Source organism: Nannobrachium achirus, assembly GCF_963921795.1.
Source record: "Nannobrachium achirus genome assembly, chromosome: 3".
NCBI lineage: Eukaryota > Metazoa > Chordata > Actinopteri > Myctophiformes > Myctophidae > Nannobrachium > Nannobrachium achirus.
In genome coordinates this window covers 49,170,531-49,242,619 of record NC_137812.1, presented here as the reverse complement: position 1 = coordinate 49,242,619, position 72,089 = coordinate 49,170,531, and the positions used below count along the sequence as shown (strand labels likewise).

Below are 72,089 nucleotides of genomic sequence, written 5' to 3'. Positions count from 1 at the left end.
AATACCAAGACCATAATGTCAGATTTACAGAAACTTTATATACTTATTATACCTCAATTGAGGAAAGGTTATTTCATAAAAATACTATTAATCTTTTTGAAAAGTGCTGTAAGTGGTATTCATTCATGGTTAAAAACAACAGTGTTTGTTCAGTAACCAGGGTCTCCGTCTTTGTTTAGTAAACAGATATCATTACATTTATCATGTTCCAATTCCAATGTTGTCTGCCAATTTTTGTTTCTTCACTTCCATGTGCACTTGTTTATCCTGTATCCTGGATGAGTTCTTGTGGTGGCAGATGAGATGAGACTAAAATATTCATTCTAGTTTATGAGTTCTTGTGGTGGCAGATGAGACAAGACTAAAATATTCATTCTAGTTTAAGCCTCATTCCTGAGGCGTCAGTGGCCTTGTGGTTAGAGTGTCTGTCCTGTGACTCAGAGGTTTGATTCCACTGGGTTGTATGTATCCCAACTTGTATAAATACTCTTGAGACTTGCCTAGTATTCTGCAGTCTCTAACACAGATCGATTCACTCCACTCTACCCTTGTGAAAATTACTTTTTGAGAGTAAAATTTAAGGGTATATTGAAGTACGAATATTTTATTTTATTTATTTATTTATTCCACGACATTCTCTCTCCTGATATTGGTATACCAAACCAATCTGAAAATATATTATGAAAATGTAAGAGCTGGAAAAAGACAGAGAGCACCCTGTTACTGAAAAAGAAAAACACTAGTGATGATTACTGTAGGAGATTATCACTTACACCCTGTGTAAGTGACTATGCTGACTGCCAAATAATAGCAAAAGTCTGAGACAATGACAGTTAATTGTGATTGAGCAGATGACTAAATAAACACATGCACACATTTCATAAATTAATTAAAAAAAATGCATTATGATATAACGGATTAGAGCAGACAATGTAGTTTTTCTAAGCACAACAAATAATTACGTTGAAACAGCAGCCAATAGCGGATAAAGTGTAGGACATATCGTTGCTGTTGGGCAGAAACCTTGTACCTCAATCTCAACTTTCTTTTTTTTTTCTTTTCTTTTTGGTAAATGAATACCCTACTTTGTAATAAAAAACAGTGTCTTTTGTGAAACATTATATGACTTTGAAAGAACTTATGAACATGGTGGTGGCAGATAAATAAAATAAATAATTCAAACAAATTCTTCTGAATCATCGAACTGCAAAACCCCCAAATGGTCACATCTCTATGACTGACTAAACCTGTATTTTTGTTTAAAGCAACTTGCAATTGCAAAGATGTCCAAACTACAATAAAGATAATGGTGGATTTAGTGTCCAATCCTTATATTATACAGTGTATGGTTCAATCCGGTACTCTGTCAGCTTCAAATACCTTTATTGACATTACCAACCAGTCAGTGTCTTACCTACCCAACATCAGGGTCAAGATTTCTCAATGGGGTGGGTATGTGGGTGTGTACGTATGCGTATGCGCATGTGTATGTATCTGTCTGTGTGTGCGTATATGTGTATACATGCTTATTTTCGCTTTTTTTTTTTTTCATTACATTTTCAATCGTCTCCCCCCAGGGCTAGAGGGTGGGTGGGTATACGTTAGGGTTTGTTTTGTCTTCTTGTATTTTGTCTTGTCTTTTTGTACTTTGTTATATGTTTTATTTTGTTTCTTGGTTTGTTTTGTGATTTTATGTACAGTACAGTACCCCTGTATGTCCTGTATTTTAAAATGGGAAAAAAGCAATAAAAATATAATAAAACAAATAAAAAATAAAATAAAAAAAGATTTCTCAATGGAATAGTAGGGAGGCCAACTGGCCAACAGCAGATGTGCTAGTTATATACTATAGTATTATTAACACAGTAAACATGTTCTTTACCAATAGCAATGATTTCAGGATGTAGCCGTTCAATTAGCAAAATGACGGTAGTTATTTTGAATTTAAGGATATCTAGCAGCCTCACCTTACAACGCAGGCATGAGTGCTGTCCCAGTCTGTTACAGGAAATGCCTAAAACAGGATGGGTGGATATGAAAATAATTTGAAAGTGTCATTGAACTGTCATTTTCCTTTGAACTGTGAGAATAGAATAGAAAAGACTTGACATGCCATGTAGATTACTTACACTTATAAGTTTCAGCCTCAAGGACTTGGCAGCTCGCCTGGTGCTCAAACTGATCATCCTCACACAGGAAGTTGTGACAGAAGGAACAGCGAAATATCCGCCCCCCTTTTGCAGAGAAAAGAAGAATAAAAGAAAAACGGAAGACATGTTTAATACCTCAACAACCACAATCATTTGTACTACTATTTTGTATATTTCCCCCCAATGTAAAGCATGTCAGATGTGCATGGAATGGAATTGGTCCTACCATGGTCCCAGACACAGCGGTCACATTCAATGCAGTCTGCATCAGTCAAGGGACACACACAGGCATGGGAACTGAGGCATTTCCTACCATGGCACACCCATGCTTCGCAGAAGTCACAAACAGCTCCCTTTCATCAATAAGATGGACAAGAAATGGAAATATCTTAGCCTGTGCAACTCTTTTATTTTCACCATCACATAAAGCATTCAAGTACTGGCCTAGGTACAGTATGCATCTAAGGTTCCCAACTGCATATCGAGGTTGGACTGGGTTCTCGCAACTGGAATTAAGAAGGACGGTTACAACATAATGGGATGATGGGAACATAAAAGGATTGTCTTATACAAACTGGCATCCAAAACAACATGCCTTCAGGCTGAAGGCAGGGCACTCGAGCTGAAATCTTTGGCGCCTGGCCAAGACGCAGAACGAAAAGCCCTAAAGGTCACCATAGACCATAGCAATAGCTTGTTTTCATCACAAGCACAGGGGTTGAATATAAAGTCTCAGAGGCCCGTCGGGCAAGTGCATGTCATGTTCTACTTGCCCAAGTGTCATGCCCAATTGCCCGAAAAGGACATTTTCCATTATAAATGTTAAATCCAATCGATAACTGCAGAGTGGTGACAGAAAAAACATGAATGAGTCTATATAATATAATAATATAGATTTCTTTAAACCACTACTAGTAATTTTTTTGAGTTGGGACCATCTACAGTGTACAGATGGATGTCACATTTTGCCTACCCTAAAGCTGCGCCACGAGCTGGCTTTTCCTCACGGGCCTGAGCAGAGGAGAGGGGGAGAGGGTGGTGGGGGGCCTACACTGTGCATGAGAAGCACGGCACCACTCTGTGTCCGCAAGTTAGTTTCACGAGTTATTGTTTACGTTGGTTTCATGTGTAAGATTAAAAACAGCAGCGTCAATACGCTACTGACAATAGTATTATTGAATGTCCGATCACTGGTCATCATCAGCACAGCAGCAAAGCTTGGTATGTTACTGTTCGTCAAGTCAGACGAACGTAAAACATGTTACTCAAGTCAATAGCCTTCAAAATAAGAGTACCTACTTTCGTCAAATTATAGGACAATCAACCGGTCGGTGGACTTCAAACAAAATAAGCGTATGTCACTTAAATGTAAAGTAGCCTATCAACAAGCTCACAACGCTTCACTGTGTGACGCAGCTGACACTGTGAGCTTGTAGATCAGCTATTTTCAAATAGCCGATGTCAGAGTTAAAGTTGCTAAACAGGTTTTGATGCCAAACACAATGTTGAATAAATGTGAATAATGATAGCATAATGTAGTTTGCATTTTCCATCATCACACCAACTCGTTAATATTTTGAGGGCAAAAATAAGAATTAATGAAAATGAATTAAGCAAATTAATTCATTAATTAAGCAAACATTTCCGGCGTCCCCCCCTCGCCTCCCCCTGACCAAGACATTTTCCTGCAGGAAACCCTGAAACATAATTGGTAGCTTACCACCATGCCCATTCCAGTGCTGTGTACCCCGGGATGTTTGATCACACAGTCTGATGCCTTCATGCATTTGGTTTTGCCTTTTAACAACAAGAGGTATAAATTACAGTATAGGTCTTTGTTGGAAGGGGCCCACTTGTAGTAGTAGTAGTAGTTTATTTTGGTCATTAAAAAAAACAACAACAATGTATTCATTTCATATGAATCAGTGATACAGACCAAAAAGGTGTAGGCCAGGGTTCCCCAATAGGCGGCGCTACTGTCTGGCCCCCACCAACCCCAGTAATAATGGTGGTATAAGAGCAGCAACAACACTAGTATAATCGTCGTTGTCGGGTGGAAACTTTGTATCTCCAAATGTGTATGTTCTTTCGCAAAGTAAAGCCCTGCTTCATCATACAAGGCTGTCGCACAAAAGTAGTGAAAACAGCAGATCTACAAGCACACAACGCCTCGCGATGTGCTTGTAGATCGGCTGTTTTCACTAGTTTAAATCATTTTTTAAATGCTAAATGCAAAACGAACGGTTTTGGACATACAAGATTTTCACCCGACAACGACGATATCTGAACTGTCGCTGGAGTAGCCGGAACGCCACCGTCGCCCCCCATGCAATGTTCCCCATGTTGTGGCCCTCGGCTTGGTACCCTAGACATAATTCGGCCCTTGGGGAAAACTAATTGGGGAACCCTGGTGTAGGCTGAAGCCACTTGATGACCAAAATAACATATTCACTCTCGTACCAACAATATACCACACACCTGTGTTTAGGAAAATTAATGAAGACCACTTACCACATTGAGCACACATGATCAGCTTCTGCACTGATGAGCAGAAGTAGCAGAAAGCCCTGTTCTTCTGTCGTCTACAGGCAGGGAATGACAATTAAATTAAACAATGAGTTTGGATGCTTGTTGGTTAATCTTAATAAATTGTCATTTCAATACAGGGTCTGCACTCATTTTATGTTGCTTACCTCTGGCATTTTTCACATTCCTATGAAAATATGAGGCAATAACATAATTAGGAGGATTAACGTTATTGTGAGATATTACATCAGCAATGCAAATGTGGAGCAAATAATTAGAAACGCCAGTGATAATGCAATTACTTAAGTGTTTCCTATTTATTGTCGCGTCCATTGTAGTAACGATATGAACATTTCATATCACGATTATTGTGACAAAAGAAATCGCAATTTACCATATTATCGTGATAATCAAAATCCATTATCCTGGGGCAGAACATTTGCCAAAAAATAACTGATCTACAAGCTCACAACGCGTCGCGTTATTTTATAGAGAGAGAGTGAATTTTTTTTTTATCAAGTACAGTACGTATATTATAAGTACAGTATTTTCCGGACTATAAGGCGCACCGGACTATAAGGCGCACTGTCAATGAATGGTCTATTTTCGAACTGTTTTCATATATAAGGCGCACCGGACTATAAGGCCACATAATAGACGCTACCATTGTGTTATGCATCCAACAGATGGAGCTGTGCTAAAGGGAATGTCAATGTCAATGAATGATCCATATATAAGGCGCACTGGACTATAAGGCGCACTGTAGTTTTTTGAGAAAATTAAAGGCTTTTAAGTGCGCCTTATAGTCCGGAAAATACGGTACCTTTTACCAATATAGAGGGTTTAAATGCAACTCAGCAAATAAAAGGTGAATTTATCCCAGTGCATGATGGAGGATGATATCACGATAAATTAAATCTCCACGATACGATTATCGTGAGGTTTTTTTATCACGATAAACGATAATATCGCTTATCATCCCATCCCTGACAGTTACCATTCTGTGTCAAGCAACGTACCATGGATGAATTGCATGGATGTTTTGCGACGTCAACATGGTCCCTGTTGGCTCGACTCTGTTTCTCTCGTTCCTTACGACTCTCTGCCTTTTTCCGTGCACCGGTCTTCTTTTTGGGCATCTTTTGATCCCAACAGGAGAACCACACTCTGGGTGAAAATGTGATAGATCTGCAAACCAGGAACCACCAGTGGTGGGGAAAGTAGTAAAAGTATCAACACTGCAATGTAGAGAAATATCATCAAAATGTACCTCAAGTACCAAAAGTAAAAGGACAAAATGTTTGAAAATAGCAGATCTACATGCTTGCGACGCGTTGTGAGCTTGTAGATCGGCTATTTTCAAACAGCCTAGGTATAAAACAGGGCTAAAGTGGTAAATGTATGTTTTTAATATTATAATTTATATCTGCAAAGCAACTATAGTAACTAAAGTTTACAAATAATTGTAGTGGAGTAAAAGTACAATATTTGCCTCTGAGATGTAGTGGAGCTGTAGAAGTAAAAATATTGTAAATTGGAAATACTCGAGTAAAGTAAAAAAGAAATACCTCAAGTGTGTACTTATTACAGTACTTAGGTAAATGTATGCCACTGGGAAAGGAACTACTGTTAGCTACTTAGCAAATGTAAGGTATGTCATCATCATGTAACATTAAGGACGCATCGTCTCCTGCCTCAGAGGGGTCGATGTCATGGACTAATACAAACAAAGCTGATGACTTAGCCAACATCTGACAGTTTAAATAAAGTATATTTGTTATTTTTATGCGTGAAATCCAGGCATCCCACAATCTTGCTAGAGTAGACTATTAACATAAAGGTGCGCGTCAGACTAAATGTAAATACGTTGTAATAACTTGTCTGACAACCACTTGTAACTCTACAACAATTTAGTAGGTTTTATGGGATTTAGTGACGAATATGTACCAGATAGAAGTATCAATGTGTGTTTAGATGTGTTTGTTGTCCCTGAAATCCACTAACCTGTAGCGATGAGAGGGGGAAATGTGGCACGTACGGCACAGAGGTTCGCTCGGGGGAAATGTTTCCTCTGCTATTTGGTTCCGACTTATTTGGTTCCGATTGGTTCTTTCTTTTTTTAAAGTCTTTATTCAAAAGTCATGATGACATACAAGACAGAACAACAAAACACAAACGACAAGTTATCAGTACATCAATACAAAAAGAATCATAGCCAGGGGGAACTCGAAAATATTAAAATGTGAACACAAAAGAATAGTTTTTTTTTTAGCCTTCTTGTTTTATTGAGTCACGAATTGTTTGAATGTACTGCTTGGTTTCAATCTCAAATAACATCAATAATGGCTTAGAATTACTACATTATTATTATTGTCTCCACCAGCCGAAGGCTGAGGGAGAGTATGTTTTCCCCTCCGTCCGTCCGTCCGTGCGTGCGTGCGTCCGTGCGTCCGTCCGTCCGTCCGTTTGTCCGTTACCAGCTAATCTCCGGCGCCGTTGGCCCGGTCGCTGCCAAACTGTGCACACACACTCCCTCGACACCAATTCAGAACCTCTGCCCCAAATATTTCACATGGGCCTGTTCTAGCGCCACCAGGAGGCCGACTTTTGCAAAACTAACTTTTGCCAGTACTCCTACAGATTTTGTCCAAAAATCACGTAAATCAGTAGACAGTATCTCTACAGTCATGTGATCGACATGGATGTGTCAGATTTTCCATATTCCATCCTGATTGGCTAAAACTGGCTTTCAAAGTTTGCAGGATTGGTCAGTTTTGAATAAAATGCCTGAAATCCTGAACGCAGTGTGCGATTTTGGTGAAATTGTGCATCCACATTCCCAATAGGCAGAGGAATAAATGCCACTTAAGAAAAATCAAATCAGCCTCATGGTGGCGCTATAACAGGCCGATTCATGTTTTCACCTATAACTCCACCGATTAGTGTCAAACTTTGTATGCGCACTCCTTAGAGGCCAAGGTAAAACCTTTTCCCTGCATTTTTTACATCAGCCTTTTATAGCGCCATCAGGAGGCCGACTTATGTAAAACACATTACATGCCTGACCTGGTGGAGACCTGTGCTCGGAAGAGCACTGCTTCTAGTTATTATTCTGTTTTAATATAAATCTTTATTCAGACGTTATGACATACAAGTTTGTGTTTGTACTGTATTGTCTGACTATTTATTTTTCTTTTTTCGTTGTTTCTTCTTTTTTTTTTATTGTCTGACTACATTTTTATCTCACCCACTCCCTCCCACCACAATGACGTCACAACAACGTGCATGCGTGTGTGTGTGTGTGTGTGTGTGTGTGTGTGTGTGTGTGTGTCTGTGCGTGTGTGAATGAATGAGACTTTGTCAACAACAGGACCGCACGCAGATAGCCAACAACACATCAACAGTGAACTCGGGTAACTTACACGTTACATCTCTAGCTGTGCGCTAGTAGTGTTCATGTTGTTGCCACACAGCAGCTTAGCGTTCGCAGATTAACTCCAGCTCGTTACACTTATTGTTTACTATTAACGCCGACTAGCATGCTAGCACTGCTGCTAACGTCATGACAACCTGTTGTTATAGCTATGCTAACTACAGTGTAGTAGTAGTGGGTCACGCCACGTCGAGCTCAGCTATTTCATTTAGATGTCATTAAAAACACTCGGCTTAATCAATACTTGTTCGCGCAACGCGACTCTATTTTTATATATAATGGTTTTAAATACGTGTTTTTGTGGAGTGGAAATTAAATTCGTAACTCTAGCTCTATTTATCATGGTAACAAGTAACTGGAGTACAAGTGATGTTCTAATATAATACCGTGTAGTTTACACGGTAAACGTCCCACAATAAAAGCACTCTACAAGAGTTATGATTTATGGCTATACATACATCCACACTAGCACTGAAACATGACGGTCGTATGACACGACCATATGTTAGCCATAAATTATAACTTCCAGGAGAGGGCGCTAATATTCGGACGTTAACGTCCGAATATCAAACATATAATTTTCCGAATGTCTGTGAGTGTCTGTCTGTCACAGCGTTTCTCCTCAGTGGCTGGAGCAATTGATCTGAAATCGCATCACCATTAGCATATGAACACACCTGACATAACTGCGAAGGCCGTTTGTCACTTTCACAAATCATATGCTGTATATTAGCATTTTTATGGTGTATCTACTATCTATTCTGCATCTAGCATGAGGCATATCTATTCTGCATCTAGCATGAGGCAACATGTTTAACCAGCTGTGTGTGTGTGTGTGTGTGTGTGTGTGTGTGGGGGGGGGGGGGGGGGGGGGGGGGGTACACAGTATCTCTGTAGCCAAGCCATTAAACGAAACGGGTATTTCTTACATTGATGCTCCTACATATTATCATGCAAGCAACAGTTAAAGTTACTTTCCATCCCTCATATACTGTGTGCACAGTGCACATCCCATATAACCCACACACTGCACATCATTTTGGAGTTCATATCTTTGAACGGGTAAGGGCTAGTTAGCTATAATTTATGTTATAATTATTATAATTTATGGCTAACCATATGTATCAGGGCATACATCCACAGCACACCATCATTGGATCACAGGGGGTCATCAAACATATAATTTTCCGAATGTCTGTCTGTCTGTCTGTCTGTGTCTGTCTGAGTGTCTGTCTGAAACAGCGTTTCTCATCAGTGGCTGGAGCAATTGATCTGAAATCGCATCAGGGTTTCCTGCAGCACTTTACAGGCCAGGCGCCCCGCCCGGCCTGAAAACCCCCCCGCCCCCCCAAGGGAAAAAAAAAAAAAAAAAAAAAAAAGGTTTTTGGACCTCCAACAATGTACTAGGCATGATCGCGATCGCGAAATTGCATGTTTAACCCCCATACCAACCCTATCTTTCAAACATGGCAGCCATGTTTGTTTACATTTGAAGAAAACATAAGGGCTGGTATCTCCTGAATGCCTATTCAATGTTGAATAAATGTGAATGATAGCATGTAGTTGTGTTTTCCGTCATCATGGGCACATTCATGTGTTTTTTATAGGGCAAAATAAGAATTAATATAAAAAATTACGTGAATTAACACATATGTTGCAATGATTTTTTCCGGCCAATGTCCCGCGTTGCCATGGTTACCATAGACTTCCATGTAATTGTGCAAGTGTGTAAAAAGTGCACGCCCATGCCTAGATGATGCACCACGTGTGTAGATGCTGTTCACAGCTTTCAAACAAAAAAATCCGCTTGGAAATCCGTGCAGGCATTCATGATTTATCAGCCATTATGTTTTCTTCAGATGTAAACAAACATGGCTGCCATGTTTGAAAGAATGGGTTGGTATGGGGGGTTAAACATGTAATTTCGCGATCGCGATCATGCCTAATACATTTCTGGAGGTCCAAAATTTTTTTTTGAAAAAATAAAAATAAAAAAATAAAAAACGGCCCAAACTCGGGAAACTCGGGGTTGGCACAGTACTAGTACCAATACAAACTCGGGAAACTCGGGGTTGGCACCATATGTGTTAATTACTCGAATTAATTAATTAATTATCAAAAAATTTCTGCGCACGCGCTTCGCGCGTGCGCCATGAGATCCCCCCTGGTCAAGACTTTTTCCTGCAGGAAACCCTGATCACCATTAGCATATGAACACACCTGACATAACTGTGAAGCCTGTTTGTCACTTTCACAAATCATATGCTGTATATTAGCATTTTTATGGTGTATCTACTATCTATTCTGCATCTAGCATGAGGCACATCTATTCTGCATCTAGCATGAGGCAACATGTTTAACCAGCTCTGTGTGTGTGTGTGTGTGTGTGTGTGTGTGTGTGCAGGCAGGCGGGTGTGTATGCAGGCGGGGGGGATGTATCTCTGTAGCCATTAAACGAAACGGGTATTTCTTACATTGATGCTCCTACATATTATCATGCAAGCACCAGTTAAAGTTACTTTCCATCCCTCATTATACTGTATGCACACTGCACAGTGCACATCCCATAACCCACACACTGCACATCATTTTGGAGCTCATATCTTTGAACGGGTAAGGGCTAGTATGTCATAATTATGTAAGACTGGTCGTGTCCGTGTGGGGGGAAAAAATGATTTAAAAAATAAATTACAGAATGTCAAGTTGCAAGGTTTTCTTCAGAATATGTACACTATGTTTGACACGTTTTTTATGACACTATATTAGACACAATAGGAGTCCAACAATAGTGGTTCACAAATGTTTGATTTGCTTAAAAGAGTAGTTCACCCTCCCAATGACTTTTTTTCTATAGATTACTCACCCAATGGAGACTTAATGAGTTCAATAATATATTTTAGTTTTTGTCTCATTCCTAAGCCAATAATTTGATTATAATAAATGTACCCCCATTGATTCCGATCCAAATGCATTTGGGTCTCCATCTGGAATCAATGGGCCTACAAAGAGTCTCCTCAAGTATTGGCCTAGGAATGCGACAAAAACAAAACAATGTTATTGAACTCAAGCGTCCATGGGGTGAGTAAGTAATCGATAGAAAAAAAGTAATTTTGTGGTGAACTACTCATTTAACTCTGAGAGTGTTCAAATGGAACCAAATTGTTCATTTGAATACTCTCAGAGTTACAGACCTCATTATTTTTTGTCTTTATGTGTTTCTGTTAATAGTATTGTCTGCCCATTTTGACTGTGGCAAAAATACAATTTTGACACCACAAGCCAGTATGATCGGTCCCCTGGATCAAACAAACAAACAATGCCCACTGTCACTGACATTGTTATATCATGAATTCCACGGAGACAGAGACAGTAATCTGGCTGTGCTCAGTCTGCTCGTTGCTCGATGAATGAACACAATGAACTGAGTACAAAAGGACCCCAATGCAAACAAGCCATTGTGCTTTCTTTCTTGTGTTCTAAATCCTTTTAGTAGACCTTATCTGAACTGTACTGTCCTGTACCATTCCTAATATGCAAACTTCTAATAAAGTATTCAATCAATCAATGACGGACATGTTTTTGAACGTTCTTGAATGGTTTCAGCTCATTCTGACCCAGTTCCATTTTGAGAATGGCTCCAGGAGTAAAGGTTCTCTAAGCTACATTTAATAGAAATACAGATGGATTTGAATACTGAACCTTAACAGTTCAGATCTAGCAATGGATGCACAATGCATGCTAAAGTTATGTGTAGGCTCAAATTCTGCTGCTGTGCAGTTAGTTCATCAGTTAGTACATAGACCTATTCTAAGGTATTGATTTGATTATTTTCCTCCCCTGATTCTATCTATTGATTTAATACTATTACTGTTTATGTTGTAGAAATGCTGGGGTACATCTGGCAGTGTTTCTACACATCCTTCCTTAGATACTGGCTGAAGTGGCTCCTCAGACATGCGACAGGGAAATGTGAGCTGCAGAGATTATGTTCAGGGTGCCAGCCTGGGGCCATCAGGACAACAAGAGCAGGTGAATTATGTCCCATCAGCCAGTTGCTTTTCATGTATATCTCCCATTTATTAGAATTTTGCATTTATTGTTATCTCCCCCCCCCCCCCCCCCCGTTTTTACTTTTTGGCAGAATATTCTCTCCAGTCTTCAAAGAACAAGGTGAGATATTTTGATGTTCCCATACAGAACTGTGTTAACGTATAATATAATCTTATTGTGTAAGTGAAACAAGTCCATCTTTACTCTACTCCGTCCCCCTGAACTCAAAAACATGATTCTGTCTCTTTTGAATAGCTCGTATACATGATTATTGTGCAATTGACAGATAGTTAGTGATAGATTGATATACTATTGACATTGGTTCTCAGTTAATAAGGTATGTTTATAAATGGCAGTGGTACGGCCACTTGTACATGCATGTTTAAAATAAAAGCATGAATATATTAATCTATTATTGTAATAGCATAGTATTGAATGCACAATAACATGGTATATTTATTTATACACATGAAACATTATTTTACACATAAATATACAATATTTGTAGCCCCACCCCCACCCTACGAGGTAGGGGGTCCCTGCTCCATCTCCCCATCAGTTTGGGGGTCCCTGGCCTGAATAGTTGAAGACCCCTGGCCTACTTCATCGTCCGGAGTCCCCCAGGGGTCTATACTGGGTCTACGCCTGCTTTTCCCTCTACACCAAATCTAGTCGCCAAAACTAGCCGATCTACAGTGAGCTTGTAGATCATGTGGTTAACCCATTTAGGCCTGAGGCTGATTCTAAGGGCGCCTTCTGAGGCCTGACCTAAGTTTTCTGGGAAAAAATAAAAATGTTGCTACATACTGTACATGTACTGTACTACACAAAAATGTGTTCCCGACCCGAGGGGTAAAAGCACAAAATGTGTTCCCGTCCGTCCATAATGGGATTTAAGACACAAATTGAATACTTTAGAATGCTGTATATTTCTGTCTGTGCTTTTCAGCCTCTTTGCGACATTGACTTGCCTCATATTCATGGCTGTTGCGTATCATGGGATTTCAAGTCAAACAACAAAAAACAATGGACCTGCACAAAACAATTTCACCCACTGTTTTACACCTGCAAACCTGTGCAACCATTTAAAACGATAAAAAATAGATGTAAATACGTCAAATAGATGACACAAAAAGCCAGAGGTGGTCTATTAAACATCCAACACTCAAACAACTGGCCAAACAACAATATAGAAAATGAAAGTATACAGATTTGTATACTCATTATGAATGAACTCATTATAAGCACTAAGCTTCATTTCAACATTGCTTTGCTGTGCCACCTGCCTTTCATCTTGCTATTTCATTCTCTCCCTTCTGTAGGTTTTAAGAGGGGCTTTACAAGAACGTGAGGATCATTTGGAGTCGTGTGTGGATCAGATCATGCGAGAAAAGCATGTCAAACCTCAGAAAGATCCCACGTAAATTACCTTTTCTTTCCCTAAATCTTAATCTGAAGCCATCTTAAAAACCTTAGTATTATTATCAATCCCAAATGTTATTCAATTTTGTCGTTTTATCCAGTGGTTTGCCTTGTTAATATTATATTTCCCTGGCCTGCATGTCCCTTCAGGTTCAAGAAGAGTCTGCACCTGTGTCTCTTACAAATAACAGGATACAGCACATTGTACACATCTGTGGAGGAGCTGAGAAAGAAGGTGTTTGACTCAGAGAATGAAGAACATGAAGCCATGCTCCTTAAGGTATGAAGGATTGTGCTGTGTTTGAAATCTAGCTCCTCAGACATTGTCTGGTCAATCTCTTTTATCTTTAGAGGCACAGGAAATATAAGAGAGAATGAAAACATTTATGATCTAGGGGAGCGTGTCGCTGTTACCCCCCGGCTCCACTGCAAGCGTCGAGCGTTGCGTCAACGGCAACGCTGGGAACGCTCCGGTTTTAATCAATGAAGGGTGCTCCACTGCCGACGTCAACGTCGGACGCTCCGGTGACGGCGTCCAGACTCGAAAATCGCCCTGGTTAAATTTTTTGACGCCGTCCACAACGTCCAGTCATCTATAAAATATGATTAAATGCATTGTATATTTAAATGTAGGCTATATATGTGCTTTTCTGCTGTTGGCTATCCATTCACGTCATTCACAAGGGTGACTAGATGTCCCAAAAATCCTAGCATATTTTTTTATTTCATTACAGCGGTCTTCTTTGATAAAATTATGTATAAACACAACAGGCTATAATCATGACAAAACAAAGTGGTCAGTGGTGCATTGCTGCTCTCTGCTGTGAACATAGTGTGCTCTATACGTTCACATTCAGGTCACAATTAGTTTTATTCCTGTTTGAAAGTGATTTTCATGTTGTTTGCAAAATGGGCTATAGGCCCATTTAGAATGAATACCTCACAGTCACAGCCGCTGTGCTGCGGTGGAGCCGGTTGGACGTCAATGTGACGGCGTCAAAGAAGCCGTGCGACGCAGAGCAACACGCCACCGCCAGTGGAGCCCTGGGGTTACTACATGTCATCTTTTTCGACACCCGACTAACCCTCACCCTAACCTTAACCTCCGTGGAGTGAGTCGCTAACCCTCCGGTCGAAATGATGGGCGTTCGCAAAAGCGAGATTTCCCCATGATCTAGAGAAATGCAAAATGTAGATACGATATGTGATGATAATGCAATGTAAAAATGAAAATGTTTTCATCACTCTAAATGGGTTTTCACTTGAAGTTGGGGTGGAAAAGGGAATAGTTGCATATTCCTCCTCCCATTACATTGAGTGGTCAAGTAGTCTCCACTTTAGAAAGACAACCTTCTTGATGACTAAGCTGATTTCAAGTAAAAACTAATTATATAGAAGACAGTAAATTCTTAGTACTGAATTGAAAATGTTATGTAGAAGCCTACATTAAAACAGTAATGAGACCTGCATTATCAGCCATTTTCTAGAGTGATTTTTTTCAATAAGTTAACTTTTCACTCAGTTGCATATACCTCATCTGCGGTATTCCATATTAACCCATTAAGGATTTTTTTAATACATATTTGAAGTTTTTCTGAAAACTTAGGTCAGGCTTTAGAAGGCATTTTTAGAATCGGCCTTGGGTCTAAATGAACCCTAGCATCCCTATTTGTGGTGTGAATATTTGGTGACAATAGGTGATCTACAAACTCACCAAGAGATTTGGTGTTGAGGGGCAAAAGGAGTGGACCCAGACAGAGCCCTGGGGGACAAGGCAGGAGACCAAGTAAATTGTGTTTAAGTGGTTAACACTACAACTGTTGTGTTTGTGATCTTAGCTCTGGGATCTGTTGATGCCAGCGGTTAAATTGGAATCGAGGGTAAACAAGCAGTGGGGTGACATTGGATTCCAAGGAGAAGACCCTAAGACGGACTTCAGAGGAATGGGCTTGTTGGGACTGACTAATCTCGTGTGAGTTGAAAGTTGATGAAGTTGTACGATTATTTTCTTTTTTAAATGGATACACTGTAGAAAGTGTAATTAGATGTTGCTTCATTCACCTACAAACAAAAATAATAGTGAAAAAGTATATACATGTGTATATGTCACAGTTAGTTTGAGATTCAGTTAGATTGAGAACAGGAGCGTTCGTTGTGCGGCGCGGGGCGGAGCAAGCGGTCGCTTTGATCCACAACAACAACAACGTAGCGTCGGCAGGAATGATAGCGCCTCACCCCACAGTGGTTAGGGTTAGGCATAGTTTTACTGAGGTTAAGGTTAGGGTTGGGGTTAGGGTTAGGCATAGTAAGCTAATGGCTAAACACAGCTGAGCTAGGCTAGTAGATAAACAAAGAGGCGTCGCAGACAAGTGACGTCAGCGACTACACAAGTGAATGGCTATGTCGTGGCTGTGATTACGCAGAATTACACAGGTGTGTTGATAAGTGACTATCAAAGTGAATTGATCCAGGTGGTGGTAGGGGGGTGTACACATATACATGTGTACAGTATATACCCTACCAGTCAAAAGTTTGGACACAGCTTCTCACACACATTGAATAGAAGCTGTGTCCAAACTTTTGACCGGGTTGGGTACTCGTGTGTTACACCATGTCTCTGAACATTCAAATATTATCCATATTTATAAATGATATTCTTGAGCTTGTACTGTACATACCACATTGCACACACTGGTGATTCAAAACACCAAGTAGTTTTGCTGGTGGGACTTCCGCAAGATGACATACAGTATAGCACTACTACTTTAGGGGCGGCATAGCTCAGGGGTAGAGAAACCGTCATTAGAGCACGAAGGGTTCCCGAAAGGTTCCCAGTTCGAACACGGCTCTCCTTGAGTTAATGTCGAAGAGTCATTGAGCAAGACTCTGACTCTGACTATGGTGTTGTGTCCCTCATACTGTTAGTGACAACCAGTTTCAAACAGAAAGATTCATGGGGAATGGGTGAAAGTCATTTGGAAGTGCAGAAGAAATACTTCTCTCGGTGTCCCGGCAAACAAGCATTGATTTCTATTCTGAATGCAACTTTTGCTGCAGCGGAAGGTTAATCATTTTACTTTTTTGCAGTTTCTTCAGTGAAAACTACACAGAGGAAGCGCGTCAGGTGCTGTCTCATGCAAGCCATCCAAAACAGGGGTAGGAAACATTCATACACATGAACACACTATGCGCAGTTTAATATTTTATGTCAAAAGGTTGACTTGGCATGACATTATTGAATTAAATGTACAGACATTTTACTGAAGCATTACTGTACCTGTCTTTCTTAGGTAGAATTCTATGCCCTATGAAAAATTACCAAAATGCAACCACAATCCGGTTAGAAGGCAGGTAACCTTTTTCCAGTGGACTGGGTTTGAAGATTGAATATGATTAAATTCAGAAAGTCAGAAATTGTCTTAGGACATGGACCGCTTTTTATTAGACTGTAGAGACGAATGCTTGTCCGAGATGGTGGTCTCACTATACCCGGCTGTCAGCCACACACTCCAGACTACCACCTATTATTACCTAATGTAATTACATGGTATTCGCTATGTACACCATGGAGTTGTCGTTTCTTAAAGGCACACCTATTCATGTCACATTAAATAATCGAGTTGCGTGAACTCCAGGTGACCCTGTAAGCTCTACTGACAGGCAGGGAAACGCAGACCTCTGTGCTCGTCTCTGGTCAGTGGTAGCTGGCCTTACAGCACAATCTCCATTACATCCACATCTATACTTGGTAGTTTAAAACATTGTTTCCGTACGTTCCATAGAATGTAATATTGAGGTCTGTTTCTGTCAATAGCACGACTGTCCCAGGGACTGCCCCATAGGTCGAACTCCCGTTGGGACGAACAGCGTCGGCAGGTTAGATAATCACCCGCGAGCATCGGCAAGATAGATAATCACCCACGTCACGGTTACTGAGGTTAGGTTTAGGGCAATCTGGGAACCCAGATCAAAGTAAGGGCGACGCCCACTCGGTCTGTCTCTCTTCCTTTGAAGCGTAGCAACTCTGAGGCTGTCTCGAGAGATTAGGTTTAGGGTTAGGGTTTTGGGTTAGAGTTTGGTGGTCGATCCAAAGGGTGTTCGACCTAATGACATGTTACCGACTGTCCCCTCTTTCTTTTCCCCCCACTGGAAAAAACACTCTATAGTATAGTGCATTTGCTTCTTTATAAAAGGCAATTAGTGTGAACATACACTTGCTCCAGTCATGGCCTCACTGGCACACACGATTGAGCTAAAACCTAAAAGCGCTCCATATTCCAGGTACTCTTATGCCATTGTTGGGATCAACTTGACAGAGATGGCCTACAGCCTCCTGAAGAGTGGCACTCTGAAGCCCCATTTTTACAACACCGTGGCAGGAAAACCTGAGCTCCAGCAATTTCATCAGCTGTACTGTGAGTATGTTTGGCTAGTTCACCTGGAGACTATTGCATCAACGTTGCTAATGATATAAAGATAATGAAGATATGATATACAGTATGTGCATTAAGACAAACCTGAGCAATCCAGCCCGGAACAGTCTCATCATGTTGCAAAAATAAATGGATAATAAAGTGAGTGTGCTTATCAGGACAGAACAAATGCTGCTGATACAACTACTAAGTGTTCTGGCATTTCTTTGTCCCACATGAATTGACATCTCTTTAGTTATTGGATACTACAGGTGGCCGTTAAATGTATTTCATTTGAGACAGATTATGACTATCAATGTATTGATTTAAGTTCATGTTTCAATGTTTCCTTCTATAGGTTACTTGGCATATGAATTCGATAAGTTTTGGTTGGCTGAGGAACCAGAGAGCATCATGGAGTTTAACCATTACAGGGAAAAGTTCCACAGCCAGGTGAAGACCCACCTACAGGACCCCGATGTGTCCCTCACATTGACTGTCGGCCCTAAAAGCCAACACGGTTTACAGGAATAAATGTCAGCCCACTGCTGCACCGTGCCCCTATGACATTCTTTTATTTTGTGTAGAAACCTAAGAGGAAGACGCTAATTAACCAGCGCTGTCCACATGTTAACACAATGTCTTAGGCAGGGCATCCCTGTGGTTCACCTGGTGAGAGTGCATACTGCATAAATAAGGCTATGGTCCTTCCTGCAGCTGGCCCTGGTTCGAATCTGACCTGAGGCGCTTGGCTTCATGTCATACCCGCGCTCTCTCCTCAACATTTCTATCCAAAATAAAGCAGGAAAAAAAAGAAAGAAATATCCATCTAATAAAACCCAAAAAATAGATGTGGCTTAGAGCACAAATGTAAATTCTATACCTCAAATAGGACCATTCCAATAGCGAACAGAATAAATGGGGAAGGAGATTATAGCAGATTGTAGTGAAGAGGGTGATGTAGTGATTCATTTGTATTCTTACTAGTGATGGTTTGTGCACTTTTCAGTGACCAGGGAAAGAACTGTGGCAATCTTGAAGATAGGCAACAGGAGTAATGAACAGGTTAATGTAGCTTTGAATTTTATTTAATCTTGTATTGAGACGTCTTGTGTATTTATATAAACAATGCCTGTGTGCTTTCATCTTAGGTCAGAATGTATGTCAAAGACTTAACAAGAGTAAAGCAATGATAAAAATATTATAATTTCTTCTTTTAAGTCCTGTTGCTTTAGTGCCCTCCCTTGACTGCATGATAAATGTGTCTCGACTGATACCATGCTGCATAACATTGTCTTCTCACCCATTTCATTTGTATGTGACACAGAACATTGACATGGTGTTTTTGCCTTTTTTATGCTGTTTGTATTTGAGGATACTTTTTTAAATATTTCTAGACCAAAATATGAATTACTTTGTAATGTCCGACACCTCTTGTTCAATGTTAATAAATACACGTTTTCATGTTATGCTAGACTGTGTTGAGAGAAAGAGAGAGAGAGACTGAACAAATGGTTATAAAACCCACAAAGCAAACATGGTTTATTTGTAAAACAAGACAAATATTATTTAAGCTTTACATTGTGGTATGGGCATCAATAACATTGATTTATGTATATGATGGCTGCATCTCAGTGAATGGTGCACTAAGCTGTCCTGTTTGAAATTGTCTTGAGTGATTTGGCAGTACTGGTCTAAAAGTCCATAAAGTAGGCTTAACCTACTGCACAGAACATTTACTCTTCCAACACTTGGAAAGGGCTATGACATGTCACAATAAATATAACAAGGGTAAAACTCCTACCTAAAGGTACCATATACATGATCTACAGTATTCTAAATCACATATACTGTATGTGATCTTGTGTGCGTGTATATACATTGTGATATAGATGGATAGATATAAATAAATATATTATTAGTCGTATCAGGCAGAACCCATGTTTGAGCAAAAGTTACTTTTCAGGTAATTGGTTAAACATTTATAATGTGACAGACTTGACCACTTTCAACCTGGCATCCCTATGTGGGGATTTTTCAAGCTCACAATGTGTTGCACCTCGACATGACGTTGTAAATTGGGTACTTTAGCTATTTGACACTATACTGTACGACCAAGTACAGCATTCATTTATAAAAGAAAAAATATCCTAACTCCTTGTTCAGTATTGGGAGGATTTCATACACCAAAATATAATCCAAAAAGGGCCTAACATCTTTCCAGATACAAGGTTTCTGACCGACAGTGACGATATATTACTATTTAGCCTATAGACCGATTTCTCAGCGGCAATCATAACTGCGGTGTCAAGCGGCACATACGTATGTGTGTGTGAGGCTGTGCGCCGACACCGCAGCTACAAGGCAGCACTCTGGAAAAAAGGTATATAGCCACATACTGTACATGGTAGCCTGTTTGTGATTCCTTTTTGAACAAAGGAATTTAAATGTGGTGTAGTGATTCGTATTAAAAAAATCCCGGATATGAGCAGCCCGGAATGTGTGTTTTCTCAAACGGGTGGCTGGCGTCTCCCTTAGGGATAGATGGGGTGAGAAGTCCAGTCACCCGGGAGAGATTGAGTTGAATCACTTCTCCTTTACGTGGAAAGGAGACATTTATGGTGGTTTGAGCCTACAGATGCTCCTGGGGAGGTCCTTTGGTCTCGTCCCACTAGGAGGAGGCCCCAGGGAAGACCAAGGATCAGATGGGGGCGGGGATTATACTCCATCCTGGCTTTGGAACGCCTCGGGATCCCCCAGCATGTGAAAGATGCAGACGAGAAGGAAAAGTAAGTCTGGAGCTGTCTGCTAGAACTTTAGTGCCTGCGTTCCGGCTGCGGATGAGTGGTTGAAGATGGACGGATGGAATTTAAATGTATTCAGGCTAACATCTGCCAGGTCAAGCAGACTTGAGCTGAAACAGGAGCATCAGTTTGTAGTCTCCAGCTTCTTCTTAGTGACCATCATGGCCCTCTTGATCTGCTCAAATGACACGAACATCACTACGTTCCAAGAGCCCAGCCTCAGGAATGACGGCACAAATCTACACAGGGACAACAAACACACAAGTCTGTTGGTCACTATAATTTTTAGAAAGAAATGTGGCAAAGGAATATACAGCTCAGTGCGCAAAGAATAGCATGCCACTTTCATTTTTCTTAATATACCATTTCAGAATAATATATACAGTAGGCAACTTTAGGCTATCTTGTTATTGGACTATAATTATTGATCATTAATCACTTAAACACTATTTTATGAGAGAGAGATTTTATACTTATCGATCTACAAACTCACAATAAGTCACTAGACAGGTGAGCTTGTATCTGAGCTATATTTTTTACACATTTAGAACCGTTTTGATTAATGATTAATGCAATGAAGCTGTCAAATTTGTGTGTAGTATAAAGTACAGTATTTGCCTCTGAGATGTACTGGAATGGGATAGGATGGGAGTATCAAAAGAATTGAAATAATATTGTAGAAATTGTACAGCAGTAGGCCTATACTCAAGTAAATGTACTTACATAGTTACTTTACACCACTGCATGTGGTGGGGACTGGGGAGGGAGAGAGGGAGAGGAGAGAGAAATGATTTACCCTTTGTAGAAAGCTGTTGGCCCCTCTTTGGTCAACATGGTCCATGAACAGTTGATGGCGCTGCGGTACTGGCCAGGGGGTGAGTTCATGTAGCGTGTCTTCACCACGTCGACCGGAGAAGCAATCACTGTGGTAACAAAACCAGCGCCGAACGCAGATACGAAATGACACGGAAGATTGTCTGCAGAGAGAGAATTTAAAGAGATGTTAGTAACTCCACATCACTATCTTTTTTTTTTCTTTATTAAAGGGATATTCCACTTCAAACTCAATTTTAACCGTGATAGATTCATCAAAAAAATTAGTTTGAAGTTACAATGGGTTTGTATAGGAATTGGCCCTGGATGGGGAGTGTCTGATAAAATCAATATCAAATATCTAAATATTGAATCAAGCAAATGCCAATGCCGTCTTTTTTCAAAGGGCCCCGTGTGCCAATGTCGTCTTTTGATGTCTTTTGAAAAAGGTGTCTGTTTCTGTGGGGGAAAAAAATAATAATTTCACAGTAAAGAAAAACATACAAAATCTGGGCACACCTAAGTTGGAGCCATTTTGGCTCCTGGCTGTCCAGGGTGTTCACAAAAGCCTGCATGAGTAGACAATAAAATGACCAAAAGTATTTTTTGAAAGTGGAATATCCCTTGTTGAAAAGTACCTAGTCGACTTTCCAATAATAGAGCCATAGGCCTACATTAATTAACTTATGTAGTGCTTGGCATAACACTGAATCACACAATGTCAAATAATTATATGAATTAATATGGGGTCTTTGATCTCAGCCAGCTATACAGCAAAACTGTGTCATTATGTAACCATCTTTTCTCATGAAGATAGGCCTAAATGTTTATTAACTATTTACAGCACTACTACTGTACCAGGCTGCGTTCTGTTATCAGCTCAGAGATAATAGTCAAAAGGACAAGAGGGTGTGTAGCATGTGGACCAATCAGCTGTCTCACAGTTGCCAAAGGAATCGTCCCTGTTTTGAAAACTAAAAGACAGTAGGCCTGTATTGAATGTACTGTACTGAATATTTGGGGGATCAAGCAGCTCATATAGCCTACATACAGATTTAATTGAAGAAAGGGTGTTATTATAATTATAATAAATAAATAAAAAACTGTACCTGATATTTTATCTTTTTCTGAATGTCCCTTATTTTTCTTGAAAATAAAAAAGACACCCATTTAAATTTATGGTTGTTGTAAACCTGACTTGTTATAACACAAGAGGAAAGATATTAGTGTTCTCAGTGTGTGTGTGTGTGTGTGTGTGTGTGTGTGTGTGTGTGTGTGTGCGTGCGTGCGTGCGTGCGTGCGTGCGTGCGTGCGTGCGTGCGTGCGTGCGTGTGCGTGCGCCGTGCGTGCGTGCGTGCGTGTGTGCGTGCGTGCGGCCACACTAACCAGACAGAAGTTTGTGTTTCAGGATGGCCTCCTTGATGAGGTCGTAGGTCACCAGTTCAGTACAGTTGACCAGAGCGTTTCTTGTGATGTTGGGTAGTGTGCCTGGAGGAGCAGGTTGGCATGAACACCAATCATTCTACATCTGACATAACATATACTGCTCTACTGTAACAATCACTAAGCATGCCACTGCTGCAATTATTGTATGTGGGATTATTGATGTGATTCACTATAGCTGGACATCTCTATAGCTTCCCTATGGTGTACACAAATGCTGGGAGGGAGAGTGCACTTGTGTAGCATTATACTAGGCAACGAGCATAACAGAGATAACATTGAATGCAAAGATGGGGGTCTAACCACCAATAACAATTATCTATAAAGGTCTATAACAATCTACATCTGGGCACCAGTAGAAAATAGTCCCTTCCTCTTTTCTGCACTTTTGTTCACTGCCCTACAAAGCCATAGAGTACAAACTGGGAGTAGGGAAACTTATATCCTGTCCTGCTGTATCATTGAATCACAACTGGATGGTAGGTATAAATATTTCATAAAACAGGGGAGAAAAGGTTCCATAGCATGACCACATACCAGATTTTCTATGGCAGTTTTTGAATATTTGAATACTTTTCAATATGGGAAATTATGAAAGTCCTTGACTTTACTGATGTCCTTATCCAGAGTGACAAAGAACAAGTGAGCACTGAGCAGGCAAAGGTTTCCCTGATTCATGTACATTGCAAAATGAAATACACATTGATTGAATACTACATCCTATCCAGTCGTGTGCTGCCTCTCCAATGTTCTGTGTGAGCCTGCACTACCTTTCCAGAGCCCACGCATGCCCTCGTTCTGGAAGATGTGTTTGTAGGCCTGCATGGTGCCGGTGTAACGCCGGGCCACTCCGTTCAGGTTCATTTGGGCCTGGAAACGAACCTTCACCACATCGGTGGGCTGGGCGAACGACACAGCCATGGCTCCCGTGGTGCATCCGGCCAGGATACGTATCAGTATGTTTGCGTCTTTGGAGGTGGGAACATAATTAGATGTCATAATTAGTGTGCTGACACTGTGACGTTTTCTTTTGCATGAATATAATCATTTATAACAAACCCTAAAACTCCTGCAATGTTCTCCACTAGGTTAGAGATCACACATCAAATAAAATCTATTTTCTTAGACGTTTCTTGGGTGTCAAGTGCCACTGGGAAAACAGCAGTCATTTCTATCCAATATTCTGATTCCAGAATCTCCATTAATTGCTGAAAACATGCTGAAATTGCTGAAAACATGTCCATGCACCTAGGCATGAGGTGATTATCCTGAACAAAATACTAATAAGTAATTCACGATACTATAGCGATAATCATCAGAATTATTATGCTAAAACTTGGTAGTATACTGGAATCACTTTACTATACCTTTGTTTTGAGAAATAAATATTTGTATTGTATCATAGATATATATTCACCACGTCAAAATGATGTCACTTACTGTCTTGGCCACCAGTGTAGAAATTCTTGACATTGTCATAAAGGCCGATTCTGATGGAGGCGAAGCACACTTGTCTCTGTAGGCCAGCAACCAGACCATTATAGAGAGACCTGGGACCCTCCGTTTTTACCATGGTACTAATTGTCCCAAACACCCCTCTGTAGCGGATGTTTTTGGCCGCCTCCACATTTTTCTCTCCCTGTATCTGGAGGAGAATGATGATCAGTATTAGACAGAGCTAGTCCATAGGAGTAGAGACTGAAATTATACTACCTTTGTAGTGGATGACAGCATCTCATCTCAGAAGTCTGTGACAACTGTATTATTAGCTTGCCATTACTGAGTACAATAATTAGTCAAGGGCTTAAATATTAAAATGCACAGTGCTCTAAAAGTAAACAACAGAAATATTATGATAAAAAAATACATGGTGCTTATAAAAACCTTTATTAAAATACAAGAGATGAACACATATTTCCTAAGGAAGGTACTGTGCAGATGATGTAGCCTACCTGTAGTCTGACTTTGGCTGTGTCCAGAGGGAAGGTGATCAGGTCCGCTATGCAGGCAGCTAGCCCAGCGCTCGCCATCTTCACCCCCAAGGGAGGAGGCACATCTGAGGGCTTAAATCCCACCATGGTTCCCTGTTACTAGGAGGGGGACATGCACATACATACATACAGCATATGTCTAGGGTTGTTACACAAAATACATTATAATAGTTCTTAGCTTCCAAAACTGTCAGAAATCTCTTGAGTCAAAAGCTATAGTATTACCTCAATAATCGTCACTAATTTGTTTCTTATTATTATACTGTAGTTTCATACCAGTCTGACAACTACTGTATCTATCTCCCCATCAAAGTTCACATTGCTGTGTCACAAAATAATAAAACAGAAACCCACTTACACTTTCAAGTTTCTCTTAAGGTGGTCCTTAAAGTCCTTCCTTTCATACACCAGAACATAATCCAAAAAGGGCCCAATATCTTTCCAATCTGTATTTATATATCCTGTCTAGCTCACTTTTTATGACATACTCAGAGAGGCGGTACTGTGTACAAGACCTGGACAACATCAAAGTCCACCTTCTTTTAGAAAGTCAATGTTCAGTTTACCCCACAGTGCAGTGCACTACAAACTTTTTCTATTTTGCTACATCACGCTACGGCTGAAAGCTCTGATGAAAGCTCAATGGCTTCATCAGAGTAACACCCCCTGGAAATGATGCTAGGTTGACCCAAGCCTTTATGCTGAGTCAAACGGGAAAAGTCTGGGTTTCCGAGGCTAAACGGGGATTGAACCCCCGACCTATCAATTTCAGGGCAGAGCAATAAACTCAAATTATTGTGATTTCAGACACAAAAAAAAGGCAAATGTATGGCCTAACTATTCTCAGGAACCAGACAGTTTGCCAATTAGCTCAGAGCACTTCCCCTCACCCTGTTATCGGCTATAAAGACACACGTGAGACACTTAACAACCTATCTCTAAGTGGTCTGTGAGTTACTATGATTGTGGTTCAGGACAGCTGATCTTATGCAGTAAATAATGACTTCATTATTGAGCACATGGGAAACTCTTTGTTCATGTCTAAATGCCACTTGGTAATTGTCAGACGAAGAAAGACTGATAATGACTGGAATTATATAGGCCTATATAGTTTTTGACCTTAAAGTTCTATTGCATAACCCGAATACATTTGGTCATCAAAGTATCAAACTTTCAAATAAGAGATTACCTGTGATTACTTCACATTCCCATTGTGCCTAACAATTACAAAGTATGACCAATTATAACACTTAAAGGTAGGGTAAGTGATTTCACTTAAGTTTCAGGCGGCACCTTCCTCCAATCATAATCAAGTGGAGGCCCGCCCCACTCGACCATGATTGGAGGAATGCCCCACTCTATCCTGATTGGAGTATATGGACCAAACACTGTATAATAACTACAGTAGTACTATCAGAACATAAGACCCATTTTGTTAGTATTTGAATTAAATGAAATCACTTACCCTACCTTTACAACTGACTTACTGTATGTTATGATACATGTACTGTTAATGAACTCGCTAAAATCCCAAATAAGACAGTTTAAGTGAGCCTGCAAATGGGAGGGAGAGTCCATTTTTGTAGCATTATACTAGGCTAGATAGAAAAGATATACTTTGTAATTGACAACCAATAAAATGTCACTTCAGACACTTATCGTGTCTTGCAACATGTAAGCGGGTAAGGGTTAATTGTCTTGCAACATATGCAATGCAGTTAGGGGTTCAGTGTATTGCAATATGTGAGCAGACAGGTTCAATGTCTTGCTCAAGTATAATGAACAGTCAGTATATGACCTTTGCAGGGGTCAAACTGGTGACCTTTCTGTCTGCATGCAAAAGTGCCTACAATCTACTGTAGTTCTTTAATAGTATTCACCGATTTGCACCAAAAAAAGGTGCAAAGTATAAATACAAATGTAAATAAACTGATCTCTTTTAATTCAGGGATATTAATTCAAAGTTGACACAAACACCCTAATGAAGGCATAAAATACCTTACTGTACTTGAGAGATAGTTTTATGTCATTAACATCAAATGGAAACGTGTAAAAAACAAATAGGCGTAAAAAATGGACAGAGGGAAAATCATTGGTCAACAGAGAGCTATGACGTGAATACGTGTCTGAAGTTCATTCAGGAGAAGATAAGAAGCCTTGTATCACAGAGTTACTTTCACTTAGCAGCTCAGCTGTAAGAACCATTGCCCCTGTGTCGTAACACTGCTCCCCAGCCCTACGCCACAGCAGCATAGATAGCACTAACTGGAGTCATTAAAGAGGGATTCTGTGGAAGATGAAAGGAGAGACCCCCAGGGGGGTCCCCAAATTATTTTGGGGGGTCCCCAGATGATTAAGTTAAGTATAATGTACAACATTGTTTTCTCACTCAACAGTAAACAAACCAACAAAGTTTAAGTGTATAGAGGGTATCTGCACATTTCTAAAGTGACAATTTAAGGACTTTTTAACACCTCTAAAATGACAAATTAAACATTGGCCAAATTGTCAAATATTAGAGGCAGAAATTGTGAAAATCTTCACAATAGAACAGTGTTATACAAAATGTCATTGCTCAACTCTTAGAGCTCATAGGGTGTCCCCATTAAAATATGATTATTTTGGGGGTCGCGGCCTAAAAGGTTTGAGAACCACTGATGTAGAGTACCTGTTTCCCCACTGTTTGAGTGTACAAATGGACCATGCTGGGTCAATTTGTACACTGTCAACCCCTCTTTTTTGGGAAACAGTGCTCTACATTACACAGTAAAAAGAGGAGACCTTCAAATTTCAAAGTTTGAGAACCGCTGCTATGAGCTGTGGAGGAAGGAGAGGTCAATTCATGACAGCACAATAGACTGGTCAAAACAAATGACATAAATACCTGTTACTGACCATTTAGGTTGCAGCTGGTGTTTCTGATTTACCATTTTCAGTTCCATTTAACCCCAGATAGCAAAGATAGGCCATTGACAAGCTCACAACAACACGCCACAATGCGTCATGTTGTGGGCTTGTAAATTGCCTGTCTTCACCAACTTCACCATATGCAGTATATATTTTTCCGACCCCATGTTGAAAGTGGTTAATGATTGCTAACCACGATATCTCAGAGGGTGATGCTTGCACTGAATTGTACATACCTAGAACAGGGCAGAATCATCAAATAGTCAGCGGTGATTGGTCAACCTCAACCACATCCCCAGATGTTTGGGCCATGAGAGCAGGCACGTGCACAAATAGACATCAACGGGGGCTTGAGCCCCCGCCCTTTTATCCATCTGTAAAAAGTGCCCTCTCCAGACCATGAATGCAGTTTTTACTATGGTGAAAGAAATGCAAATGCCCTCTTTCCATGCCATATACCTGAAGGAAGCATTCAAGAGAATTGCCTCTCATGAACTTGAATGCAGTATCTTATGTTGAAAGAAGTGCCCTCTCTGTGTAGAAATCCAGAATACTCCAGTATTGACTTCAGTGTGGTATCAACTATCAAGTACCATAAATAGCGGACCTCCAAGCTCACAACGCATCGCAGAGCGACGCGTTGTGAGCTTGGAGGTCTGCTATTTTCACCAAAAGGCCCTTTCAGAAATGTCAGCCCCTGTCTCTCTAACATTCTCTGCACGTCCCTGCATGAGAGAGAGAGTACAACGTTATCAGTCCTTCATGGCTCACCCTCTCAGTCACTAGAAGGAGTGTACAACACCAGGCACACACATGCATGCATTCAGCTGTTAACAGAAAACCTCACCTCCACCTTCTAATACTGTGAACTGGCACTGCGAAAAAGTGAAAATGATATTCACACGGCACATTTCAAAATAACTTTCAAGCACATGGTAAGCCAAGGCAAATGCACCTGCCACTAGAATTAAATGTGCAATATTCATTATGCTTATGATACTTGAATAACTATTGGAAGAGAACAACTTCTTGTCCCTCCAGTAGAGTAATAATCCTGTGACATTTAACCTATATAAATTTACTTTGTTGTCCGGGGGTCCTCAGGGGTCCATCCTTGGTGTCCTCATTTTTCCCTCCACCAAATCTCTTTGCCAAAATTTCCAAGCTCGCAATGCAACACATTGTGAGCTTGTAAATTGACTGTTTTCACAGAATGTTTGCCCATTGTGACATTCCCAGAATAGTGGGGGCTAGGGTTCAAATGGTTAATCTTCCTGCATGTTACCTGGATATACATTCTGTTCCAGTTTTCACCACCAGATGACACTCAAAGTTTAATTTACACAATGAAAAGAAAAATGCTTTGAGGCAGTGATATGTGGCATATAATCAATCCTACTATACTTTTAATTAGCTAAAGTGGTACAGGATGCTTCATAATTATGAGCATGTACAACTGGACACTTAAAACACACAGGAACAACATAAAAACAGCAGTGTAAAAATGTATAAATAAAAAAAGGGTAACAAAATTAGTTTTAAAACAAAAACAAATAAAGGGGGGGAGCCACCTTTTGGAGTGAAGTCAACATCTATAGTGTGGCACAAGGCAAGCGGGATACAGTACATATTAGTGGAACTCCTGTGCTGTAAACATGTATTTTCCATACAATTAAAGAAAGTGCAGGTGCTGGTTAAAGCAATATTTCTCTTTAGTATTATATCATATCGACATTTTCACTTTTCTTTCTTGGCATGTATACCTCCATATGAGCTCCTAAAATGCCAATAGTATCTGTCCAGGGTAGCCTCTATTATTTTGAATCACAGTCTGACTGTCAGATTTGTTAACATATACTAGAAATGTGAATTATGGTTATCAATGTATTATTTCTGTAGGCTTCAGTGGATCAGCTTTTTGTATCATCAGTTCCACAATTACAGGAAACATTTGTGTTGTTGAAATCAGGAACTTGTGTGACAATATAGGCTACTGTGTACTTTTAAGTTTTAACCACAGCGAAATATCACTTTAAGAAGAGATGTCAGGTTTGTAAATTCATTGTAGTCATCCACTTGATTTTCACAGCATCATTCAGATTTCTGTATTGTCATCTACCGAGAGTGACTGACACAAATGAAGCTGACAAACAGTGAACAGAACCTTAATGGCAGAAAACATTACAAAAATAAAACATTAGTTGACGTTTTGCAGTGTTTGTTAGCACTGATTGTGAGCAGACTAATCAAAATCCCAGTTTAGAAGTGTACTGGACTTTGTGGACATTTACATCTACATAGCCTAAATGTACACGAGATTACAATAACTATCAAGTATGACTAGCTCGGCTACAATATGTACACCAATATTTAAACTGGAGCAAAACCCATAGTCTTTTCCCGCTTCCCTCACGGCTGGATGGAATCCACAATAATATCAGTCTTTCTACGTCTGTCTAAAAACACTTCCAAGAGTTTTTCAATCACATTCATATGGGTATCATACACATAAACTTCATAGATTTAATTTCCCCAAAGGCCTCCTCTAGAACTGATTGGGACGTGTTCACACCAACAACAGATTGATTGATTCCTGTTTCCAACAGATGGTAGCAGAGTCTCGCGCTGTCCAAACAAAGTCTTGTCAGAGCCCTCAGCCAGACAGAGAAATCTCATAGTCGCTAGTGGACAGCAGGGGGCGCCCTACCTTCCTAACGTTTTTGGCATTCGTTATGCGGGCTCCAATCTCCACAGGCTTTTCAAAGTACTGCACCAGGGCATGCTCTGTGAGCACAGAGGCGAGGAACTGCTCAAAGGTTATGGCCCAGTCCTTGTCGATGCTGGTGCTGTGCGGCAGCCCGGGTCTCTCGTTGGGTCCGCCTCTACCGCGAGGCCCGCCGCCAGAGCCCATGTCACCGGCATGGGGGCCGAGCCCGCTGCGCACCAGCACAGTGTCCTCGGCGATATCCTCGCACTGCAGTTTGTCGTCCAGCTCATGGGATCCGGCGCTAAGCACCGAGTAGGAGGACATGGACGTGTCGTCCTTGGTCTCGTCGTCCGAGATGAGCATGGCTGACGACGTCCCCGTGTCCTTCAAAGACGAGTCCTCCAGCTTGATGTCTTGCATGGTGGGGGTGGCGGTCAGCTGCTCGCAGCCTCCGTCTGCCACGTTCCCTGCGCCGCCGCCGCCGCCGATAGGCATGGGCTTGCTCTCCTCTGCGCTGCCGGGGAGGAAGCGGTCTCCCTGGATGCTCTGCGGGAACACTCCAATCTCCTGGGTGAGAAGGGAAGCCATGGCGTCGCTCATGTCAAGCTGCCGGCTCAGGTCCAGGTTGCCCTCGTGGTCATGGTGTTCCTTGCCGGCGGAGCTGCAGAACAGCTTGCCCACCTCGCCCATCTCCAGCAGCAGGCTGGTGACGGTGGCCGTGGCGTGGTACAGCTGCTGCTCAGCCATGTCCTCGCTGAACATACTGTACAGCGTCTTGCACAGCTCGATGAACTGGCTCTGAGGGAGAGACGAGAAGTTCACTTCACGACACAACCACGCATTGTAAGAGGCAGGACAATACAGAAATTTGTCTGCTAACTATTAGGGATGTTAACAATTAATTTGCCAAATAGGAATGAAATACATTTTATTTTAAAGTGATTTATTTTTCCTTCCTAAAAAACAAAACATGTTTAAATCTATTTTTCAAGTGTGTCCTGCTTCATACTCAAGCATTTACACACATTCACTCCTGGGAGCTGCTCAGTACAACCACAGTTTCCTATTTTTGGCCATTGAGCAGCTCCAGTGGAGCAGTGTTGGGGTTAGGTGACTTGCTCAAGGGCAGTTTTACTGTTTGTTGCCATTCTCATTTCCAGATGGATTATGTTAAAACGCTAGTGCTGATGTGTTTTTCCTGTTACGGTAGCCTACATACAGTATACATCCAGAGTGTTCTCAGGAAAATCACCTATTAACAATTAATCAATGATCGTTTGATTACCGTAGGTTAAATTAATAACTAACAAATAATGGAATTCTTTGAGATTTGCATTCAAACTAGGTAGCGTATAATGTATCGATTGACTGATAAAAACAGGGGGAATAACACTGAGATATAATTATTAGAAACAAATACTGCATTAATTTCAGCAGGTGAAATCAACCACTCAAAACCTATATTGACCAGGGTCGACCAGTGATCTACTGTATACTCCCACCCCTTCCCCTCCTTTTCCCCCTCTACGCCAAATGTCTTTGCCGAAAATAGTTAATCTAAAACCTCACATGGCATTGCAACAGAACGCACTGAGCTTGTACATTTGCCATCTTCGCAGAATGCTGACACTTGGCATATTATGACATGCTCAGAATAGAAATGCTATGCTGTATGACCGGGGCATCACACCAAATTCTGGGCCCTGGGAACAAGGATTCACTCACATTTTGTGCTTTAACTATTGAAAAATAGCAGATATACAAGCTATTTTTGAAAAATCGTGAAAATTTGTGCAAGTCTTTGAATATTTTTTTGAAAGACCTACCTGTATGTTTCTATGTCAGTGGTGCTCAAACTTTTCAATGTGAAGGACCCCCAAAATGATATGTATTTGGCCACGGACCCCCATCTCAAAATATTTTGTTCCAGGGATCCCCCAGAAGCTAAATTTGAGTTACAAATGCTTAAAAAGTAGATTTGCACACATTTTCATGACTTTTCAAAAATAGCAGAACTACAAGGTCACAGCGAGGCACTCGGTGCCGCGCTCTGAGATTGTATATCTGCTATTTTTTCAATAGCTAAAGTATAATATAATTAAGGCCCCTCCACCTTGGGCCCTAGTAACTCAGTCCCACTTTCCCCCCCATTGTGACACCCATGTGTATGACAGACTGGTACGGCAGACACGGCTTACCTGGTTCAATCTTGGGAGGTCTTTTGAGTTTTCTAGTTTAGGCTTGGTCTCTTGGTTCCACAGTTTGAGATAATGGCGGTAATCAGGGGTGTGCAGTTTTTTCACTGTAACATGTATACAGGACATGGTATTCACAAGGGGTGTTACACAATCAATTGTAATTTAATGTAATTAAGACATCTGTTGTCTTAATTGCTTATTTTTGTTGTTCTAGCGAAACTGTTAATCAACAGGCACATTCATTTTCTGGGAAAACATGGAACTTGTTCTAATATATACAATGCTCAAATCCAAACAACTAAATTCACGCATCCATTACATGACTGAGGGTGATTTAAACGATACCGAAAATGGTACTTGGCCATAGGCTACATTACATCTCACCTTTTTCATTCTTAAATGTAACTCTGACAAAGCCGTCGTCCTTCTCATTTTTGCACTTGGGGTCGTGACCTGTGGACAGAAGGGAAAGTTGACAGGTAGCCCAAACAGGATAAACAACCTATCACAGACGTGTTTGTTTTCCCATTGAGCTGAACATATTGTGTTTTGTGGCATCCCTTACCAATAGAGGTTTCTGGGGTGATGTCTTCAAAGAAGTACTGGGTCGCCTCAAAGGCTGAGTCAGGCTCCTCGTGTTCATGGCTGACCTCTGTAGAACAGAGCATGGAAAACAGTAGTTGTTTTTATGATCATTTTCAGGAGTTTCAGCTTTCTACTGGACAACACAGTGAAGAATGATGCGAGATGTGACCTTCAGAATGTGTTTGGCTGTATGGGGAGCGAGTTGACATTGCGACGTAACATTTGTTCGACGTCCCATTAGTTTGACGCTGGTGAATGCTAACCTGGTGAAATGCTAACGTGCCGAAGATGGTGAATGCTAACGTGGTGAATGATAACCTGGTCAATGTTAACCTGGTGAATGCTACTATGCCTAAACCTAACCCAACCCCTAACCCTAACCTCAGTAAAACTATAACCGCCGTGGCTAACCTTCAAAAACGCCACACTGGTGAACGGGGAAACGCAGGTGCGGTCACTGAATGACAGCAATGTTATCAGACTATCAAAACCTTAATGGAGAGGAAGCCACAAGAGTGTGTTTGATTGAGAGCTAAATTTGAGGACACGTATTAAATGTGTGAGCATGTGCGTGCATTTCACAGGACATGGTGCCGACTACGGAAATTCTGAAGATGAAGTTCTGTGGAAGTCCATTTGCTCAGTTAAGCGAGTCAGCGACTCGTTTCTCTCTCTCTCTTTCTCTCTCTCTCTCTCAAGAGAGAAACCTCTTTATCTGCTGTGACTTTGCTTTAGCAAGTACTTTATTATCCTGCCATGCTGTCTGTCTCTCAGTCTGCATTTCTACCAATGTCTCCCTCTCTCTCCTCACCCCCTCCCCACCATGCATACAGCACACATGCGCGTATGCGTGTATACACACACACACGCGCGCGCACACACACATGCACACACACTTCCCATTGCTTTTATACATTGGGAGTGTTACTGTACATACACTCACCAGGTAACACATGCATCTTGTACAGCAGCTTCAGCTTCTCAGTCAGGTCTCCATGGTACAGAACACCTAGGAAACACACAGACACTCTGTAAGGACTGGATGTTTTTGCAAGGCTCCACACTTGAGTTGAACATTAAAGATGTTCACAAAGGGCCTGGGCCACAGGGTAGTGGTCCAGGCACCTAGGCTGGTAATCCAGCTCTTGCAGCGTCGCAGGTCCGATCCTGATGACCTTTGCTGCCTGTCACCCCCCATCTCTATCCCCATTTCTTGTCAGCCTACTGTACACCTGTCAATAAAGGCAGAAAAAGCCCCAAAAATATCTAAAAAGAAAAAGAAAAAATCACAAAGCTGCCATTTTGCTCTAACTGAAACTGTTCTTGGTCCACATTTCAAGGACATAGATGATACATACTGTACTATATTTACAACAAAACACATGCGTGTGCCCACACACACTTTAACAAGCACCTTCACAAACATGCACCCATATACAGTATGCACACACCCCAAAGGACACAAGACTGCGAAAATGTACCTGTAAGTGTAATGTCAAAAACTTGACTAAGACATTTTTAGCGCGCGCCCACAGTCCTTTGGAACCACTCACCCAGGCCGTTGATGCCCACAGTCCTTTGGAACCACTCACCCAGGCCCACAGTCCTTTGGAACCACTCACCCAGGCCCACAGTCCTTTGGAACCACTCACCCAGGCCGTTGATGAACTCGCGGAAGTTGATGAGGCCATCTCCGTTGTGGTCCAGGAGACGGAAGAAGTGCAGGGCCAGTGGGTCGGAGTGGGCCCCGTTGGCCCAGGGGAACAGCAGCACGAACAGGCCCTTGAACTGCTCCAGGTCAATACGGTACTGTTCCAAGTATGGCAGGCTTGGGTCATGGCGCTCTGTGGGGTTGCTGCTGCCGCCCCAGTAACAGCTGGTCAGGTGTTCAGCCTGGAGAGAGAGAGAGAGAGAGAGAGAGAGAGAGAGAGAGAGAGAGAGATGTTAACCCTCTGAATTGAGCAGACTGGGATTCTTTCATTTTTATTATTATAATTATAATTATTTAATGTATTTCCCTGCATCAAGTCATTCAGCAGAGAGGGACTGGTGCTATAAACTCATGTCCATCTTTAAATATCATCATTGTCAGGCAGAAACCTTGTATCTCCAAATTTCCCTTTTTCGTAAAGTAAAGCCCTGCTTCATCACAAGTCGCACAAAACTAGTGAAAATAGCAGACCTACAAGCACAAAACGCCTCGTGGTGCAAGGCGTTGTGTGCGTGTAGATCTGCTATTTTCACTATTTTAAATAATGTTTTAAATGACAAATATAAAATGAACGATTTTGGATATACAAGGTTTCCACCAGACAACGACGATATGTTGTGATTGATAATTAATTCACCAAACTTCAGTTGCAATGTGATTCTACCAAGCTGCAGACTGAACGACATTTTTTCAAATGAGGACGACTGTGAAAAAGCACACAATCTTGGCTGAACAAATTAGCATTATCCCCTGGCATCTCATTGTGTCGTGTTATGTACACGGCATCAGCATTGTGACCGCTGAATTAAGCGGTCACAAAAACCTATTTCACGCTCCAGTAATCATTATCATTATAAACACTATCATCAAAGCCATGTCAAATTCATCTTTTCCAGTCTGGCAATGTTATTACCAATGCTTTGTCTCCATCTCCATCGAAATCTGATCTCGATGGAGAGGCCATAATAATTCTTAGTTCCTGTAAGTACATTTTCACTTAAACAAAATTAGCAGTACTGTATCCAAATGTTTCCTTGAGTAGCAGTACAAAAGTATTGGCATAAAAATATACTAAAGTACCAAAAGTAAAAGCACTCATTATGAATGGCCTATAAAAAATCTATATCTTTCAAAAATGTGTCAAATCTAAAAAGAAACCCAAAAATAGCCAATGAGCTTGTAGATCGGTTATATTTGAACTGACAAAGTAGAAAATAGGGCTTAATTGGTTAATGTATGTTTAGTAATATAATAATCAAAATCTGCAAAGTAACTAAATAATGAATTAAAATAATTGTAGTGGAGTAAAAAGTACAATATTTAGCTCTGAGATGTAGTGGAGAGAAGTATGTAAAAGTACATTTCTTTGCACCACTGCCTGTAAGTAAGGATGCCTGTAAGTTCATCTTTGTAAGAATGCAGGGCTTACTGATAGGCTGGTTATGCTGTCACTTAAATCAAACTTCTAAGACCATACTGTATTAAGGAAACTCAATGTGCAAAAAGATAAATAAAAAGAACAGAATATAGTACAATTATTAAAATGCTGAATGCTCATTGGTTACATTTATTTTCAGAAATGTTTAATTATTCATTATTAGATTACTCAAAAACTTTGTCTTAAAACATACACACACACTTTTAATATTAAACAACAAAAACAGATGTTTGGGGAACCCTCACCTTGAAGAGGACATATAGCTCCTCCAGTTCATCGATGCTGAAAGCAGTCTCTGTCACAATAGTTCTGACCTGAGACAGGAAAACATCACAATATAAGATCATGTAAGATATTGAAAGGGGGACATTGGAAAATGTGTTCTTTAACTATTAGTCACCAAATGTTTCTATATTTTACTGTAGCTTTTTTTTTTCTCTCTTTTTTTTTTAGTTTAGCAACTACAGTACATGCACCAACTACTTCACTGGTATGTTTTTATGTCAAGGACCCTCAAATGAATATGCATTTGGCTGGCAGCACACTGACAGGTACAACTTTGTCAAGATTATTTGAAAATAGATGCAACATGTTGTGAGCTTGCAGACCAGCTGTTACGATTAAAGTGACTGAAGTGATTTTTATATAATTTTTTTCTTTTTCTGGAGAGCCCCTGGAACCCTCACAATGACCCCTGGGGCACTCGGACCCCACTGAACTACATAACAGCATTCATGTACCAACCACATGACAGTCAGTACATGAGCAATCTCTCGAGACAGAGTCAATGATGGCAATGATGAGAGACAGACCGAGTGGGCGTCGCCCTTTCTTTGATCTGGGTTCGCAGATTGGTACATGAGTAGTAAAAGCTCAAGCAGCAAATCCAGTGCAACTTCAAAGTTTGTCTTCGCCCTGACAAAAGTATGGCTTGTACAGATGTGGAAACCACATTAAATGTTTGCTGTTTGTTAGTTAATCTTCTTCTCATTCTAAAGCCATGTCTTTATGCCTTTATGATTAGTCTTTATATGAAGGCAAACAGTGGGTCATCTTCACAAAGGTTTGCCGTGGGTCTGTATTTATGTGAGATGAGAAAATGTGACATGTCAAATGCCAGTGAGTGAGATGGGGTCTTTACCACGTTGCGTTTGATCGTATCCTCAATGGTCTGGATCACCTTCAGTCTCTGTTTGAAACGCATCTGTTCGATCACATCTGCACGGATAGATCCAAACTTCTGAGAAAAATACATTGAGAAGGAGACGTCAGAAAAGCAGTTTGACGCTGTCACTTGGAAAGTTAGGAACAGTCAGAAAGCAAGCAAAACCAAAACACGTGTAGATGATGTAGTTGATAAACCACGTTATACAATAATCAGGACTACGATGCATCTGCATAGAGAAGTTGAGTGCACTGTACACACTGACTACACTGTATCACATTTTGATATGAGTTGGATCAAAGCTGTACACACACACACACACACACACACACACAAACGCACGCACGCGCGTGCGCGCGCGCGCGCACACACACACACACACACACACACACACACACACACACACACACACACACACACACAGGCTTACATTCATTCCTCATTACTCAACTTACATCGTAGGAGCTGCGGACCAGTTTAAAGATGTCCACCTCAGGATGTGGTTCTCCGTTGTCAGTCAGGAGGGAGTGGAGGTGGGGGATGGGAGGCAGGGTGCTGTCCTTATTGGTCACACTGTCCAGGTACCTACAATACAACAACCAGGGAACATAGAACATTACACATGAATAATACAGAGTTTTCTTTTATAAAAGGAATAGCATATTATATGACGACGAGATACAAATAAAAATGTAAGATCTCCTCTTACATGTGATGGACCTGTTTCAAAGCTTCACAGAATGTGTCCAGCAAAGCATTTATTTGTTGAGTCCAGTGTATGTTTAGAATTACTATTCTAATTACTTTCAATGGGCATGCTGCGTGTATTTATGCGGACAGCATTTATCTTTTTAGCCTAAAAGTCCTGTACCTCTTTGCTGTTTACATTTCTGACTAATAAAGTATTCAATCAATAAAGAAACATCCCCACAATTAATGTTATTACCATAAGCTTCTACGTTTACCCATCTACGGTATGACACTCAAAATGTCTGCTTAGAAAGGGGTATTCAATTTGAAAACAGAATGTTGTTTTTATCTATAGTAAAAGGTGTCTTGTGATCCCCAGGTTGAAGTACTGGTACAATCAGGTCAACCATGGTATGAAGGCAAAATTAGGTCACCACCAGAGGGAGACATAAGAGTCATAAGAGGCCAGTGATCGTTTTGAAGTTCATTTAAAACCAATGTAAGGGAAATTTGATTTACAAGACAAGGTTTAGGAAGAAGACACTTAATCAAAATGGCAGTCACTGTAACTCTGTATAAGTACATCAGCAGAACCCCTAAAATATAAATAATATAAAATAATGCTCTCACTCTAGGAGTGGGTCTTTAAATGACTCTTTCCTGCGCCATCTGGAGAACCACTGACCTAAACCAGTGGCCAAACACATATCAATCCAGGGGTCCTTGACACAAAAACCACAGACCTAAATTACCTAAAACAGGGGTCTTCAACAGGGGGTCCGGGACCCCTAGGGGGTCCTCAGAGTTACTACAGGGGGTCCTCCAAATCTTCCAATGCTTTTTATATTAACAATTTGAACCCTAGAGTCCATGTTCTGAGAACGGTAGCCAAAAATAGCAGATCTATATGCTCACAACGCCTTAAGCTGCGAGGCGTTGTGAGCTTGTAGAACGGCTATTTTCGGCAAAGAGGGTTGGTGTAGAGGGGAAAAGGAGCAGACTAAGTACAGAGTAAAAGGTCAAGTTAAGGTCAAGGTAATGACGGCTCAAGTGGTTAAATATCTGAAAACACAAACTGACATAAATCGAAAATACACTGATGATTGTGCTGTGACTGTCAAACGATGAAACAATATGGAATCTGAAAAGGTTGTGGGGGTCCCTGCTTCATCTCTCTCTCAACTAAGGGGTCCTTGGCCTGAAAATGTTGAAGACCCCTGATCTAAAACATTGATGTCAGTTATCCTTTGACCCCTGCCCCATCATCGTCCTCCCCTCCTCCTCCTCCTCCTCACCTGCCCAGTACGGTCATGGCCTCTCCGTCGTCCTTGCAGCCCAGCAGCTGGTGGATGTTGGCGTGAAGCACGGACAGAGCCAGCTGGAAGATGACCTTGATGCCCTCGTAGAAGAAGCAGTCCACCACCACCACGGCGCTCTCGAAGGGCATCACGGACAGGAAGAGGGTGAGGAACCAGGACAGGGAGATGGTGGAGATCACGCCCAGGTCCTGCATGCAGTCGTACAGCTGGGGGACGTACTCCCTGGCCAACTCCTCAAACACCCCCTGGTCCACCAGCGCTCCTATAGGCAGACAGGCCATCAAGAAAGACATTAAAAGAGGACGCGGGTTAGTACAGCGATGAGCCCCTGAGGTGGGCTGTGAGGGTATTGCAAGTGGGGCCCCCAAATAGTTGGAACACAATAAGATTTAATAATATAATAATATAACATTAATATTTTTAAAAAAATTGTACGGACTGTACACTAAATTGGTTCCATCAAGCAGAGGCAGAACACAATCAATTGATTGATCATTAAGATGGGTGGGCTGTGGAAAATGGCATGGTTTTCAACTGAGCCGTGATCAATAAAGGGTTGGGAACTACTGGATTAGTATATCGCTACTGTCGGGCAGAAACTTGTCCAGAACGGTTAATTTTCAGGAAATGGAAAAAAATAACCTGTGTTCCAATGGGTCGAATGTAGTCATTATTTAGTCACCAGCTCTTGGTAATACTTTTCCTTGGTTTAAATATTCATAAAACAAATAAAACCTCAGTCTTTCGGTACCTTTTTGTGACACTGTCATACAACAAAGTTTAAATCAGGGCATCAATTTATGAAAAATCAATTATCAAGATTAAAAATGGAGAGGCAGGGTTTTTGCCCTACAGCAACAACATGAAAGAAGATAAAAGGGGAAAACAAATGACTCATCTGAGCATGTGAGATATAAAAAACATGCCCCAAGTCATTTCTAGACAAGGGAACATCTCATGGAACATGTCATGGTGGGAAAAAGGTAGCCTGGGGCCAGCCTATATACTAATGCAGCTAACTAACTGCTAACTAACTCCTTGTTTTAACATGGGTCGGGATGTCTAGCTGGCTAGGCTAGGAAAAAAGGCCTTTTCCCCATCAACGCGCACAAACTGACCTACAACTCTGGTGTTGTAGTAGTCAGGCAGCATTCTCTCACAGAGTGCCACCAACAGCCAGAACGCCTCCTCTTCTTTGGCGTAGAGCAACAACACTGATGTGACGATGTTCATAGCCTGGTGAAGAGATGCATAGTGTTAGACAATGCAAAATAAAAAGTACAATTACAGTATTAGCAATGTTAGCTCAACGTGTGTTGTTTTAGATGCAGAATATCCATTTGCCTTTTGTTTACTTGCAGAGTTTTCTAAAAACTACAGCTATTATTATAATTTTAACTGTACCCCGTATTTTCCGGACTATAAGGCGCACTTAAAAGCCTTTAATTTTCTCAAAAAACTACAGTGCGCCTTATAGTCCAGTGCGCCTTATATATGGATCATTCATTGACATTACATTCCCTTTAGCACAGCTCTATCTGTTGGATGCATAACGCAACGGTAGCGTCTATTATGTGCGCCTTATAGTCCGGTGCGCCTTATATATATGAAAACAGTTCAAAAATAGACCATTCATTGACAGTGCGCCTTATAGTCCGGTGCGCCTTATAGTCCGGAAAATACGGGTAATCTTTCAAGGTAGATTTTCAATTTGCAAAGAAAGTCTGTCAGCCCCATTGGTGGATATTTGGATAGAGGCTCTCCAAGGTGGCAGGCCCTATCCACAACTTTCCAACGTCCCATCGTGCATTGCGCACAAGGAGTGCGGCAGTTCTGGCGCAGCAGCCAAGAGTGATCTGCAAGCTCACAACGGTTGCATCTACATTTGCAAGCACCTGTTATTCAGGTGTTAAAACAAACATGTGTGCATGCGTGCATGTGTGTGTGTACCTGACAGTATCCTATGTTGGGGTTCCTGAAGGCGTATGCAGTAAGCACCCTGCGGAGGGCAGCGATGCCCATCTCGTTCTGAAAGGCTGGGTGCTCGGGCAGAGAGCGATGGAGGTCCCTCTCGATCTCCTCGGTTGCCAGGTTGTATTTGCCCATTGACTTCTCCACCAGGTCCTCGTAGTAACCTGGATGGGTGGCCATCTCGTTGATCGCCCCTTCAGGAAGCACAGACATACAGTCTCTTTCAGCACATCAGTTTTTTATCAGGTCGTCCAGACCTGTACTACACATCGCCATTTTCTCTCTCACTTTCTCTCTCATTTCCATATTTCCTATCACTTTTCCCATCACTTTCTCCATATTGGCTGGCGCTGTAGCCAATGAGGAGGGCTATCAATGTCCTTTGTTATTCTGAAGAAAAGAACAAGTGCGACCTGACATTGACCAGCAACATTTCTAGTTATTTTATTGTGTTGGTGGAATGGTATTTTGTTATTGTTTTTAGTGTTACTTTTGTTTGTTTAGCATTTTATTTTTAGATTTCATTCATGAAACGTGCCATCATTCTCTTTAAACGTCTCAAATTAAACAATTTCAGCAGTAAAACTGACCCGTAAGGGCTTTACAGTGCATGTCCCTCTGGCTGCTTCAGTTTACGCTGAACGTAAAAGAACATTTCACCTATAGCACTACATCTGACCCACAACTGGCTCACAGAACACTAAAGGGAGAACACAGTAAAATCATCTGTGTTAATTCATCCATTTGTAACTCAGAGAAGGTACGAGTGTAAGCAAAGGGACCCTTTGGTTACATTTGTACACTCGCAGAGTTAAGCGTTCTCCTGAGAGCAGGGTCACAGACAGACGTCTGTGAACATCTCTCTTGGACAAGGATTAAAAGAGCCGCTGGAACAAGCACAGAGGCCTGTTCAACCGGTCCCTGACATTCCACACAACACACCCTTTCCCACACTCTCTCCCCCAGAGGGACTGGTAAAATGAGCCTCAGTACCTTGATCGCAAACGTTCAACCTGGCCAGGCGCTTCAAACGACACAATACAATAATAGAGATGTGCACTGACCAAAATCAAAGTTGATTATTCTATTGCTATTTATAACAATCATTTGATTGTTACGAATTCAAAGTAACAGCAAATTATGACCTAACAACTGGTTTTCAGAAATAAAGACAGTAGCATGTGTACCTTTTACATTATTGTAATTAAATCCTTAAGAAAACAAAAGCTTCAGCAGTGAATTTATTCTGGTATCCTCATGAATTATTGTATTGTACAGCAGCCTTAACAGGCTAACTTGACAATGCTAATGCAGAACAGAATTAAATTATTACACCCATACTAGGCATACTCTAAAATGATATATAATAAATAGCTACTATGGGCTGGCAGTACAGCCTTTGCAATTACATAAATAAATAAGATTATTGTATCTTTTTATGATACATTTTTATCCTAAAAAATCATTATTTTAATAAACTATTATTCTGACTCATCCCTATACAATAATGAGTCCTGATGTAGATTCAGAATGGAGGTGCCAAGCCTTTCACTCATTTTTTCATTGTATTTCATGTTTGAACGAGGTTAGCAACTGTACACCGTGCGCTCTCACTTGAGGACGCTAGCGTTCATGTGGTTAAGGTGAAACCCCCCTGGTGTCTATGGCGACCGCGGATCATATCACTTAAGGGTGGGCGGTTTACTGTATGACGTCCCTGCTCAGGTGGTGGTTAGTACAGTATTCTCTGTCAGGGCAACAGGAAGAATAAACAAGTGCACAACTCATAAGGTTACCTGGCTAAATCAGGTTACACGACTTAACACTGCAAGAGATAAACACTGCTGCAAGAGTGCTGTGACACAACGCACGTAAACAGGAAGAAGAAGAAGAGAGGGTTTCCAACCTCTCTTCTGTGTTTCCAAGAGCTTGTGATTTCTCAGGGTTTTTATTTATGCATCTGAATTGTACTGTACCGATGAATTTAATTTACCTTCCTTGCTGATGTTATCCCATCTCATGAATATGTTTTAAGGGACAACCCAGAATGGTGAGGGAGTGACAACATAAGGCCAGGTTGGTTCTGTGATTATAATGTAATTTCAACGTCTTCGACATGTATGCTGCATGTACATATGCTGTTGACATGGGCAGCAGAAACTAGATGTTATACATGACGTTTAATCCAATGTTGATCAATTTTAAGATGAATTTAACTACTTTAATCCCATTAAACGCCTTATTCCAGTTTATTAACCTACTCTATGGAGGACTGCAGTAGCAATACTGGATAGCTGTACAAATAATCAGATTACTACATCATATAATGTAATTACAAGGGTTCAACAGATTTGGCAGAAGCCAAAGATAGTTGCAAAGTATTGTTCATAACACATTTAGGAGTTACTTCCCTATGTATTAATAGTGTATAGCTTAACATCTCTATATTAGACGTGCAAGTGAAGATTCTAAGAGGGTAAGTAGTAATATTGCAGATTCCCAAGGTCAAACAACTAATGCATTTTACTGAAGGCTTGTCATCTCTCTTAGGAATACACTCAGCCAGCCATTCATTTGGCAATATTCCTAATTCCCCTTTAGCCCTATACTGCTATCAGCCCAAAGCACAGGGAACTTATATACATGCTTAAGAGCTCACAAAGAATCTGATCTAACGTCTAATGTTACATCAACATTAGGGATCGTCTATGTCTGATGCTGCGTTCACACTAGCGACAAGACATTTTCAATGGAAGCCAGCGACATGAAATTACAAAGTGACACTTGCGTGATTACGAATCAAAGTTGCTGGACTCAACATTTTTCAGTACTCCAATGACGCAGTGAAGCATCAATCAATCATGTTTTTGCTTCACCATTTCCACTCCCCACAATTCCTGCCTCGTTGCATAAATGGAAGAAAAACTCATTCTGTCTGTTAACCACTTCCTTGTGCTATTTAACCCAATCCTTTTTTATATCTAGTGTCTATATCTTTATTTGTTCTATTTAACCGGTTTTACTTTACATCTGTCCTCTCTTTTATCACGGAAAAACGTGCAGAAAGAAAAGAAAAAACATTTCCCCCACTACCAACCTGTGATGTGACAAATGAAACTGATTCTTTTCAATTAGTGGCTTAAGCCAGTGTTTCTCAAAGTGGATTCCAGGGTTCGTTTAGGGGGGTCTAAATTGACCCATACAAGGCTGTAACTCTGACAGTGTACAAATGGAACCAAATGAACCCTAACAGGTTCATTTGGTTCCATTTGTACACTGTCAGAGTTATGGGGAGACCTTGAAATTTGAATGTTTGAGAAACACTAGCTTAAGCAACACTTGAATGGTGACTGCAGCGATGTACCGGTAGCTGGCCTGTGGCCACATGGTCGTGTCATGTACCATAGCTTTTGTCACCTTCATAACTTGCTGTGCCTTTTACCTTTGCTTGTGGTGTGATTGCATCGGACGTTACAGTACAGACAGTGTGGCTTCCACCACACCGCTGTGTATTGGTGGAGACTTTCTGACTAAATGCGAGCGGCTGTGTGGATGTGGTTTCCATAGGTGCGTGTGTGGGCGCAACATGTGCAGCACTGCACCGAATGGGAGGCGACTAGTGTATTGTGTGTACGTGCACAAGTTCATTTTAGGCCTTCTTGTAGTCATGAATAGATAGGAGCTTTTAGAGAAAGATATCTGCAACAGAGCAGAAAGCCTGCAACGCTCCAAATTAGATAAAGTCTTTTTGGTGCACGGCTCAAAATAACATGAGACAGGGAAGAAGTTGCCAGCATTCGACCTTGCGTTTCAACCTTGTTGGTCTTCGTCAGCGTTGTAACAACACTGACGAAGACCAACAAGGTCGAAACACGTACGTTGCTCCTGTGCAGTGAGGTAAATAAAATCATGTGAGAAGGAGATTCCTTGAGTGCTGGCAACTTCTTCCCTGTCTCATAGATAGGAGCTTTGCCTACAGACCCCAGGCTGAAAGTGGTTCAAATCTGGACACATTGGCTGCATAATTTCTGATACCAATGTTGTTAAAAAAGAAAGTCAGTTAATGTACAAGCTCACAGTGTGAGCTTGTACATCTGCTTTTGAATAGACAAAGTATACAACATGGATAAAACGGCTAAAATGATTGCGATATATAACTAGGGTGTCCCCAGATCCAACTTTGCGAACCTCTGCACTGACTGACATTGCACCGGCATCGGTGCAAAGAAAGCACAATAACAAATTGCGCTGGCAGCACATCCTGTTTCAATTCCTCCAGAATGCTTGCTCACCGGAAAAGAGAAGCCAGAGCTCTCCTCTCATGTTCTCAGGGATGCCCTTGAGCACCAGCTCCTTGGTCTTCTCTGTGCGGTACATACACACCCCCTGGCCAAACTCTGTGAAGTGGTTCTTCCACGCCTGCTCCTTCAGGAACTCCTTAGCCTGAGGGGAGGACAGAAAAAGAGATGGAGCTCTGGAGTTTGTTTGTTTTATTGCAGGTTTCCACAGAGGCCTGTCAAGGAGTGTTTGGTGATTTTCTTTTTTTTTTATGTGTGAAAATAAAATAAAAAAAGTTTAAGAAGAAATCTAATCCAAGGCAATCTTCAAACTCTTTATTATTATATCCTCATCATCATCATTATTATTATTTGTTTGTTAGCATTAAGCCCTGAATAGGACTAATCATGAATGGTTGACCCGGGATCTCAATAATTCGATATTATATAAAAATAACCTTTTTCTTCTTTGTTTTATAATGTTATCATGACTCCTCCAACACAATGACATGGCGCTTGTGAATACAGCACTGGTAATAACTAGGCCTGACCTCGACTAGTCGAATCGTCGACTAATCGATTGAGGGAGTCTTCAACTACCAATCTCTTAGTCGAATAAAAATTATACGACTGAGAGATTGGCCTGATTTGTTATATTTATTAACAAATATTATTTTCTAAACAGGATATTTCATGATTTATTGGAAGAAACCAAGCAAGTATGTGTTAAATCAGACATAAGCACCCCCCACAGGCCAAATGGAATGATCCTCTATTCAAAACATGCAGAAACAAGTTGCCTAGACTATTGGCATTAGTTGGCCCATCAGATTTGACTATAGAAATCCTTAGTCTGGGACATGTCTAGTAATAACCACTCCCCACACATTTAGTGCCAGCCTGCCAGGCTTTTATTTTCATTGTTCACCACCAGTTCTATGGACCAGTCTGATTAAACACATTTTCCGCTCTCTAGCGGTTAACGACTGACCAGTCTTTGTTTATAGGCTGTGCTTGGAAGAAATCAATATTTCTTTCCATGTAAGCTTTTATTTACAGGAACAGAAATGGGGCCCGCTGAATCTCCTATATCCACTTACACATGGATATACACTTACGCATGCATAGCATACACACACTTAATGTCATTTATTCATTTATAGTGACCTCTTCTTGAGTTCTTGTAAATTAACCTTCAGGGTTTTCAGCACAAGACACCAGAGAAGTGCAAAGTGTAATTAAAATTGAGTCACGCTACATTAGATTGCGTTTCGTCATGCTTGACCACATTACACGCCTTTGACCGTTTCGCCGCAAACATATCCTGAACTCACCAGTTTGGGGTTGAACTCCTCTGGCGAGCGGCGGCGGTACATTGTCATGAGGGCCTGGGTGGCAGTCGGCACACTGTTGTCATTAAGGTTGAACTGGCGCTCGCTCTCTGAGCCCACACTGCGTTGGGGGCTGGAGGAGAGCAGAGAACCTGACTGGGAGCACACCTGAAGGGAGAGACAGCTCATTACTGCCATAATCAGTGGCCTTTTGGAGAGGCGTGACTGGACAAAAAAGATACGGGATGGTGTGTACACGCGTGACCGGACAAATGCAACACGAGAGGAGACCATGGTATACAATTCAATTCAAAGGAGCTTTATTGGCATGAGAAAACATAGGTTTACATTGCCAAAGCATAAAAACAGTTGAAAATGGGGAACATATATACAGTTTAGGGGGTACAGTATTGTGTAAACAGAGCTACCAGTATGTCGCATTGTGACATTTTATATACTAGAAGCTCGGCCGTCTAGTCAGGGGACCGGACTACTCGGGAACGATGTAAATAGGGAATGAATCTTCTCATAACTGAACCACCTTGACATTTCAATTACAGACCATAATTAAGTTGTTTTATTTTAAATTGAGGTCCCATCAACAAACCCAATTTATTTTCATGGACAAAAGATATTTTTCTTACCTCGTCATCGGAGCTGGTGAGACTGCCAGTGAGCTCTCTCTCCAGATAGATCTTGGAGGTGGTTTGCTGCAGGAAGTCTGAGATTCTCTGCACCAGGAAGTCACGGTCCTTCAGGTTGGCGAACAGGAAGGTCATGCGGTTCTTGGTGCTGATGGACAATGGGCTTGGCAGAACATTGGAGCTGTCTGCCTTCTCCACAATGGTGACCTAGAAGATAATGGTGACATACGACGTACCAGTCCAGTTACCATGGTTTACTTCACCATGGTTTTCTTCACCAAATATTTTTTAAATAGATTTCTGCTTTATTGAGCAGTATATGGGAGAGATAAAGTAAAAAGCGAGAGGATGGCATGCAACATAGACACATTTGAACAAATTATGTCACAACTGGGTGTGTCACCATGGTATACACACCATTTCCATGCCATACTGAATGAATCTTCACCTCATCACTGAACAACCGTGACATTTCAATTACAGACCACTTTATTTAAAGAATTTATTTCAGACAGGCACATGGGCAGAAAGACAGACAGGCAAGGCATGCAGACCAATTAACAGACAGATGGATATAATTGAAGAGAGAAGCACGAAGACAGACAAGAAGACAACTGCTTTACCTCGCGTAGTGGGATGATGAGGCTACACACCCTCTGTAAACCTTCTTCCTTGCTGGTGAAGCAGATGTAGTTGGTAGATACAAACATCTGGCCCAGGATGTGCATCTTGTTGAAGGGGGTCCACAGGGTGCAGTCTGTGTGCCCATCCAGTTTCTCATCTTTGGGTAGACGGAACAGGGCTCGGTACCGTTCGCTCTTAGCTCTTGCATCTAGATCCCTGAAGGTAAATAAGTAGTAGAATACAGTCAAATACATCTACAGTATCTAACTATTCATTCCATGGGTACCACACCGAGTACTCTGACAACGGGTACAACAAGTACTCTGACAACAAGTGCAACGGGTGTTGTAAAAACTAGATGGGGCACTTGCATCATTCCCAACTTGCATTGTTCCCGGATAGGAAAACATGGGTAATAGTCTGGTATGAGACAAAATGGCTACAGGCATGTTTACCACCATTTGTTGTGACCGTCAGGTCGCAGTTACAATGGAAAGCTCCACTGGCTGTCTGTCCGTCCGTCCGTCCGTCCGTCCGTCCGTCACGTAACGTAACGTAATGTAATGTCACACTTTTGCCCTACTCATATCTCTGCCAGTGTTACCACTATCCATGCCAAACTTTGCACACACACTCCTTGGCTGCCACACCACAACCTCCTTCCTCATTTCTCACATGCCCCTCTTCTAGCGCCACCATTAGGCAGATTTTTGCAAAACAATTTTTTTAACACTGCTCCAACATATTTTGGCAAAATCGCACTCTTTCGAACGACCATCATTTCGACCGGAGGGTTAGCGACTCACTCCACGGAGGTTAGGGTGAGGGTTAGAGTCGGGTGTCGAAAAGATGACATGTAGTAACAGCGACACGCTCCCCATATTTTGCCCTAAAATCACGCAAATTGGGTGGCAAATCACCTGACGGTCACTTATCTCCCGATTTGGGAGTCTTACTGGTTACCCAGAGAGAAAACAATTGTACCATTTACCAATTATTGCAATGATATTGCATTTAGTTTGGCGGTTGGCTCTGGTGTGATATTACAGATTACCTGCTCCACCCACAAAACAGAATCTGATCACAAACCCCCCAGACAAAGCATAATATACAGTTATTACATGCACATAACACTGAACCTTCAGTTGCATGAATTTAAGTTACACAAATCATGATCAATCCATAGAAACACAGTACAGTCCACAATCAACCATTAACAAATGTAACTACATTCAATAGGGAGGAGGCCGGGGAGGTGGAGGGACTTTCTTTAACACAGACAGCTGTATAACCATAGTGACAGCAAAACACCTAAATGAACATAGACTAGAGGACTGCTTAAATGAACCGCCTGAGATGCACTGTGGGTAAGAGGGCGTCTGCGAGTTAGCTTGTAGGGAATGAGAATGAACAGACTGCATGTGTGGGAGTATGAATTAATTAACTTGTTAGCGAAAGAATGAGGGTGGTCCGGGGATAGCATGAACGTTTTGCTAAATGTAATGCACCTGAGGTAACATGCGGAAGAATTATCATACAGCCTCATGGGAATGACTTTACAGTGAAGACATACAGTCTCATGGGAATGACTTTACAGTAAAGCCAAGACATGCTTGCAGAAAAACATGCTTGCATATGCAAAACTGGAACCACACACGGCTCATTTTATTGGCGTGGCTGACGGCTGACGGCTGACACCTGCTCTTTGCAGCTGAAACCGCAGCGTTCCTGTTTTCCATAATGCATTCAGCTACAGCTGAACTTCAAGTGGGAGGTTAGTTTTGAAGATTTTACCAGCTGATTAGTAACTCCTCTACCATCCACTTGTCATTTATTGCCAGTCTATCATTCTATAATTCAATTTCAATGCAGGTTTTCTTTTATCTGGAGGTCAGATCTTTTGAAAAGCCCTTCGTTCTTGTGTTCATTAAAGGAGTAGTTCACCCCCAAAATGACTTTTTTTTCCTATCGATTACTCACCCCATGGAGACTTGAGGTCAATATAATTATTTTGTTTTTTTCACATTCCTAAGCCAATAATTTGTGCCCATTGATTCCGGATGGAGTCTCCATCCGGAATCAATGGGAGTCAGTTTATTACAATCAAATTAGTAGCTTATGAATGCGACACAAACAAAAAAATATTATTGAACTCAAGTCTCCGTGGTGTGATTAATCGATAGAAAGTCATATTGGGGGTGAACTACTCCTGCATGATTTATGATGTGGTGATGAAGTGTAATAAAATAATAAAAGTAAACTTCAGCTGAAGTGCAGACACTTTTCATGACTCTTCATCACTGAAGCAGGCATAAGACCCTCACCTCTTGAGTGCAGACACCTTCTTGGGGGACTTCCTCTTGAGTTTGGGCAGCGAGCGGTCCTGCTCAAAGCCCTTGTTGTCCAGGAGCTGCCGCATGGCGATGTTGGCCAGCTGCTCGGCCAGCTTGAAGGTCTCGCTGATGTTCAGGAAGACAGAGAAGACGTGCTCGCTGGAGCGCGTGCTCACCTTGATGACGTCGGGCAGCACCAGGGTGGAGCTCCTCTCCAGCTGTGTGATGTCTGCCCAGCGGACCACCAGTTTGGCTGAGAGAGAGAGAGAGAGATGTGGCAGTGGGTGGGTGGGGGTCAGGCACGTGCACACATAGACATCAAAGGGGGCTTGAGCCCCTGCCCTTTTACCCGTCTATAAAAAGTGCCCTCTCCAGACCATGAATGCAGTTTTTATTATGGTGAAAGAAATGCAAATGCCCTGTTTCCATGCCATATACCTGAAGGCAGCATTCAAGAGAATTGCCTTGTTCAAACTCTCCTGAAATTGAATGCAGCATCTTATGTTGAAATAATTGCCCTCTCTCTGTAGAAATCCATGCCATACGCCATGTTGCCTTTTTTATGCTTAGATTAGTGCGGTATCAAGTACTGAAAATGGGTCACCTCCAAGCTCGGAGCGCGCCGCTTTGTGAGTTTGGAGGTCAGCTTTTTTCAATATTTTCACCAAAAGGCCCTTTTAAAAATGTAACATTCTCTGCACGTCCCTGGTGGGGGTGGCGTTACAGAGAAAGAGACAGATGTGGAAAGGAAGTACAGAACAACAGAGGGATAGAGAGAGAAACTGACAGACAGGGGCGAAAACATACTCTCCAGCCTTCTGCTGCCTGGCCTGGTGGAGATAATGATTGCGTGGGTGTGTTATATACATTATTTTACCTGAGAGAGGCAGATAAGATACAGAGAACAACTTCATCCCCTCTCTCCTTGCTAACCCCTTGACACAAATTGACTGGCTCATAAATACGTCCCGACACACTGATCTCTCTCCAGCTGACTAATTGGGGTTTTATTGAAGTGAGTGTGTGAGAGAACCATATGGTCACAGTAAGAGGCAAAACAGAGATCCATTTTCTCTTAAACCAGCAATTATTGTAACACAATGGCCAGATGCCCTGGTTTATAGAATGTGTTGTTCAACTAGAATTTCAGAGACATTTGGTGTGCCTGCAGCCAGGGTCCTGTAGGATTTTATGTGGGTTATGGATTTGTGGGGCGGGGTGTGTGAGTGAGTTGCAGGGTAGTGCGTTGTGAATATGAATACCACAATGTTGTTGTTTTATTCTTTTTCAATACATTTAAATAAATAAATGTAATTAATTTACACCCAGCACACTGAAGTGAATACTTTTCTAACTATAATATTTAACTGCACGGTGTAAACCATTTACAGTACTGTATGTATCAAAAATTTGCCTCAGGGGCTCGAGGCTTGTTAAAAAATACTACAACACTGTCAAATAGAAGAAGGGGGAAAAAAAGCTTCAACTTTGTTAATGCTACTCCTCTGTGTGACACGTGCACACGCACACTCACACTCACACACACACACACACACACACACACACACACAAACACAGACACAGACACGCTTTGATCGTACAGAAATCCAGTGGTAACTAAGTAACTAAGTACGGTAATTAAGGACAGTTTTTAGGTACCGGTATTTTTAACTTTAGTAACTTTAGTTACTAGTTACTTTGCAGATATAAATGATAATAAAACATTAATCCACTTTAGCCCTATTTTATACCTAGGGCTAGGCTACTTGAAAATAGCCGAAGCTCACACCGTGTCGTATCGCGAAGCGTTGTGAGCTTGTAGATGTGCTATTTTTAAAAATGTTGTACTGTCTTTTACTTTTGGTACTTTTTGATGCCAATACTTTTGTAATATTGATAGGACAGTAGACTGACAGGAAATGGGGGAGAGATGGGGACGCAGCCAGGCATCCATGCCTATGTGGCAATGCCTAAGTGGTATGCGCCTGGACCAGTAGGCCAGCGGGCGCCCGTAAAAGAGTATTTCTATATTGCATTATTAATACTTTAATTGAGTAAAACATGTTTTTACACCACTGACACACACACACACACACACACACACACACACACACACACACACACACACACACACACACACACACACACACAAATCGCACACACTTTGATCGTACAGAAATGTATCCTACCCTCTTTCCCTAGCAGGTAGGAGTAGAAGCAGATGTGGTTGATGCTCAGGTACAGCCAGCCCTGACGTGGGACCTTGCCCTTCCAGTAGCTACAGGAGTAGTAGTTCACCAGCTTCTCCTCTTCGGGCATTCCAAACAGCTTACGGAACTTAGCCATGGCCTCCTTGAACTTGTCTGTGTCGTCGTCCTCTTTAACATCGTGGTTCTTGTTGTACTCTGCTATGATGCCCTGAAGAGAAGCAGAGAGAGGGGGATAAAGGTGAGTAATACGGTAGGTGAGGGAGGCACAGTTGTATGATAATGTACAGTAGGTGGTTCAGACTAAACAAGAGGTTCAGCTAATTATGGGTGATTGTTAAGAAAGTCTCTACATTTCTGAATTGTTTACACATCAATCTTTACGAATATTCCAGTGAAAACTGCACATTGTAAGATTAATGTGGAGTGAACACTGAAATGTGTTCCTTGTTTATTGCAGTGTTTGCCTGTACAGTATGTAGTTTTAATTCTTAAGTTGAAGAACAATTTTATTTGTGTTAAATCCATGCTGCATTCAGGGCAAGAGCAGGTTTTCGGGTCGGACTAATGAAGTAGAAATGTCCTGTTGGTGTTCATTTGTAAAGTTTACCTGCAATATTAAAAAACAAAATGTAATTTGCTTTGAAAATGATAGTTTTCTTCTAAAGAAAGGAGCTATTATCCACCCCTCTCTTAACACAAAAATGATATCCCATACTAGTCTTCTCTACGTTATCTACAGTTATTGTTAATGCAATGTCAGGTGAATTCACCAAATGACTAATGGAAAGGGTTAGGGTTTCTGAATGGAAAACAAACTTAAAAGTGAATAATAACACCTCAGTGGGTACAACATGTATTCAACAGTCACCTGCACTTTGCCCTTGACAAAGGTTGTGATGTCATTCTCATTCTCAAAGATGGAGAGTGTCTGCAGGAGGTTGTGCTCCAGCCACTCCCAGTGCTCCGTGATCTCCTTCCGGGATGTCCCTGGAGGAGAAGGAAGTGAACCATTTACAACCTCTCTTATATAGGAATGGGACGATAAGCAATATTATCGTTTATCGTGAAACTAAACACTCACGATAATCGTATCGTGGAGATTTAATTTATCGCGATATCGTCCTCCGGTCATGCACTGGGATCAATTCACCTTTTATTTGCCGAGCTGCATATCCACTACCATTTAAACCCTCTATTGGTAAAACGTACTTATGATATACGTACTTGATACAGTCTTTTTTTCACTCTCTACCAAATCTCTTTGCCAAAAAATAGCCGATCTACAGGCTCAAAATGCGACACGTTGTGAGCTTGTAGATCGGCTATTTTTTGGCAAATGTTCTGGCAAATGTTCTGCCGCAGGATAATGGGAGGGGGGGTGATTTAGATTATCGCGATAATATCGTAAATCGCGATTTCTTTTGTCACAATAATCGTGATATGAAATGTTCATATCGTCCCATCCCTACTCTTATAATGTATGCATTTGGCTCAGCTGGTGTTCTTAACTCAAAGTGACATACAGTACAAAAAAAAAACACATTATACCAGCTATACTGGTTTCCCACTGGGAACGTAAGGTAAGTTTGTGCTTGAAGCAATGATTCAACTCAAACACAGTATTACAAACGTTAACATCAAGATTTGTTTGACCAACAAATGTCACCCCTGAGAACATCTGATGAACCATTTGGGGGTTTTGTCACACTGGTTGAGAAAAACGGATCTACAATGCAAAGTAGCTCAGTCACTCATCCTTGACCTTTGTGTCTGCCATGCTAGCAGTTGGCAGCAAAAAGCTTTATACACAGGCTAATCATGAAGATCTATTCAGACAGCCTGTCCATAATCTCAGGCTTTTAGTAGACGCTCTCACCCAGAGCGACTTATAAAGTGCAAGATCAGAGTGGCATGAAGAGTGCAAAGAAAACACTTAAGTGGTACAATCTAACACAGGATAAAAGGTAAATATGAAATCCAGCATCTGTTTAAACAACATGCAGCAACAGCAATCTTAGCATTTGTGGACAAGCAAACAGTATACAAACTCTCAAACATCCATCTATAACATAATATACATAGCATGGAAACAATTAACCAACATCTGCACGATAGTGATTTTTGGATCAAATCTGAAGGACTAATATCATAAAATGTGTTTTACATAAGTCGGCCTACTGGTGGCGCTATAAAAGGGAGATGTGAAAAATGCAGGGCAAAGGTTTTTCCCTGGCCTCTAGGGAGTGCGCATACAGAGTTTTACACCCATCGGTGGAGTTATAGGTGGAAACATGAATCGGCCTGTTATAGCGCAACCATGAGGGCTGACTTGAACAAAATTTCACAGAAATTGCAGGCTGCGTTCATGATTTGAGGCATTGCAGGCACAGGATGGAATATGGAAAAAACGTAGGAGTACTGTCAAAAATGTTTCCATTACAAGTTTTATAACTAGATCAAACATAAACAATAACCAATATTAAAATTGTTAGTTAGCAGAGGTTAAACGTGGGGGATTGCCCAACAACCGAAAACGATTAAATTAAGGCAGGCTGCTGTGAGTCATCATCCTTCCCATCCTCTGCATCAACCCTGACTGACAGACAACTCCCCTCTCTCTCACTTTGTCTCTCTGGGCACAGGATGTTATGAGCTGTGAAGGTTGTGTGGAGGTAGGGATGGACAGAGGGATAGAGGAAAGGAGAGGGGAAGAGGGGGGGAAATCTAGCTCTTTCGACAAGTCATTCTTTCGACTATGAGCATCGGCAGGTTAGCTACTCACCCACGTCACAGTTACTGAGGTTAGGGTTAGGGTTTGGGTTAGGTTTATGCTAAGCTGGCCGACCACGGACGTTCTATGACCCAGAAGGGCGGGGATACGAGCCGATGAAATTCATCGGCGAATCCCGATCTCTGTGCCTGCCTCCTCCCCCCCCCCCTCTCTCTCTGCTCCTGTCAGCTATCCTGCTGCCGGCTGCTGCTAAACAAGGAAGTGAGTCGCGGTGGAAAACGAGTGATAAATCATAGCGATTTTGATCATTACAATGAATTTAGAAGCATAAACAAACCAGTTCACATGAACAATATTGATGTACAATAAGATGTCTGAACGGCTAGATATATTTTATATGCGCAAAATTACAATTAAAATGTTGTGAACCATAGTTACAAGGGGGCTGACCCAGGCGTTTCTTCTTGAAATGCCTGGATCCCGAGGCTAGGTTTAGGCATAGAGGTTAACATTCACCCACGTCGGCAGGTTAGCTACTCACCCACGTTGGCAGGTTAGCATTTCACCAGGTTGACAACTTGACATTCACCCGTGTCAAAAGATTGAACCGTCGAACAGATGCTATGTCGCAATATCGTCACGCTCCCGAGAGAGGGTATGTAGTGAGTGAAAGACAGCATGGGAAGGAGAAACGGAGGAAGTGATCTACTACCATTTCAGGGCCAGGCAGCACTTTCGTAGGCTAGCTTCCATTTCAGACGTAGAAAGGTAATGAAAACCATGTTTTTGTCATTTGGTACAGTTGGCACAGCAGGGAACCACTTAAATTGCACATTGTGATTCAAATGTTGATTTGTTGGAGCTGAATGAACATAATATGATGAATGACATACACGTACAGTCCAATTTAACATCATTTGCACTGAAATTGAACTAAATAATAGATGCTGTTGTCCCTTGTACCACATGTCTGTCTGTCTGTCTGTCTGTCTGTCTGTCTGTCTGTCTGTCTGTCTGTCTGTCTGTCTGTCTGTCTGTCTGTCTGTCTGTCTGTCTTTCTGTCTGACTGTAAACAGCAGAATCAGCATGAAACTTTGCATTCACACTCTCAGTAGGCCAAGGAAGACCACACACAATCTTTTGGCCTGGTTCGCCAACCCAGACTGGCAGAGGCCTGCAATCATGTCATCAGGAAATCTTAAGCACAGAAATAACAGCAGAATAACATCTTTATTGAAGATGGTAAAGCCAAATACGGCAGAGCAAATTTGTTCATTTCACTGTGAGCCTTTCATGTCTCACCTTATATCGTGCCATGCAAAAGTCATGGGTTATCAAATCTTGCATGCTGGGTATAATTTCCCCCTACCATGCGAGCATTTGTGCAACCAAGCATGCAAAATACAGCACAGAGGGGAATGCTCATTACTGTACGTACGTACGTACATTCATACAGTACATACCGGTACATCCACTCCATCTTCTTTCAATTTGCATAGATTTAAATTTGCATAGATTACTGCTGAGAGAACCATCTTTCTTGCACATCAGCTCTTAGGAAAAGCTAATGGATGCTTGAATACAGGGAGTTATATCGTACATAATCAGTGGTGACCAGTAACTACAGTAAGAGTACTGCACTCAATGACTACCATTAACAACCAAAATCAGGAAGCATACCAAGCACCAGACAATATTCCTGTGATCTTAAACTGATTTATGATCTGATTTAATCCTTATTTATACATCACTCATATGATGGTGACGCACAATACTCACAGTGCACAGTGACATTTAGAGCCATAACATAGAGAGAGAAGAATAAAAAGTGGAGTTTCATACCATGAGCAATGATCCAGTAAGCTAAGGAGTCTGGTGTCTGGTACAGGATCCTATATGGAGCCACTCGAGCGCTGGAGTCTAGGACCACGTCCAGGGTCCCCACCAGCAGACCTGTGGGAAGAGCCCAGAATAGAATGAATGAACTGGTTTGACTGAGACGGTGGTGTCAGAGACAAAGACTCTAGTCTACAGTATATTATACACAGTTATGATTCACACAAACCAGACAGAATTGAATTACTCCATTATGTTGTAGAGCACAAAGAGTTGTACGTACAAAGAGTATCCAGATAGAAATTGATTAGTGTGAGAGTTGCCTATAAAGCTTGATGAATAGCATATTTGTTGCGACCGTAGGTCGCTAATTAGTATGAAAACCTCCAGCTCATGTCTGTCTGCCCGTCTGTCACACCTCAAGCTCTTCTGACATCACAATGATGTTGCAAATGAATGGCCAGGACAGAATTCATTTGCACTGACCTGTTCTGACATCACGATGATGACTTGACCAGCTCAGCGTTCTCAACGGGCTGGAAAAATAAGGCCTGGCCCTAACTGAGCCCGGCCCGAGGCCCGTCTGGTCTTCCTAATTAGCATACCGTTTACACCCAAGTCCATGGTTTATTTAAGAACATGACACCCCAATCAGATTCCTTCTTCCATCAATCCTCTGACTGTGCTCTGAAATGTTCCTGAAACCTCTACATGTTTTCTTAGCTATCTTAAGAGGCTTCATGATAATTCTCTGTACAGAGGCCTTTTTCATCATAACAATAGATATCGAACTAGAAAGAAAAGTCCCTTTTCTATCCTCTTAAAAAATAGAAATGTTTTGTAAAAAAGAGTGGGAAACTTCAATGGCAGTTGTGGGAGTTAAACAGGCAGGACTCAAATAACGCCAGTCAGATAGCTACTGTCGCACACCTGTGTGTACCCAGTGCTGATGCTGAAGAGCGTGCTGATGTTCAGCGTACAGTGTGTGACTGATCGATGTGCTGCGAAGCAGCGAAGGTGAGTGAGGATGGAGTCACCCGAGATACGCAACGGCAGCCTCTAATCTAATGGACCAGACTGAGACAGATAATGGAGTGCCATAATGCATTGGATCTTTATTTTATTTACTTATAAGCCAATATTCACCCCCGGCTGCTGTTGTGAATAACGGTTGTATGCTAGAAAGCAAAACAGACCCAGGCTAAGATAAAATGATAATGACGATAATAATAATAATGATGATGATAATAAAACATATTTTAATGCCATGCAAATGGTTTGTGTGCCTGACATTTAGCATAGGCGTATAGCTCACACCCCGTATATTTCTAAATAGTAGCCTGGTGGCAAATAACCGCCGGGGGTCAAACACTGCTTTGCGTATCGACTGTCATTCAAATGGATGTAAATCAGTATCGCAAATAGCCGGCCAGTTCTTTTAAACACCGGGGGTTCAAATCTATTGTTACTGTATAGCAGGCCTGTCAACTCTCCTGGATTTCCCAGGAGTCTCCTGGATTTTGAACCCCTCTCCTGGGAGTCTCCTGGATTGGCAAATCTCCTGGATTTCTCCTGGATTTTGTATCAAACTACCAAAATTCACCAGAACACAGGAAATGACATCTACTATGTTAAAAGTTTTCTGGGGGAGGACCCCCAGACCCCCCGCTTTAGGGGTGGGGGCAATGCATGCAAGAAAGATCATACAGATATTCACTTAAGTAATGACTTAAAGATGAGAAATCATTATTAAAGATGTCCTTTTGCTTCAGTCATCAAATCTGTACACCAACATTTGGCATTTTAAGGCTGAAATTGTACCCATGCTTGATGCTAGTAAAGCAAGCCTGATAAAAGTATCAAACATCAGTGATGTTACTAGGTTTTCAATGTAATGGGTCCCGGGACCCACAGGTGGTCATTCAAATGGGTCCCAGGAAAGTTTTATGAGTCCTCAATACAATGTTTTCGAGCGCTGTTAGCTTGTAGATCGGCTATTTTCAAAATGTTTGCCTATTTCTTATATTTATTTTACAATTTGGCTAATGTTTGAACTGTTTTGAACTACTAAAACTACTAAAACATGTGCCCCTAATGAATTCGGGCGCGCAAAATGGCGTCGGACGTCGGTGGAATCAAAACATTGACGTTTCTATCGCCTGTTTAAGACTTTCTACGTGGATTTTATTTGTGTTAAGTAGGATGCTTTCACCCATGAACAATGGTGGTGTATGTGGAATTTTAAAATGTTTTTCTTTTACCGCAACCCGGTAAATTATTTTAACATGGACTCCAATGGAGGCGCATCCCCGGGACCCCAGGACCATGACATGAATGAGTCCCTGGGTGACTTGAATGAGTTTTTGATGCGGGATGCGCACGTAATGACATCACTGAAACATGCACAAAATTCACCAGAACACAGGAGATTAAATCTACTATGTTAAAAATGTTCTGGGGGAGGACCCGCTTTAGGGGTGGGGGCAATGCATGCAAGATCATATAGATATTCACTTAAATAATGACTTACAGATGAGACGTCATTATTAAAGATGTCTTACTTTGCATCTGTCATCAGATCTGTACACCTACATTTGGCATATTAGGCTGAAATTGTACACATGCTAGTAAAGTAAGCCTGATAAATGTATCAAACATGCACAAAATTCAACAGAACACAGGAAAATATATCTATTAATACGTTTTGGGGAGAGGACCCCCCAGATCCCGGTTGGGGAGTTCCGCGCACCCCCCAAAAATAAATCTCCTGGATTCTGACAGTCCAATGTTGACAACCCTGCTGTATAGGCTACCCTCTGAACCAATACATTATTCTGCAATAAAATATGCAAATCAGTCACACAATTATAGTTGATGAATTGAACCCACAACAGAAAAATGCAAAAAGTGAAAAGCACCAATTACAGTGAGGCCAATTACAGTGCAGAGCAGGAAATGATGACAATGCCCTGCTCAATGCTCAAAGTCAAAAGTAAAGCTACATTATAAATAGACTGTCGTTGACAGCTATACCCTCCACAGCTGTGAATATTCCTGTGGGTTAGTCGCAAGCATGGGTTGAGTTGCCATGGGAGATGAGACCCACACAGAAATAGAGGGAAGATATACTGTAGATGATTATAGGGAGCAAGTGGAGTCAGTCAAGAGATTAAATAAATAAATGAAAATATAAAAGACAAGACATTCTATTCTGTATGTATGGTCAACTTTTGGGTCACAACGAACACTGACCTAATGCACTTTGTAACTCGTTTGTGGCAGAATGAATCATTAATCATTAATGGATAAACTAGACAAGAGACCACTCACACACTAAGCATTATTACAGAGGTGCTACTGTGAAGAACACAGCCTGGCCTACTAAAGGGCCATTTATAGTTACGTATATGGTTGATTTTGTGTGCGTTTTGGGTGAGAGATTACGTACAGTAAATCCGTCGACATGCATAGTTCCTCCTCTACGTTATGTACGTGCCGACCGCTCTCCGTTGGGCCGCGCGCCACATTGCGCCTTGCAGCACAGAATAGAATAGCTAACAAAAGCGAAGCATTTAGACAAAATATGTAGAACCACAGAATTTGTATGAGTATGTGACATTGCTGTGGTTTTTGTGGAGAAACACACAAGAAAGGAGACCACTGAAGGGTGCGAGACCACTCTCTTTTCATCCTCTTGACAGACTGAATGAGTGGGAAATTCTCATTCTGACTTTTCTGCGGATCCTAAATTTTATCTGTACATTTTAAGGGAAACGTACCGGTACATTGCGGTCAGGATTTGAATAAATAACAACAGTAAATGGGTAATGTATTAAACAGCCTTCAAAAAAGAAAGCACAAAATGTTCTTTTGGAACAGATATTTTCCTCACATTTATTTATATCTCACAATGATTTAAATTATTTGCCAAAAATACTATGCTGAAAACCTCCTCTGTGACAAACAAGTCCTGTTTATGTGCACGTCAGACCCGAGTTGACCTCCATAAAGCCAGACTGGTTTCTTCAAGGGAAACACTCTACAGTCCATTTCCTACCATACAGAATCGACAATGCATGAGTAATGAATGATTTATTTTCCATAGATGATGTAGGAGTCGAGGCGCACTGCCTACTGTACATGTCAAATGAAATAAGCGACAGAAACTAAGCAGCTGTAATGAGATATGTTTCCTTTGTTATGGAAAGGTCTGCAGACTAGAGGAAGTCTCCAGCAAGCGTACAGTACAAACAGCGTCTCCGTTCAAAGAGAGGAGGGAGCCACAACAAACTCATGTGATGCCTTGTGCTTTTCTAAAATAGGAAAACAAGACAGAGGCAGGGCTGCTAGTGCCCGGTGGCTATTGTTGTGGAAAAGCAAAACACTATCGTAAACAGCAGCATCTTTAAAAGAGTATGGTTCTTTGTCATTTAATAACAGACAGGATGAAAAACTGAGGAAAAAACTGAGAAAATTGTTGACTATGTCTATGACTATGTTATCCAATTTATTCTATTTTTATAGTAAATATAGTGGTATAGTAAATGTCCCATCAAAGCCTATATTCTGCTTGTAAGACAGCATTTGGTGATTTTTGTGGGACGTTTCCGTGGAGCACACAAAGGTCCATATTCTGTCCCCAGATACAAAAGAAAAATCAATATGGTTTGGTTTCAGATAACAGCAACCTGATCTCTTCTTGAATCATCATCATCATCACGTGTCCATTTTGTTCACGTTTCGCTGCATCCACAGCTGCAGTGTGTTTACCACTTTAACATCACGCAGCCATTTTCTAAGTCATTTGATAAAAGACACCAGTTGTGTAATAGATAATAATAATAATGTCGTCAATCCTGTGAAAGATACGAACAGGTAAAGAGAGAAAGTGGGTCAAGATGAGCAATTAGCTATCTGAGATGAGCATTGATTTTATGGAAAATGTAGTTCAGTTCAAGCCAGGCAAACTAAAACGCATTGTGAAATGTCAGATAAGAGAATGACTGTCATGGTGAAATTTTGAACTCTGAGCACTTGTCATGCTGAATTTACACTTATGCCTATGTCTAGGTCTTAGCTCGATATCAGAAAACAATCATTTATTTTATTTAATCTCTCAAGCATTCCAATCACATGCACATGCACACTAATAAGTGTCCTGTGTACAGACAACAATGTCAATTTTCAGAAGACAATTAAGCTGTCTCCTTTGCAAGAGCCAAATCCTTGTCATTGTGGAATGTACTATATTATTGTTCAATGTTCAGATACATTGGTATGTTAAGATGTTATGAGGCAGCTTAAGTGTGAAGTGGTTGCGAAAGTGTCATGGGAAATGAAGCACCATTAATACTTAACAGCTTCAGTATGCTGGCTAATGCTGCTGCATTCAATTGGTGTTTGTTATTCTCAAAACACACTTAACACAGAATGCATTTATAGCACATTTGAAAAGTATGGGATGGCTAAATTAGGCGGTAAATTCAAATTGTATCTTGAAAGACGCACGTTGGTGTTAAGAAGCTAGTGTCTGTCTGAGCTGTGCATCAGAAATACACGTCATGGGCCCACAGCTAACTTGGACACCCACAAAACTTGAATGCTTAAAGGTCCCATGCAGGCGTTATGTCAAGCTTGGCCTGTTAGCTGACCTAAGCTATTGCTTGCTGCTACTTGCATTTCGTCCCCTGGAAGGAGTGTTTCTGGGCAGTGCCACGGGCACTCTCAGTGCCAACTGGCACACAGAGAGAGTCCTCTCCTCCGTTTACATAACAATGACATCATCCCCTCGCACCACTCTGTGTTGCTACAGTCGCATCTTCAGCGGAGGCAGGCAACATGCGAGGGATGCTTATGGAGCTATTGTGATTGCCAGTGTGAGAAGCCAGTGACAAAGCAGGACATTACTATTCAACTACTTGGTGCCGTTGACAACTTTGTGTTTAAGTTGAATTCAAGATTTCAGCTCATCCTCGGTTAATTTAAAAGTAAAACAGAGAACACTAAATGACTGAAAATGAAACAATGCTTTTAAAACTGACATAATTGTGTAATAGAATGGTTATAGTGCATACTAAACTTTGCCATGCACACATGAATTAAGTACTAATTATCCTGACTTTTATCCCATGTTCTAGATTATTTTTAAAACCTCAGACATAACATCTTGAGGAAATCGAATATTGCAATTGCACAAGGGCGTCTGTCTAATAATCTGCACCTATTAATTAAACATTGACAGACTGAAGGTGTACAAGACAAATCTCAAAGTGGATTAAGGGAGAACAGTGATGATGTGCCCAACTAAATGAATCTTACCCATTGATTCCCATAATAACCTTTTATTTTTCTTACTTTTGGATGCTTGATGCCCAAGGCGAAGGCGGGGAGAAGTGCAAGAAAGGAAGGGGATGATTCAGCATGAGCAGAGAACAAACTAGCAGAAGTACTAGCAGTATATTGTGGCGGAACTATTGTGCCGCAGCGCACGTTTCCGGTCGGACATATTTGACCGTCGGACGCACTTCCGGTTAGGAACTCCGTGTGCCACGTGATCATATATAGATGCTCTCTCAAACTGTCAGCCTATTACAGTTATAATGGCAGAGAAGGATTTATATGGATCTTTATAGTTTTTTACCTGGGATTTATTCAGCTGGGCTGGAACCAAATGGACCCCTAAAGGATTATTTGTGTGTGTGTGTGTGTGTGTGTGTGTGTGTGTGTGTGTGTGTGTGTGTGTGTGTGTGTGTGCCCCCTGTGCAGCTGACCTCTCTCTCTCTCTCTCTCTCTCCCCCTGTGCAGCTGACCCCCCCCCCCCCCTTCCCTCTTGTAACCTGAGACTCTCTCTCTCTCTCTCTCTCTCTCTCTCTCTCTCTCTCTCTCTCTCCCCCTGTGCAGCTGACCCCCCCCCCTTCCCTCTTGTAACCTGAGACTCTCTCTCTATCTCTCTCTCTCTCTCTCTCTCTCTCTCTCTCTTGCTCTCTAGCGAATGAGCGGACGGCATAGGGTTGTGGGCGGTATTCCTTACGCTCTTCTCCCTACCCAGTACGTTCTTCTCCCTACCGTTGAGTTGAAGTTGAGTTGAAGTCAATGCAAAGTGGGCGTGAATGGGCTTGGAAGTGGGATGCGGCTCTTACTCAATTGTAAATATAAGATGTTGGGGTCTTTTCTGCCTTTATTTGGATAGTACAGTTAAGTGTGACAACAGGAAACAGGGAGAGACACAGGGAGTGACATGCAGCAAAGCCCGTCCAGCTTGGGAATCAAACCGGCTAAATTAGAGCCTATATGCACGCCTTACAAGTGAGTTTAACCACTAGGCCGTCGGCACCCCAGGCCCAGATTATGAAAAATATTGATCACATACTGTAACCGCACAGGTAAGGTGTACCAATTTGTGTGAGTTTTTGGCACCTGATACACATCGGATGGTTTTGGACAACGTTTGTAGTAGTAGGTCTACTAGTAAAAAGAATTGAGGTTTTGAAGAAAATGCGCAATTGCAGAAATTCCGGAAAATCTAGTCTGGCACAAATGGCTGGGCCGGGGCCTGCATGGGGATGTTGATTGTACAGCTCACAGTTCAAAAGTTATAGGCCAAAATGTGAAGTGGCCTAGCTGTAACCATAAACATTTGGGGCATAGGTTTGAGCACACACACACACACACACACACACACACACACACACACACACACACACACACACACACACACACACACACACACACACACACACACACACACACACACACACACACACACACACACACACACACACACACAAAACCTAGCCTCTGCCTTTGGACATCAGGCCTAGGCTGATATTATATTCATTATTTGAATATAATTTGAGAGCAGATTTTTGTTTTTGCTCAGCATACTGTCACATGATCTATAGCCTGGATGTTGTCAATCCAAGAACATGGATCAGACTCTTTCTTGAATGGGACAATAATACTCTTCACCAAAAGCACCTGGCACAGCTGGTGATCAGACACTTAACTCTCAGACTCAGACCATCCGACGTCAATCTTCTGGACATAAGAGTAACTACAGTATGTAGTGTCACTCAGTCTCCTGCAGTGCATGGTTGCATATGCATCAATGTAGGCCTACACTGTAAAATCCTCAGTGAGGAGGACTTACAGTATAGCCTACAAATGGAACCAAATGGACCCTCAATAGCCTACCTATTTAACAAACTGAGAGACAAGAGTGCAAACGGAACCGAATGGACCCTTATAAAAATAGCAGCAGAGAAGGGCGGGTATTATAGTGGAGAAGGATCGGAACTCACCCGCCAGCCCTCCACCACCATCTCCATGGCCCTTACGCTTCTGCAGTATGAAATAAGGGTTGGCTCGTTCTGTGATCCACAGCGCTCCGGCCAGCAGCACGTCTTCAGGATTGACCCACATTATTCTTCTCGTTCATTAAGATAACAGGGCACATTGATTTCTAACTTCGACTGCAGAACTGGCCTATTGGAATTTCGGGTTTAGCTGTCGACACATAATGGCTCGCATATGGTCCGCTTGAACACAAGTCTATATAGGCCCCCGATATTTCGTTTCTATGTGCAAATAACTGTCCGAGTGTAAAAAATAAAAAACAATTAAAAAGACGCACAACTGAACGTCGACTCGATATAATAAAATTAACCCGTTCCCAGGCAGGCTACGATATAAGGACAGATCGCGTGCAAAAAATTGGTCAGATATGGCAGATTTTCAGCACAGCGCAGGCAGCGAAGGCTTTTAAATAAACAGCATTCCGTGTTATTGGTGAGTGTAGGTAGTAGTAAAGATAAGCGCCATGGTCTCCGCTAATCATTCGAGCAGCGCAACCGATCAGTCTTTGTTGTCCACCATCACCATCATGATCCTCCTCATCCTCTGTATGGCAGGTGTGCGATGATTCAACACAACACGCACAGTGCAGTGCGCTCCCACAACGCGCCGCACCGCAGGCTGTCAGGCAGCTACCCAAAAATACAATCTAGCCTACTGTTCTCTCCACACAAACACACAGGGCCGTCCGTTTGCTTTTTCCAAAATATGACTATTCCACAGTCCACACTACAGCCGAACCAGTCATCCACTAGAGCTTTACTATATTAGCGTAGCGTCGCTGCCACTCTGGGCGTTACAGCCTGGCCACCTACGTCACCGTGTGGGAGGTGGTGGAGGCACAGCTGCTGTGGCCTTTATGACACAGAGGTGTCAAAGACAGAAAGCATGAATGAACAGTACAGTAGACACAACAACTCCCCAATGAGCAATCCAAAATGTCAACAGAAAAACAAGGGAATGCACTTAGGGGAAGACAGACAGACATACAGACATACAGACAGACAGACAGACAGACAGACAGACAGACAGACAGACAGACAGACAGACAGACAGACAGACAGACAGACAGACAGACAGACAGACAGACAGACAGACAGACAGACAGACAGACAGACAGACAGACAGACAGACATAGATAGATAGATAGATAGATAGATAGATAGATAGATAGATAGATAGATAGATAGATAGATAGATAGATAGATAGATAGATAGATAGATAGATAGATAGATAGATAGATAGATAGATAGATAGATGGATGGATGGATGGATGGATGGATCTACAGATGTTTTGCATTCAGTATTTTTGTGTTCCTTCCAACATGATGGAGAGTAGGAGAGCAGCCTACACTGTATATATTTCTACGTGGGTTGACCTTCTCGGTTTCGAACAAATGTCTCGCTGTGGTGGGTGGGTTTATAACGTGTGAAGACTTTCCCTTTCGGGGACTTTGCCACTTTGGTGTGTTTACAGTTTGAGGAGGCCTAGGAGTTTCAGCCCCACGAGCGACAGAAATGAATGGTGGGCGATGAGACGCACACAGTGTGACCTACTAGCCTTTGTCAAAACATCCCCTTTCGTGGAACCAGAGATATCTATCTATCTATCTATCTATCTATCTACCTACCTACCTACCTACCTACCTACCTACCTACCTACCTACCTACCTACCTATTTACCTACTGTACGTACCCATCTATCCACAATTTTCCTATATAGGCCTATAGTAGTAGACAGTATAATACAGTACAGTAAAGTACAGTATAGTATAGGCTATAGTAAAGTACAGTACAGTAAAGTACAGTATAGTATAGGCTATAGTAAAGTAAAGCACAGTACAGTATAGGCTACAGTACAGTACAGTACAGTACAGTACAGTATAGGCTACAGTACAGTACAGTACAGTACAGTACAGTACAGTACAGTACAGTACAGTACAGTAGGTAGGTAGTAAGCCTGGCCTTTTGCAGATTATATTGATTGGCACAAACCTCTCTTTACCTAGCTGGCCTTTGTGCATTAGAACAGAAGCTGAGCCAAACATGATGTTGCAACGTTCATAAGAGCAACAAAAGGACGTCAGTCTGTCTTGCTGAGGTGGAAAGCATGAGGGATGTGTCTGTCTCTTCTTGATCAATAGACAGACAGACTGATATATGATCGATTGATCTGTCTAAATCTCCAAGATTAAAAGTGGGTTTCAATTGACTAATTTGCTTTATTTCCTTTATACTATCTGCACTTTTATTCACTTGTAATTCAAATACAAACAAAGTATTCTTGGACCAGCAGAAAATAGGTTTCAGTTTCAGGCTCTTAAAGAATGCCTTCTGTCCTGTCTGGCAGCCCTACTGTAACTGTCTATTCCAAGTTACTTTATGAATCACATCCTCATTTATACTAACCGTCCTTCCTCTAAAACAAGGGAAGCAGAACAGGGTATTCTGGAATGTACAGCATCTTGCAATTTTCACAATTAAGGGGAAAAACTACACATTCATTAGTATTATTGTGTATTTTCCAAGGACAAGGCTTAGTTTCTACTGTAAGGGAATTCAGTCAGTTGTCCTTTTATTGTAAGATTCAAGCTTATAGTGAGACCTAGTACATCTATTCAATAACAAGGTTGCTGTTGGAACATTGCCGTTAGACTATATAGGCTAAATGTTATATGCAACTTAGTTCGTAGGTGTCATGTGCCACATTTGTAGATCTGCTATTTTTGGTGCACAACACCGGCATGCGCCATCGGCATGCAGCATAAGTTCAGGCATTACTATATAGGCTGCATGAGTTCTTTAAAAGCAAGTACAACAGGAACAACATACAAAGGTTATCCTGTCTCACTATTGCTACTATTATTTATTACCGTCTGATAAACTGATTACACACACACACACACACACACACACACACACACACACACACACACACACACACACACACACACACACACACACACACACACACACACACACACACACACAGGCAGCAATGCAGCAAACTAACAATACATTGTATTAAACATGGTCTATTCTTGGCATAAGGGTTGTTTATATGGTTGGAATCACAAAGTGGATTCAGAACTGCTGCATATTGTGGGACACATCTCTGACTTAGATGCAGTGCTGCTGGTCAAACAGAACATTACAGCTGTTAAAATAAAGAGGGGACAGTGATTATAACATACACCCAGCAGAGGGGGGTATATACGCAGTACTCATTCAGTTCTTCAGGCTATAAAAAGACAGAAAGGAGTAATACAACTCTTAAGCATTGACTATAAAGGGCATTATGATTAATTGGTAGTCACACAAGCTTGGCCCACCAGGGCATCCCTGATAAATGGATTTCTATAGTGTGTTTCTCTTGTAATCATTTGCATGTTGATCGAGTTGATGATTTATATGTAAGCAACTACATGTTAACTTAAACCTAACATGTAGTTCAAAATCCTTCATTAGTATAGCAACCGAGTTAAGGTATTTTGACCACCACTCCTCTGCTGTCTGCATCTATTGACACTTCCTGCTGTACTGATGAGGATCCTGGGACTTCACAATGGGAAAGGAGGCTAAACCTGTGATGAACTCAAACATACAATGACTTGCTGCCTCAGTTGTTGATTCATCCAATCAACAACTATCAGCTTTTGACTGTCTCATCACCCAGTGCCTGCCTGCTACATTGACTTGTTTCATTTAACTGTTGTCAAAGTATGTGAACTGATTAATCCAATCAACAGCCTCAGCTTTCGACTGTCCCACGACTGCTTGTTGAGTAATTTCCTGCTTGTACTTTGGAACTTGGAGGTGTGTCTTGAAGAGGAGTGACTTAATTTCAATAGCCTATATAAACCTGTGTCTTTCTGTATTCTGGAGAACTTCTTCGAATAAACCATGGAAGGAACACTTTTTACCCTCATGATATCTGGCCTTGCGTCTTTTCCTTTTTAGTTAATGTTTGTAATATAAAGGTTTAATTTTCATAGCTATCAAATTATCAATCCCCATGAAGTCATGGGAGTTATAAAGTAACAGGGTAACATATTTGCACACACCCTATATATCTTATAGCCTGCTGTCTTACAGCCAAATGACGCCTGGAAAGACGGGAGGCCGGTCATAAGGATAGAGGGAGCCCAATGCCCAGCTAGTTCTGTGATTATGTAGCCGGGATGAGGGTATGGTATTGCAGTAGTATATTATATATCTTTCTATCCATTTGTTCCCCAGGGAAATGACACAATGATACAAAACACCAGAGCAACTGTTGTTAGCTAAATAAGTCTTTAGTTATTTGTATTTTATTTTTTGCCTACCCCTCCCAACTGGCGTAAACAGCTAACCGGATGTTGTGGGAGGTTTTACATTTACTGGCAACAAAATAATTTTGTTGCTAGTTAGTATGTTACCCTACTGTTGCATGAAATAACACTTGACCTTTTCTCCAGCATTCAAGCCTATTCAATGAATTCAAACTTCCCCTGACATATCAGAAGGCACTATATAGGCAGAGATCTCTGGAGACAACGGTAGGAGATTCTTTGTATAGACATAATGAGCCATACACAAATCACGAGCTATAATACTCATCCTTTATCTACTGTCCCTTAGGTAGAATGAGTCATTTATTGGGGGGGCGGCATAGCTCAGGGGTAGGGAAACCGCTATTAGAGCACAAACGGTCCCCAGTTCGAATCCTGGCTCCCCCTGAGTTAATGTCGAAGAGTCCTTGAGCAAGACTCTTGATAAATGGATTTTTATAGTGTGTTTCTCTTTTAATCATTTGCATGTTGATCAAATTGATGAGCAACTAAATGCTAACTTAAACATAACATGAAGTCCAAAATCCTTGTTAGTAGCAACTGAGTTAAGGTATTTACGATATGGGGGTGTTGATAGAAGGATTTTTATCATTTGTATGTATACAAATGATGATTCATATGTTGGAAAGAAGAAGCCACTCAAAGGAAAATATTAGACTATAAGATATCAGACTTTGACCACCACTCCTCTGCTGTCTGCATCTATTGACACTTCCTGCTGTACTGATGAGGATCCTGGGACTTCACAATGGGAAAGGATGCTAAACCTGTGATGAACTCAAACATACAATGACTTGCTGCCTCAGTTGTTGATTCATCCAATCAACAACTATCAGTTCATCACCCAGTGCCTGCCTGCTACATTGACTTATTGTTTCATTTAACTGTTGTCAAAGGATGTGAACTGATTAATCCAATCAACAGCCTCAGCTTTCGACTGTCCCATGACTGCTTGTTGAGTAATTTCCTGCTTGTACTTTGGAACTTGGAGGTGTGTCTTGAAGAGGAGTGACTTAATTTCAATAGCCTATATAAACCTGTGTCTTTCTGTATTCTGGAGCACTTACTTTGAATAAACCATGGAAGGAACACCTTTTACCCTCCTGATATCTGGCCTTGCGTCTTTTCCTTTTCAAATAATATTACTGAGTTAAAGGTTTAATTTCCTAGCTATCAACTCTGAACCCCTAATTGCTCCCGGTGAGTAGGTTGGTGCCTTGCATGGTTTCCTCCGCCACCGGTGTATGAATGTGTGCGTGAATGGGTGAATGTAATGCACAATCTATGTAAATCGCCTTGGATAAAAGCGCTATATAAATGCACCATTTACCAAACCAGCAGCCCTGTCAAAGTTGGAAAAACTTTAATTAAATACACTTTAATTAAATACACCTCACAATCATTGACACTCTGACACGTGCAACATTGTACAAAAAAAGTATATCAACCTTGCCTCACATATCTACAACTTTGTCTAATACAAAATGTCAACTCCCTTATATTGTACACAAAATAATAGTAAAAACAAACAAACAAAATAATAGTACATATAAAGCAACCATTAAATCATGTGCCATGTTCCAATACTGTAGCCCTCTTCTCTGGAAAGCTGTAATTAATAGACTTTGTATCAAGTCATTCAGCATCCCTCTTTCCCCTGGAATGATAAAGTGCATTCTAGGAA

The 72,089-nt window shown here is 41.4% G+C and overlaps 4 protein-coding genes across 7 annotated transcripts in view; 1 reads left to right on the top strand and 3 right to left on the bottom strand.

The window, feature by feature from the left end:
* Nucleotides 1-8,118, bottom strand: part of znf330 (zinc finger protein 330) — a 10,083-nt gene extending 1,965 nt beyond the window's left edge. The window contains exons 1-9 of the mRNA XM_080721954.1: nt 8,099-8,118; nt 6,681-6,802; nt 5,696-5,864; nt 4,844-4,863; nt 4,662-4,732; nt 3,871-3,947; nt 2,377-2,503; nt 2,130-2,234; nt 1,968-2,014 (exon numbers count right to left, since the gene is read on the bottom strand). Coding sequence (XP_080578080.1) covers nt 1,968-2,014; nt 2,130-2,234; nt 2,377-2,503; nt 3,871-3,947; nt 4,662-4,732; nt 4,844-4,863; nt 5,696-5,815 — 567 coding nt within the window. The 5' untranslated portion in view covers nt 5,816-5,864; nt 6,681-6,802; nt 8,099-8,118. The remainder of the gene's footprint in view (nt 1-1,967; nt 2,015-2,129; nt 2,235-2,376; nt 2,504-3,870; nt 3,948-4,661; nt 4,733-4,843; nt 4,864-5,695; nt 5,865-6,680; nt 6,803-8,098) is intronic.
* elmod2 (ELMO/CED-12 domain containing 2) lies at nt 8,062-19,441 on the top strand. Its single transcript, XM_080721958.1, has 9 exons — nt 8,062-8,089; nt 11,992-12,138; nt 12,251-12,279; nt 13,482-13,579; nt 13,732-13,861; nt 15,420-15,553; nt 16,669-16,737; nt 17,863-17,996; nt 18,352-19,441. Exons 2-9 carry the CDS (start codon nt 11,994-11,996, stop codon nt 18,525-18,527), a joined length of 915 nt encoding a protein of 304 aa, XP_080578084.1. The 5' UTR covers nt 8,062-8,089; nt 11,992-11,993; the 3' UTR covers nt 18,528-19,441.
* A 64-nt stretch (nt 19,442-19,505) lies between these two features.
* Nucleotides 19,506-25,544, bottom strand: ucp1 (uncoupling protein 1). Of its 3 annotated transcripts, none has more exons than XM_080721955.1 (7): nt 25,403-25,544; nt 25,006-25,143; nt 24,494-24,698; nt 23,824-24,021; nt 22,997-23,098; nt 21,594-21,774; nt 19,506-21,036 (listed from the first exon to the last, which is right to left on the bottom strand). In XM_080721955.1, the coding sequence occupies exons 2-7, from the start codon at nt 25,129-25,131 to the stop codon at nt 20,922-20,924; spliced, it is 927 nt and encodes a 308-aa protein (XP_080578081.1). In that variant the 5' UTR covers nt 25,132-25,143; nt 25,403-25,544; the 3' UTR covers nt 19,506-20,921. The 3 variants fall into 3 exon arrangements, with proteins under 3 accessions (XP_080578081.1, XP_080578082.1, XP_080578083.1); XM_080721956.1 differs by having other exon boundaries at nt 25,006-25,137; nt 25,403-25,534; XM_080721957.1 differs by having other exon boundaries at nt 25,006-25,116; nt 25,403-25,525.
* Nucleotides 25,545-29,345: 3,801 nt separating this feature from the next.
* On the bottom strand, nt 29,346-66,786 carry tbc1d9 (TBC1 domain family, member 9 (with GRAM domain)). 2 transcript variants are annotated; one of them, XM_080721045.1, is made up of 21 exons: nt 66,022-66,786; nt 57,728-57,838; nt 54,023-54,141; nt 53,134-53,362; nt 50,936-51,197; nt 48,611-48,827; nt 47,988-48,194; nt 47,347-47,511; nt 46,028-46,178; nt 41,715-41,929; nt 40,883-41,000; nt 39,741-40,026; nt 38,211-38,340; nt 37,732-37,830; nt 36,836-36,904; nt 35,094-35,334; nt 34,385-34,450; nt 33,422-33,508; nt 33,241-33,309; nt 32,857-32,960; nt 29,346-31,456 (listed from the first exon to the last, which is right to left on the bottom strand). In XM_080721045.1, the coding sequence occupies exons 1-21, from the start codon at nt 66,140-66,142 to the stop codon at nt 30,605-30,607; spliced, it is 3,918 nt and encodes a 1,305-aa protein (XP_080577171.1). In that variant the 5' UTR covers nt 66,143-66,786; the 3' UTR covers nt 29,346-30,604. The 2 variants fall into 2 exon arrangements, with proteins under 2 accessions (XP_080577171.1, XP_080577172.1); XM_080721046.1 differs by having other exon boundaries at nt 37,732-37,827.
* Nucleotides 66,787-72,089: the final 5,303 nt, after the last annotated feature.

What these genes read in the sequence shown, in the direction of transcription:
- elmod2 (XM_080721958.1), top strand. Translation starts at nt 11,994, where the DNA reads ATGCTGGGGTACATCTGGCAGTGTTTCTACACATCCTTCCTTAGATAC. An exon ending in ATGAAGCCATGCTCCTTAAG is followed by an intron (nt 13,862 to 15,419) that starts GTATGAAGGATT and finishes TTGTGATCTTAG; the next exon opens with CTCTGGGATCTGTTGATGCC. An exon ending in GCAAGCCATCCAAAACAGGG is followed by an intron (nt 16,738 to 17,862) that starts GTAGGAAACATT and finishes TCCATATTCCAG; the next exon opens with GTACTCTTATGCCATTGTTG.
- ucp1 (XM_080721955.1), bottom strand. Translation starts at nt 25,131, where the DNA reads ATGGTGGGATTTAAGCCCTCAGATGTGCCTCCTCCCTTGGGGGTGAAG. An exon ending in CAGCCAAAGTCAGACTACAG is followed by an intron (nt 24,699 to 25,005) that starts GTAGGCTACATC and finishes ATTCTCCTCCAG; the next exon opens with ATACAGGGAGAGAAAAATGT. An exon ending in CATGCGTGGGCTCTGGAAAG is followed by an intron (nt 23,099 to 23,823) that starts GTAGTGCAGGCT and finishes CTGCTCCTCCAG; the next exon opens with GCACACTACCCAACATCACA.
- tbc1d9 (XM_080721045.1), bottom strand. Translation starts at nt 66,142, where the DNA reads ATGTGGGTCAATCCTGAAGACGTGCTGCTGGCCGGAGCGCTGTGGATC. An exon ending in TCATCATCCCACTACGCGAG is followed by an intron (nt 48,195 to 48,610) that starts GTAAAGCAGTTG and finishes ATTATCTTCTAG; the next exon opens with GTCACCATTGTGGAGAAGGC. An exon ending in CACCCCAGAAACCTCTATTG is followed by an intron (nt 33,310 to 33,421) that starts GTAAGGGATGCC and finishes TTCTGTCCACAG; the next exon opens with GTCACGACCCCAAGTGCAAA.